Here is a 72,089-nt window from a genome sequence, read left to right as displayed (position 1 = left end):
TTATGAGTATACTGATGTTTAGGCAATGCAAACTAGGAGTCTAACCGGTTAGTGTTGTGCAGCGTAAGTGCTACGTGTTCTCATTATTAATACATCTTCACTATGTATTCCAATTTAGAGTTTTTCCAAAGCCTATTCAAGTCAGTAGACAGATTCTCATTGATTTCAGTGGGCTATGGATTAGGCCCTTCTCTACTAAATGTAAGCAGCTAATCAGAAAGACATTAAGGATGGGAAAACTGATTTGGATAAAGTGAGAATCCTTCTAGCCTTTCATCTGAAACAAATCTGAATAGAAGCAAACATGCTTTGAGGTTATGAAATATATTAATCTAGTATGAATCTATGAATGTATGAATCTTTGAACTTCTAGTTTCTGGCTGGTTGAAAATGGGATGTGCTAAATTAATTAAATTACATTCTTCTTTCCCTCCCAATAAAAGTTTTGGGAGTGGGGTCAAACCATGTCCTACTCCTCCTCTACCACTCAGCTAGCCTGATCCCAGAGACCTGTCTACTGCCATCCTTAGGATTTATGGGACCCTATGCAGTATTATTGAACTGGTGCCCCTATGCCCGACGGCAGCCCGGGCTCGCAGCCCGGGGGCGGGGAGGGCAGAGGGATGAGGCAGCAAAGGATACCGAGATGCCCGGCACACCTCATGGCAGCGGAAAGTCACAGTTCCCTGCAGATACCCCTGTACCCTCTCCCTCACACAGAATGCGCAGCGTCAGCATTTTCAGCTCTGTGAATATAGCCCCTGCCTAAGGAGACTGTAGCGCATGCTGAGTGTGCAGGAGCAAACTGGCTCTTACCTGCTGTCATGGGCGGTGGGTGGAGCTGCCGGTTAGGGAGGCCCACCTTTTCTGCCTGTGGCCCCGCCCATACTCCACCCCTGCTTCGCCCCAGGAGTTGCCCCCTGCTCTGCCTAGGCCCCGCTCCTCCCCACTGTCTCCCTCCTCTCTTCCTTCCCCGTCCCTGCTCACCCCCTTCAAGCCAAATCCATGAACCCAAATGAAGCAAATGACATTTGAAAATACCACTCTTCTGCAATTTCTTTCTAAAGAAAATGGAGCATGTTTTTCACTGCATGCGAGATAGTGAAGATGGGACATGCAGAACGTACTTAATTAAAAGCATTAAACTTGGGAATAAAAAATATCAGTCACAGGTTTTTTGGATATACCCTGAAGTTTGTCAGAAATTTGCAAAAACTTTGTAGTAAGGGAAAGTCAGCTATCCTGCTGAATACAACATTAAATATTATGGAATACATGATGCAGCTCTTCTCTGTTTTACATTTTCTTAAACAGTATTTCTAAGTTGATCCCGCATCCATCTCCTTCGGGAGATGGATTGCGGCTCCCGCTTCTTCTACGCCCTGGAAAAAAGAGGGGGGCTAAGAAACATATCATCTGCCTACTGGCAGAAGATGGCACCCCCCTCACGGAACCGGTGGAGATCGGACATCGAATCTGGAGTTCTTTTGGTCAGGACTGCACTGGGTCCCTGCAGGGGTTCTCCATCTACCTGTGGAGGAGGGAGGGCAGGGCCTCAAATGTCTGCTTACTCAGGTCCATGTCTTCCGCCTCCAGACCCTGCAGAGGCTCCTTTATGGTGCAGGTAGTCCGGCGTGGAGCATACTGGCGCACGCCTTCCTGCGCCGCTTCCGAGGGCTCCGATACGACCGGCAGCTCCTTTATCTCCATCCGAGAGGTCTTCCGCGAGACCTCTCCGGGCTGCCGGTCTTCTACCAGGACCTCCTCTGGACCTGGAAACTCTTTACAACGAGCAGGTCCGTGGCGGCCACCGAGGGGGCAGATCTCCTCGCGGAGCCCCTGCTACACAACCCCCAGCTCCGTTTGCAGGTGGCGGAGTCCCGCTCGGTGCGCCAGAGTTTGGTCCTGGCAGAGGTCACAAGAGTCGGAGACCTCCTGGACTATGACCGGGGACACTGGCTGGATCCCCTAACCTTCGCTCAGCGCATGGGGCTTTCCAGACCTTGTACTCCCCGACGCGTACTTCAGGAGGTGAAGGCCGCTTTGCCGCCCGCTGCTCGGGTTTATCTCGACCGGATCCTGCAGGAGGGCACGCCCCGCCCACCCATTACCCCAGGCCCGCCGGACCTTTTAATTGGACCCCTGCCCCGTGGACCCAACCGATCCCTTCATCCCTTCACTAGAAGCCGGCTGCACGAGATGCAGCCGGTCTGCTTTCAAACCGCGCCAAGAAAACATCTCTACACGCTCGTGCTCCACACCCTTCACGCCCGCACCCTCGTGTCCCACCCCGATACAAAATGGCGGGACCTCCTGCCACCTTTGGAGGGTGAAGAGCCCCGGTGGGCCAGCCTATATTCCATCTTAGTCCCAAGGCCTGCCGGGGATGTCAGTTGGCGGCTCCTTCGCGGAGCCGTGAGCACGGGCGAGTACTTGGCGCGGTTCACCACAATCCCAGACACCTGCCCCTTTTGCGGCGTGAGGGATACCCTGGCACATGTCTACTTGGAGTGTGCCAGGCTGCAGCCCCTATTCCGGCTCCTCACCAATATCTTATTACGTTTTTGGTTGCACTTCTCCCCTCACCTTCTCATTTATGCACTCCCTATCCGTGGCCCCACAAAGTCACGGGATCTCCTAGTCAACCTCCTCCTGGCCCTAGCTAAAATGGCCATCTACAAAACCAGAGTGAGGAGGTTGGCCGATGGAGTCTCCTGTGACTGTGGGGCCTATTTCCGATCCTCGGTCCGGTCACGTATCCAGGCAGAGTTCCTCTGGGCGGCGTCCTCTGACTCCCTTGATGCCTTTGAGGAGCAGTGGGCGCTGTCCGGGGTTCTCTGCTCGGTGTCCCCGTCCGGTTCCCTTCTTTTGACCCTTTGACTGCACTCCTGTCCCTGTTATTTTATTAGTTGTCCCCCGGAAATTTTGGGCATCTAGGTCCTGTGGATCCCCCTTTTAGGCTGGGGGGGATCCTTTAGCAGTGGACGGGCCTCGCCCGCCCACTTCCCGGATCCCAATAAGACTGCTCTCCCATAGCCTTCTAGCTTGGAGGGAGGTGGGAAGCTGCTACTCCTGCTGCTGGGCCCTGAGCTCTCCCTGCTGCTCCAGTTGGTCCCCTGGCTGGGCCAGACACCCCCCATTCTCTGCTACTTGGCTGCTGGACCCCCCACTCTTCGGTGCTGCTACTGCTCCAAATGCAGCCCCGGGGGGGGGCTGCTAGCCCACTCCCCAGAGAGGAGGAGTGAGGGACCCCAGCCAATGCTGTTGTGGATACCACCACCACCTGAGAGGGGTCCTTTCTGCCTGCCTGGATCACCACCTGGAGTTTCCTGAAGCTGCTGCTGCTGCAGAGGCCGCTGCCTGGAGCTGCTGAAGCCCGAGGAGGAGAAGAGGATCATCTGCCAGTGGGGCAGCACCTAGAGACTTTGCAGACCACCGTGGAGGGGGCCCTAAGACTGAGTAATTTTCAAACTGTGCTCTTGTGGTGGGGGTTTTGACTGTGTTTGTAGGGACACAGGGGGTGTGGTGTGTGAGCTGCCCCCCGATCCATCTGTGTGTCCCCCGCAACTCCCACCACTATTACCACCACCGCTGCCCCCTCCACCACCCCCACTGGCTCTATACCATCTACCTCAGCTCCTGCCTCTGGACTCAGCTGCTTGCTTGGCTTGCCACGCCCTATTTCCACCCTTTGGGCCAGAAGCAGCAGCCAGCTAAAAAAGACTTGTGCAAGTGCACATGGGCACATGTGCCCCCCCCCGGACTGCCTACCCCACAGCTTTGCCCTTTACTACCTGCCCCATTTGCCACTTGCTTTGCCTCCTCTTTTGCCCCAGCCCCCCTTACTAGCTTCAGTTTGTTTGCCTGCCCCGCCCATTTCCTTCTGCAGCCTTTGTTTGTTTGCCCCGCCCCAGCCTCTGAAGCTAGCCCCTTGGTTTCCCTGTTCTACCCCCAGACCGCTTAGCCCCTCGCTCCGTGTGCCCATGCCCCCTCCCATGCGCTTGTGCAATTCCCCATTTTAGTTGCAACCCTCTTCACTGCACCCTCAATGTTGTTGAATCCCCCCCCCAGTGCACCAAGAGGAGCCGGAATTTCCACCTTGTGTCGGTGACTGACCCCTAGCCCCTGATTGCCCCCCGTCCAGCCCACCCCTTTTGGCGCCCTCCTTCCCTGCCTGCAGCCTAGCGGGGAGGGGTGGTCGACCTGTTTCCCTTCTCCCCTCCTCCTTTTGGTGTTCCCCCTTTCCTCCTTGCTCATGATGGCGGGGGATGAGACGGGGGAGACCCCTCCAGCAGCCCGAGCTCCCCCTCCCCCGCCTACCCCTCCGTCACCCCCCCAAGTTTCTACCTCCGCTGCCAAACCATCTGCCATCGCCCCCGCTGGGGCACCAGCAGCGACAGGCACCGGGGTGACCTCCACTGCTGCCACATCTCTCCCCCCCTCAGATTTGGGGGGAGCCCCCCCAGCCGGCGGGAAGGGCCAGGGGAAGAAGAAGGGGAAGGGCCCCGCTAAAAAGACCAGGCCCTCCATGGCAGGGGCTGCCCCCAATTTCCTGGCCCCATCTCCAGCTGGGGCGCCCCTCCCCGCTGTTCCCTCCACCAGCTCTGCAGGTGTCCCTCCCCCGGCCCCCAGAGCATACGCCCAGGTGGCGGCAACCCCTTCGCCTGCCGCTACATCATTTCTCCAGCCCACCGCCTCCGCTACCATCTATAGCGGCCGGGGCCCCTTTCCCACCATGACCAGGAAGCACGGCGTCCGTTGCCTCCTGGTGCCCGCCTCACCCCACGTGGAGATCTATGTGCGGGCGTTGGCGAGGGTGGTGGGGCCCACGGCCATTGTGGCGGCCTCCAAAATGTATGGCAAGGTCGTCTTCTTCCTAGCATTGGAGGCTGCCGCCCAGGAGGCGGTGGAGAAGGGCCTGGCGGTGGGGGGCGTGTTCGCCCCTTTAGAGCCGCTAGAGGACCTGGGCGTCCGCCTGGTCCTGACCTCCGTCCCTCCCTTTCTCCCCAATGCCGCCCTGTTACCCGCCCTTTCTACCTTGGGGAAGCCCATCTCTGTCATCAGCCCTCTCCCGTTGGGCTGCAAAGACCCCGCCCTCCGTCACGTCCTCTCCTTCCGCCGGCAAGTGCAGCTTCAACTGCCGCCGGCGGCGCGCGACGGAGAGGCACTCGAGGGGTCCTTCCTAGTCCCCTACCAGGGGACCCCTTACACGGTGCATTATTCCACGGGGGAGGCCCGGTGCTACCTCTGCCGGGCGATGGGGCATGTCCGGAGGGACTGCCCCCTGGCCCGGGAAGAAGGGACATCCAGGACCCCCGAGCCCCGGCAGGGCACTGGCCCCGTCATCGCCGACGCCCCTGGCTGCCTGGCGCCCGAAACCGCCCCTCCTCCTTCCCAGTCCACCATTGCTCCCGCTCAGGCCCAAGGGGCACCTCCCCCACTATGCCCAAATGAGCGGGAGAACCCCGCCACCGCTGCTTGCAATCTGGCGGGGCCTGTGGAGGAGGGTGCGGCAGGGACACCGCCAAGCATGGGAGAGGGCCCGCCCCAAGGGGAATCTTCCCTCCCTTGTGCTGCCCCACCCTGTGCTGGACCCCCTCGAGTCCCTGAGCCATCGCCTCTGCCCCCTGACACAACCGCTGCTAGCCAGCCCCCGGATGATGCCATGGAGGGCTGGGCCCTAGTCCAGGGGAAGCGGGGCAAGCGGAAGGCTCGAGCTCCTCTCCTCCCATGTGACGCGGAGGCCCCCCGGAAGACCAGGAAGGGGGGCACCGATGCCGAGCCTTCCCTTCTACCCACGGGTGTGTTCCACCCACCAGAGCCGGCTGGGGAAGACGTGGCAGCACTGGAAGGCGGTATCTCCCCTCCATGGGAGTCCCTCCCCTCCAAGACCCCCGAGGCACCATCTGAAACCCCAGTGTGCCCCGAAGTAACCGTCGCGTCAGGTGCCGGCGGGGAGAATACCGGGGTAGCGGAAAACAATTTCCCCTCTATATATGAGGAGATCGAGGCCCTGGGTCTGACCCCGGTCACCCAGGGGGAGGACGATCCTATGCCAGCGGGCCTCGATCTGGGCGACTTTACTCCAGCCCCCCTTTCCCCATGTTCCCTCCCCCTAACCGTTGCTTCTGCTCCCACCTCCGAAAAGCCCCTGGACTCCTCCATCAACCCGGCTGCAGAGGGCACCCCGCTGAGAGCCGCCGAGCCAGTTGAGGCGACGGCCAGTGCCACGCGGCTGGAACCTGAGCCACCAGGGGCATCCCTCGCTGGTGAGGAGCATTCGATCCCCTTTCCGGGAGAGGACCCTACAGAAGAAAGTCCACCTCCTGATGCCGTGGCTGCCAAATCCACCAGAGAGCTTGCGCCCGGCATCAGTGAGAGCCCTCTCCCGACCCAGACTCTCACCTCTACCCCTGCCCCTGCCCTTATCCCGCCCACCTCCCGAGATATTATTGCCACCCGTGGGACTGTCTCCTTCCCCTTTCCAACAGATGACTCCCAGGGAATGGCCTTTGTGTTTGCCCTTCCCGACCCACCAGGGGCTGCTATCCTCCCCCCGCCGCCCCCTATCGCCCCAGCATTCAGGTCAACCCATCAGGAGCCCCGTCGGGGGTCCGCACGCTGTCTGCCCGTCTCGCTGGGCCAGGGGGCTGTACCAAGGGCCCCATCGGGGAGCAACCAGACCATAACCCCAGCCCCCCATGCGCTGCGAGTGGAGTTCCGGGAGTTCCTAGAAGACGTCCGTGGCTCCCGCAACAAAGTCCAGCTTGCCCTCCAGCGATGGGGGGACTTTAATCAAATCCTCCGGGCCGCAAGGGCCCTCATGGGGGAGGGGAAAAGGACCGGGACACAGGGCGCCGCGGCCTACCAGCGGGTCTGCCACTTCCGTGACTCCTTACTCACCTACGGGGTGGGTCACGGACTGCTGTGCGGCCCGCCGGGAGCCACGAGCATCCCTGCCGGCGAGGATCCCCCCCAGCCCTCCTCATGGCACCCTTTACCATCGCAACATTGAACACCCGTGGCAGTAGGATGGGTCTCCACAGGTCCCAGGTGCTCTCCTTCCTTCGAGAGGGGAGGTACTCTGTGATTTTCCTGCAGGAGACCCATACGGATCCGACCGCCGAAGACAGCTGGCGGCTGGATTGGGGGGACAGGGTCTACTTTAGCCATCTCACAGTTCATACGGGTGGAGTGGCGACCCTGTTCTCCCCCGACCTACGGCCCGAGGTGCTGGGGGTCGCCGAGGCTGTGCCAGGTCGCCTGCTGCACCTCCGGGTCCGCATGGAGGGGCTCGTAGTCAATCTCGTCAACATCTATGCCCCAGCAGCGAGCCCGGAGCGGCTGCAATTCCATCAGCAGGCGTCCGCCTTCCTCGGAACCTTAGATCCTCAGGAGTGCCTGGTCCTGGGAGGGGACTTTAACATCACCCTTGAGGAGTGGGACCTCTCGGGGACCGAGCAGAGCCCGGCCGCCGTCGCCGTCCTCCAGGAGATAGTCGAACACCATTCCCTGGTAGATGTCTGGCGCGACCACCACCCGGATGACACTTCCACGTTCACCTTTGTCCAGGTGGAGGCCCATCGGTCGCGCTACTCCCGGTTGGACCGTATTTATTTATCACGCTTTCATCTTTCATGAGCCCACTCCTCCAGCATACGGCCGGCCCCATTCTCTGACCATCATATAGCCACCGTGACAGCCTCCCTCTGCGCGGAGAGGCCGGGGCCGGCCTATTGGCATTTTAACAACAGCTTGCTGGAGGATGCGGGCTTCGTGGCGTCCTTCCGGGAGTTCTGGCTGGCCTGGCGAGGGCAGCGGCGTGCCTTTCCTTCGGCGCGGCGGTGGTGGGACTTAGGGAAGGTGCGCGCCCGACTCTTTTGCCGTGACTACACCCGGGGCGCCAGCCGACGGAGGGATGCGGTGATAGAGCAGTTGGAACGGGAGGTCTTAGAGCTGGAGAGGCGTCTGGCCGCCAGCTGCGAGGATCCACCCCTCTGCGGAGCGTGCCGGGAGAAGCGGGAGGAGCTCCGGACCCTCGAGGACCATCGGGCCCGGGGTGCCTTTGTTCGATCCCGCATCCGTCTCCTTCGGGAGATGGATTGCGGCTCCCGCTTCTTCTACGCCCTGAAGAAAAAGAGGGGGGCTAAGAAACATGTCATCTGCCTACTGGCAGAAGATGGCACCCCCCTCACGGATCCGGCGGAGATGTGCGGGAGGATGAGAGCCTTCTACGCAAGCCTTTTCTCCCCGGATCCGACCGATCCTAACGCTTGCAGAGAGCTTTGGGAGGAGCTCCCGACAGTCAGCGTGGGCGACTGAGACCGGCTAGAGCTGCCTCTCACTCTGGCCGAGTTCTCGGAAGCCCTCCGTCGCATGCCCACCAATAAATCTCCGGGCATGGACGGGCTGACCGTGGAGTTCTACCGCGTGTTCTGGGACGTCCTGGGCCCAGACCTAGTCACCGTCTGGGCCGAGTCTTTGCAGAGCGGGGTCCTCCCTCTTTTGTGCAGGCGAGCCGTGCTGGCCTTATTGCCGAAGAAGGGGGACCTCCGCGATTTACAAAATTGGCGTCCTGTCTCGCTCCTCAGCACGGACTACAAAATCGTGGCAAAAGCCATCTCCCTGCGGCTAGGGTCCGTGCTGGCGGACGTGGTCCACCCAGACCAGACCTACACTGTCCCGGGCCGCAGCATCTTCGACAACCTATATCTGGTCCGGGACCTATTGGAACTTGGGTGTAGGGATGGTCTGTCGTTCGCCCTCCTGTCCTTAGATCAGGAGAAGGCGTTCGACAGGGTGGATCACAGGTATCTCCTGAGCACTCTGCAGGCGTTTGGATTCGGACCCAGGTTTGTGAATTTTCTCCGGGTGCTGTACGCTTCCGCAGAGTGTCTGGTAAGGCTCAACTGGTCCCTGACCGAACCGATCAGCTTCAGGTGAGGAGTACGGCAGGGGTGCCCCCTCTCAGGCCAGCTGTACGCTCTGGCGATCGAGCCCTTCCTCTGTTTCCTCCGAAGGAGGTTGACAGGGTTGGTGCTGCAGGAGCCGGAGCTACGGCTGGTCCTGTCGGCGTACGTTGATGATGTGTTCCTCGTGGTCCAGGACCCGGGTGACTTGGTGCAGGTGGAGGCTTGCCAGGCCATCTATTCAGCAGCCTCCTCTGCGCGGGTCAACTGGTCAAGAGCTCTGGCTTGGTGATAGGAGACTGGCGGCAGGCGAGCTCCCTCCCACCCGCGCTTCAGGCCATCCGGTGGAGCACGGGTCCGCTGCTCTATCTGGGCATTTATCTTTCTGCCACGCATCCTTCTCCGCCGGAGAACTGGCAGAATTTAGAGGGCGGGGTGATAGAGCGGCTCCGGAAATGGACAGGATTACTCCGGTGCCTCTCCCTTCGAGGGAGAGCGCTAGTGCTTAATCAACTAGTCCTGTCCATGCTCTGGTACCGGCTCAACACCCTGGTCCCGGCCCCGGCTTTCCTGACCAACCTGCGGACATCGATTCTGGAGTTCTTTTGGTCAGGACTGCACTGGGTCCCTGCAGGGGTTCTCCATCTACCTGTGGAGGAGGGAGGGCAGGGCCTCAAATGTCTGCTTACTCAGGTCCATGTCTTCCGCCTCCAGACCCTGCAGAGGCTCCTTTATGGTGCAGGTAGTCCGGCGTGGAGCATACTGGCGCACGCCTTCCTGCGCCGCTTCCGAGGGCTCCGATACGACCGGCAGCTCCTTTATCTCCATCCGAGAGGTCTTCCGCGAGACCTCTCCGGGCTGCCGGTCTTCTACCAGGACCTCCTCCGGACCTGGAAACTCTTTACAACGAGCAGGTCCGTGGCGGCCACCGAGGGGGCAGATCTCCTCGCGGAGCCCCTGCTACACAACCCCCAGCTCCGTGTGCAGGTGGCGGAGACCCGCTCGGTGCGCCAGAGTTTGGTCCTGGCAGAGGTCACAAGAGTCGGAGACCTCCTGGACTATGACCGGGGAGACTGGCTGGATCCTCTGACGCTCGCTCAGTGCATGGGGCTTTCCAGACCTTGTACTCCCCGGCGTGTACTTCAGGAGGTGAAGGCCGCTTTGCCACCCACTGCTCGGGTTCATCTCGACCGGATCCTGCACGAGGGCACGCCCCGCCCACCCATTACCCCAGGCCCGCCGGACCTTTTAATTGGACCCTTGCCCCGTGGACCCAACCGACCCCTTCACTAGAAGCCGGCTGCACGAGATGCAGCCGGTCTACTTTCAAACCGCGCCAAGAAAACATCTCTACACGCTCGTGCTCCACACCCTTCACGCCCGCACCCTCGTGTCCCGCCCCGATACAAAATGGCGGGACCTCCTGCCACCTTTGGAGGGTGAGGAGCCCCGGTGGGCCAGCCTATATTCCACCTTAGTCCCAAGGCCCGCCGGGGATGTCAGTTGGCGGCTCCTTCACGGAGCCGTGAGCACGGGCGTGTACTTGGTGCGGTTCACTTCAATCCCAGACACCTGCCCCTTTTGCGGCGTGAGGGATACCCTGGCACATGTATACCTGGAGTGTGGCAGGCTGCAGCCCCTATTCCGGCTCCTCACCAATATTTTATTACGTTTTTGGTTGCACTTCTCCCCACACCTTCTCATTTATGCACTCCCTATCCGTGGCCCCACAAAGTCACGGGATCTCCTGGTCAACCTTCTCCTGGCCCTAGCTAAAATGGCCATTTACAAAACCAGAGTGAGGAGGTTGGCCGATGGAGTCTCCTGTGACTGTAGGGCCTATTTCCGATCCTCGGTCCGTTCACGTATCCGGGCAGAGTTCCTCTGGGCGGCGTCCTCTGACTCCCTTTGAGGAGCAGTGGGCGCTGTCCGGGGTTCTCTGCTCGGTGTCCCCGTCCGGTTCCCTTCGTTTGACCCTTTGACCGCACTCCTGTCCCTGTTATTTTATTAGTTGTCCCCTGGAATTTTTTGGGTATCTAGGTCCTGTGGATCCCCCTTTTAGGCTGGGGGGGATCCTTTATCAGTGGACGGGCTTCGCCCCCCACTTCCCAGATGCCAATAAGACTACTTTTCTATAGCCATGTGGCCTTGCCCCATCACAACTCTTAAGCCTTCATAAAGTAATCATCCCAAATTACTACATATTTAACTCACTGAAACAAAGAGGAGGGAGGGCAGACACTAAGACCCAACGATGCCCTAAAGTTTTGGGTGCCCTATACAGCCACGTAAGCTGCATATGCCTAAGGATGGCCCTGGAGCTGCCCACAGATCCTGAACTCCCCATTCCCTGCATACAGAATGCCCTGCCCCCATCCTCACGCACATACACCAAAAATCCAGGCTCCTCCACATACCTTGAGTTTTTTCTGAGATAGGGAAGTAAAGTGCTCTTTGCCCTTCCCTCTCTTTGTCATCTGGGGACATGTCTAGATGGGAACACTCAGATAAGTTAAGTGGAATCAGCTGAAAATGTGAATTTAAAGTGCACTAGTTAAAGTGCATGAATCCTCTGTAAGGAGGCTCTAATTCAGAAGTAAAGTAGCCTTAGATTCCTTTACTTTAAAATGTGACTGGGAGCTTCCACATGGAGGTTTAATGTGTTTTAAATTCACATTTTCTGTTAATTCAGCTTAATTGTCCTGAATGTCCCCACTCCTGCTCTGGAACTGGCAGTGAGTTGGCCCTCTCCCTTTCACTCCTGTGGCTCTCTGGGGAATCCAGTCTCCTATCTCACTCTCCTGAAGGCCTTGTTCTTTTCCAAATCCTCTTTCTTTGCATCTTCTGAGTGGGCTGGGGTGTATGTTTGTCCCCCTGTTGCTGCAAATGAACTTTTTGACACAACCTGAGTTTGAGGTGCCCTAGCCTAGAGTGCAATGCAGCATAAAAATACTCCCACTTACTTCTCAGACCCAAAAGCCCAGAATGGTCCACGTGCAGGAGCAGTCAGACTAAGAGAAATGCTTCATCTTTTGCTGCAGAAAAAATATAGGTCAGGCAGGCCTCTTGCCCCCCAGCAGCTCTGGGGAGAGCAGCTTTGGTGGAGTAACAGGATTCATCCTCTAAAGAACTACAAGGGGAAAATGGGCCTGGCAGCTACCTCTGAAAAAAACTTGGTGGGGAGAGGCGTGAGAAGGCTCCTTTTCATCCCATTGAAGTCAGAGTAAATAAACTCTGAGACTTTAAGGTCAGAAGGGACCATCATGATCATCTAGTCTGACTGCCTTCACATTGCAGGCCACAAAACCTCGCCCACCCACCCTGTAATAGACCCCTAACCTCTGGCTGAGTTACTGAAATCCTCAAATTTACCATTCTTAGGATTCTTTTTTCCTCCCTAATATACTTTAAAATTCCTTTTTATTGTCCTCAACTCTGCTGGCCATAGATTATGTCCCTTTGCTTCCCTTATCAGTTTTCTACAAGTCCTAGTTTCTGATTTATATTTATTATTATCAATTCCCCTTTTGTTCCATTTATTATATTTTAATTTTTATAGCTGCTTTCCCTTCCCCTCTAAGCCAGGTTGTTGTTTTTTAAAAATCCAATACACCCTTCTTTATTAATTGTGCGATTGTGACTTTTTGAGCATCTAGTGAAGTGTTCTGAAACAATTCTCAATTATCATTCACACTTTTTCTGATTAAATTCTTTCTCCCAGAAAATTTGGCACATAACTATTTTCAGCTTTGTGAAATTGGCTCCTTTAAAGCACTGTATACCATTAATTTTTAGTTCTGTGCCGAGTTCCTCTTTATGTGTCAAGAGAAGGTGTAGTATAGTGTTGGATGCCATCTATAATGTTTAGAAATTCCACGGATGTTTTAGTTCTGGAAGCATGAGACCTCCAGCGTATGTCACTCAAACTGAAGTCCCCCATGATCATATACCTTTTTTCCCTACACATCACAAGTAGATGCTTAAGGAACTTAAGCTTAAGGGTCATCCTGTTCCCTAGTGTGATTTGGTTGTCTCTAGCAGATATCAACTAATACCCCATGTCAAGGTTCCTTCCCCACTCTGAACTCTAGGGTACAGATGTGGGGACCTGCATGAAAGACCCCCTAGGTTAAAACTTCCCCAAGGTTCAAACTTTTACCTTTTGTCCTTGGACCTTATGCTGCCACCACCAAGCATGTTAAACAAAGAACAGGGAAGGAAAAAAGAATCCTAACAATGGTACTTGTCCATTACTAGATGAAAATGGTAGAATTATCAATAAAAATACAGAAAAGGCAGAAGTGTTCAATAAATATTTCTGTTCTGTATTTGGGAAAAACAGGTGATGTAGTTATATCATATGATGATATACTCTTTCCATTCCACTAGTCCTCAGGAGGATGTTAAAGAGAAATAACTAAAGTTACATACTTTTAAATCAGCAGGTCCAGATAACTTGCATGCAAGAGTTTTAAAAGAGGTGGCTGAGGAGCTCACTGGACCATTAATGTTGATTTTCAATAAGTCTTGGAACCCTGGTGAAGTTCCAGAAGAAAGCTAATGTTGTGCTAATATTTTAAAAGGGTAAAAAGAATGACCCAGTGTAAAGGAAATACTTACCTTTTGATCACCTCTTTGTGACTGGGTGTGGCATTGCAATCCTTTTCTTGCTTCTGGCATTCCCTGTAGGTTGTCGACACGTTGTTGGTAGCTTGACCCTCTGGCCAATCCAGAAAGAATGAATGAGCCCCTTCCAGGGTATTAAAGAGTCCCATCAATAAGCAGTCTATTTCCCCTCATTAGGATCTTCAGACCTGGCTCTGGGCCCTTTATTCTTACTCCCAAATAAGCACTATCCCCTTCTCAGGGTTTATGTCTCTTTTCCTATGGAGGTGGGGGAACCCAGGTCTTCCTGCTACTCCGGGTTCCAACCCAGGGACGCTACCATGCCCTACTTACCTCAGTCCTTCACTACTATTTCCTACCGGGGGCCCCTAGCAGGTAGCTGCAAAGGCCAAATGCATCCCATCACATCAGGTAATTAAAGGCCTGTCAGTCTGACATAAATCCTGGGCAAAATAATGGAGCAGCTGATATGGGACTCAATTGATAAAGAATTAAAGGAGAATAATATAATGAATGCCAATCAACATGCTTTTATGGAAAATAGATCCTGTCAAACTAATTTGATACTTTTTTTTTGGATGATATTACAAGTTTGTCTGACAAAGATAATAGTGTTGATATAATATATACTTAGACTTCTGTAAGGTGCCTGACTTGGTACCACAAAACATTTTGATTAAAAAAACTAGGATGATATAAAATTTGCATAGCACTTATTAAATGGATTAAAAGCTGGCAAACTGATAGGTCTCAAAATGTAAATGGGGAATCATCATTAAACAGGTGTGTTTGTAGTAAGGTCCTGCAGGGATAGGTTCCTGGCCCTATGCTGTTTGACATTTTTATCAATGACCTGGAAGCAAACAAAATCATCATTGTTAAAGTTTACAGATGACACAAAAATTGGGGAAGTGGAAAATAAATAAGATGACAGGTTACTGATACAGCGCGATCTGGATCATGTGGTAAACTCGGTGCAAGCAAAAATATGCATTTTAATTCAGCTAAACGTAAACGTATACATCTGCAAAGAATGTAGGCCATTCTTACAGAATGGGGAACTCTATCCTGGGAAGCAGTGACTCTGAAAAGATTTTGAGATTGTGGTGGATAATCAGCTGAATATGAGCTCCTAATGTAACACTGTGGCCAAACGGGTTAATGCAATCCTTGGATGCACAAACAGGGGAATCTCAAGTTGGAGTAGAGAGGTTATAATATATCACTGGTGTGACTACTGCTGGAATACTGTGTCCAGTTTTGGTGTCCACAATTCAAGAAGGATGTTGATAAACTGGAGAGGATTCAGAGAAGACCCAGGAAAATGATTAAAGTATTAAAAAACATGCCTTATAGTGACAGACTCAAGGAGCTTAATCTTAACAAAGAGAAAGTTAAGGGGTGACCTGATTACAGTCTATATGTATCTATATGGGGAACTAATATTTAATAATGGGCTCTTCAGGCTAGAGGAGAAAGGTATAACATGATCCAATGCCTTGAAGTTGAAGCTAAACAAATTCAGACTGGGAATAAGATATACATTTTTAACAGTGAGGGTAATTAACCACTGGAACAATTTACCAGTGCAACCACAATTATACTAAGGACGAGGCCTAGGTCAAATGTTCCTACCTTCTCCCCAGTCAGAGCTGAGGTGCCGAGGCAGCTGCTCCAGTCTTTTGGGGTCCCACTTTCACCTTTCTCCCCTCCCCATGTGCAGTTTACAGGAACGACATGCAGGGCCATGGAGGCAGAAACACAATATTACCATTGTCAGACCATTAGCACTCCCCATCCCCAGTTCTGCACCACTGGAAACGGTGGCCTCATGGCATGTCTGAGCCCCACAGTGAGCAGGAAGTAGGCACCTAAGGGGTCTCCCCAAGAGCCATGAGCCCAGCTGCAGCTGCTGCATGGCCTGCTAGCTCCAGCCCCACCAGGACCCAAGCTGGCCAGCTCAAGGAATCATAGCCCTGGGGCTTCCCCTCCCCAGGAGCTCCTGAGCAGCACAGAGCAGGGGGAGGCAGCCTCGGCCCTGCTCAGCCTTCCCCAGCTCCAGAGATGACAGCCCTAGGGCTACCCCTTCCCTGTGGGAGGCTGAGCAGGGACCAGGCCAGCTCTCCTTGCCCCTTAAAGCTAAGGGAGCTCCCGGGGAGAGGACGCACTGGGGCCCTGATTCCAGGAGCTGGGTGACTCAGACCCTGGCTGTCTGAGTGGGGTGGAGATTGGCAGGCTCTGCAGTGTCTGCAGTTGAACTTGGAGCCCTGGAGGTCTACCCCACACCCTAGTAGCTTGGCCAACTCCTTGCAGGCTGCCAGGCTCAGACATGCTGAGGGGTCACCTCTTGCCGCTGCTGCCCCTGACATCTATGGGCATGGGGTAAAGGAGGCTGGCCCTTGGCCTTCCATATCTCCCTCTTCCCCCACTTTTGCATCCCTGCAATTTGCCAAGGGTTGTGGTGGATTCTCCATCACTGCACATTTTTTAATCAAGATGAGACGTTTTTGTAAAAGACCTGTGCTAGGAATTATTTCAAGGAGATTCTATGGCCTGTGTTATACAGAAGGTCAGGCTGCATGACCACAATGAGCCTTTCTGGCCTCAGAATCTATGGATCTATGAATCAAGGCAATTATCAGACCTGGAATCATTTTGGGAGAGTTCAGCTATTCTTCAGGACTATCCCACTTATTCTGGTATAGCAACATTTAAAGTAAAGGGAGCTAATCAACCAACTTGGTCAGTCTAAATCAATGAGAACTGTGAGTTTACCAAAATGTGTAACAGGAAGGAAAGTGTCTCATTATAATCGTATCTTAAATGTGCACAGTAAAATCTATGGAGGATTAATAATAATCGAGGGCCAACTCCTTAGCCCAGCTCCCAGCTTAGCTGGAATGCATGCTGGGGTAGCTGCACAGGGGAAATAATGGGAAGAAATTTCTCACTCAGCCCTGCAAAGTAGCTGTAGAGCTGCTCCTAGGAGGATACTTCAGCACAATGGTTGAAGTCGCTCACGGTTTCCCTTCACAGCCTACACACAGTGAGAGAAAGAAGAGCAGAAGGCTCCGTGGAGCAACATCCACCCTCTGTTTGACTGCCATGGTCCTGACTGCATCCATGGCCATGCAGGAGCCATACTTGAGCTGGGATTCAAGATGGGCAGGGAAGGCATGCCCCCCGCATGGCCACATACTCAGCTTTCCCCTGGCACAGTCAAACTGTAATAGTTAATTGCCAGGGGGTCCTCCAGAGACAAGGGGGCTTCATAAATAAGCAGGTCTTAAAACTGACCTCTCCACACTACAGCAGTGTGTATTTGACTAGTCAGCCTAGTGCAAGTTATAATTAAGGAATGTAGATTCAATAACCTCATGAACAGCCTCCAGAGAGGTCATCTTACCAGGAGGGTCACCCTCAGAACTAGGGCTATCGCTAAACAAGCATTGTACCTTTAGTGTAGACCTTTAAGGCAAAGGCCCGATTTTCAGTTTCTCCATTCTTGAATAATGCAATGGGGTGGGGCAAAGGGGTGGTCCCTACATTTATGGGATCATGCAGGGGTCTGCTGGTCCCAGTATAAGTTAGAGCAGCCTCCATACTCTGTTTCCCTTGGACAGTGAGAAGCAAAGAATAGTGATAATAAAGTGCACTCTGGTCACACATCTATTCCACCTGCTATACAGGGAGCCAGCAGGAACTGGGCTGGTGCAGACCCCATTGCAGTAGCTCTATGCTATCCAGGGAAGCCCTATGCACAAGGGGCAGAATGAGGGAAGCCTTTTCTGTTCATTTTAAGGCCATTTCCATTGCCAGAGCAGTGTAAAAGGGCATTAGTGTAATACATTATCCAGCCCAAGTTTCCTAGGAAGGTGTGACATTTGTAATTGCAAATTAATTCTTAAAAAGCACTAACTGGCTGCTTCTTTCAATCTGAGTCCTCAGCAAGACTCACTAGAGTCAGTGGGAGTTTAGCTATTGACTACCGTAGAGCCAAGATTTCACCCATGCTGAAGGGCTTTAGAGAAAATCAAAGCTTTATCGTGAAAATCAATAGCCCTCCTAAATAATATTTCTACACAAGTGCAGCGCTGATGTATTCACCCAAGGATTTGCATTCTGTAGAATGAATGCCACCAACTGATTCCCTTGGCGCTATTAATGATGTTCCCAACTCCTGCAATTTTACCACAAGTCTTGTAATATTTGGTGTTTTCTTAAAGACCCAGCTTCATAAGACAGATAAATACATGATTATCTAGCCCTCAGGGTTGCAGAAAAAAGCTTGAAAACATGCAGTGAGTGCACCCTAAAGGCTCAGAAACCAGATGGAAAAGAAAAAGATGTATCTTTTAATACAAACCTCATGATTTGTAAGCTAATCTTATGATTTTTGAACTCTTGCAGCTGGCAATATTGAGTCAGTCACTTCTCTTTACCTTTTGACTCAGCATAAAAAGCCAGTCGGGTAAGTGACAGTTGATTCAGTTTTTGTGTGCAAAAGTGAAAGCAGCCAAGGAGAGAGAAACACTTGAGGCCATATACAGCCATCCTGTTGTATGCAAAGCTCCCTTAAGATTTCTGCATGTGAAACAATGTAGCATGTGGCCAGTTAAGAACAAAGGATAAAAATAACTGACTTAGGGTTTGATCCTGCAAGATGCTGAGCGCACTGAGCTCCATCTAGCTAAGCATGAGCTTAACTTTAAGCCTATGGATATTCCTAGGGATTTCACTGAAGACAATAGGATTGGGCATGTGTACAGTTAAACATGTGCCTAAGTGTTTTTGTGGATGGAGGCCAGTGTGCCTTGCTGGATTTAGCCCTTAGTGCATTTTTTTTTTGTTGGTTTGTTTGTTTGTTTATTCTTGGAAATGTATCCCTGGGGTGAAGTCTTGGCCCCACTGAAGTCAATGGCAAAACTCCTATTCACTTCAGTCGGGTCAGGATTTTACCGCTGGCCTTTAATTATGCTTTTCTATATTAAAATCCAATCAAGCATGTAACAAAGGGAATTTACTCACTAAGTGCCAGGTGGATGTTTTAACAACTCTTCTAGAAACCAAATTTGCTCTGCATATTTGTTGTCTTGTTTATAAAGACACAGGGCCTGATCCTGGGAGATGCCAATGACCTACAGCACAGTGGGCACTGAGGGCACTTAACCCCATGCTGGAAATACTTGGTCTCTCCCAGGACCAGAACCAAAGCTTGCAACAGCAAGGCCTTGCTCCAAAGCTCATTGAAGTCAGGTGAGTCTTTCTCCTGATTTCAATGTTCTTTGGGGAAAGCCCCAAATGAGGGAGTTGAGTCTAGAGCTGGGTGAAATTTTTCATCCAAAACTTTTTTTCACTAAAAATGCAGATTTGAGTCGACCAAAACATTTCACAAATTTGTGTTGATTATCATGAATTGTTTTGGTAAATATATTTGAAAATGCCAGGTTCGGTTCACAAATGGACAAGAAGGAGGTGGTCTCCTTATACCAATAGTGAGGACACTCATCTCAGCTGTGGGAGACCCACATTTGAATCCCCCCTCTGGAGCAGGGACTTTCACTGAGATCTTCCATATACCCATATACCAGGTAAGAGTTCTAACCAGCAGGCTATTGGGTAATTGTAGCATAGGACAAGCTCTTGACCTTTTCTTTTGAAGCTGTTCTATTTGGTATAAATAACTAAATATTAATTGGAACAGGGATTGGAATCTGGGAACCCACCTCGCAGGAGGATGCCCTGACTCCCCCATAGCCTATAGAGTCACTTTCTTTCTCTCTGGCCCAATAAACATTGAAGGATTTCAGACAAAGTGGAGCAGCTTCAATAGGACAGATTAAGCAGACCCATCACCACCACACAATAGCCTGTGAGGGAGAAGGATTAGGATTTGGGAGACGTGGTTTCAATTTGTTGCTCCAGAGTAAGGATTTGAACCTGGATCTTCTACAGCCTAGCGGAGTGGGTTAACCACTGGGCTATTGGGCATACAAGGAGAGGTACCTCCTGCTCAATTTTGTAAAGTAAGGTTTCATTTCCAAATTTTCTCTGCTTTTATTTTAAAAACAGTTTAAAATGCCTCAAATTAAAACAAAATGTTTTGTTGGACCCCAAATTACTCTTTTTCTGATTTTTCAATTCACTGAAAATTTCTAAAAAAAAATTGGTTTGGGGTTGACTTGAAACTGTTATTTTTGAATTTTCAGAACTGCCTATGAACCGAAAATCAGTTATTCACACAGCACCAGCTGAGTCACCAACTAGTGGCATTGACTGAACTCTAAGGTTATTAAAAATTGTCATCTGAAACTTCCAGATAAAAGCAATTTACTCGAAAGAAACTAGGAATGTAATGGATTCTAAACATACCCTTGCTGCAATAAAACTTAAATGTACAATTAATGCAACTTCAAATACTTATTACAAAGAAATCTGTCTTCAGTAAGCACCAAAACACCAAGCAAGTATTGATTCTATAGAGGAGGTGGACTAACTAGAAATTGAACAAAACAGTACTGGAAATGTATATGTATGACCACTTGAAAATATCCCTATGACAGCAGTTTGCTTCTAGACCAAGGCCCAGATTTTTAAAGGTATTTGGGTATGCCTCTGCTCAGCTTTGCAACATAACTGATTTAGGAGCCTAAATCTCATTTTCAAAAGGAATTTAGGCACTTAGGATGGGATTTTGGCTCCTAAGTATCCAAGTCTCTTTTGAAAATGAGATTTAGGAGCCTAAGTCACTTAGGTGCCTCTGAAAATTTTACTCTACTGTTTTCCCTCTACAGTTTGTGCACTTGCTACGCTAGGGCAGAAAACATCTTAGAAGCTCCATTTCCTTTTACTACGTGGAAATATTGTCAGGCTCACCATTTCTCTTGCAAGCTTCACGTTCTCACTGTGAAACTAGTCAGCGGGAGAGCACAGCCATCAGACACCAAACAGATTTACTGGGAGATGAAGAAAGATTTTCTGAACTTAAAAAAAACATGAAGGGTGTATCAAAACAGTCAACTTGCAAAGTGAGGAAACAACAAACGGTTGCAGAAATATATGGTCATTTCCTGAGCCCTCTGCTCTGAGGAGTAACCAACATAAGATGTTTTCTAACAGCCAATCTGTCATTTATGGGCTTTTCATGCTACGCCACACACACTGGAGCAGGTAAGGACAATTTTTCACTTCCTTTTCATGCTCTTTTTTTAGAGTAGTTTTTCAGTAGGTGAAATAAAGATTGGCTTATTTCCCTCCTCCCCAATATTCTTTATTCATGGAAAGAGTCCAAAATGATCACTGAAAAGCAACAAGCGATATATGTCTGCAGCACTGATGACTGGGCAATTTAGAAATAAAATGATTAGTTTATGGGTTAAAGCAACAGCATATTAGAAACAGGTAAGTTTGCAATCAGTCTGAATTATTGCAGCAGGTACCGTAGTAGGACAAACAGCTAAGATGTTCAAATAATCTATTAGAATAAAGGGCCATCGGGTGTAAATTTTGCTTTTAGTAAGAAGAACTGTAAAAGATGTAAAGAACTCCAGGTGACATCATAAAAGCGGAGAATCAGCTTCTAGTCTTCGATAGAAACCCAAATGAATAATCTTTGTACCCAATTTCTTTGTAAATCTGGACTAGATATGTATCTTTAAGCTTTGCAGAGTTGCGATTTATAGTCATTCTGAGACTGCGCAGGCAAAACATTTGCAGTGAAGTTTACAGCATGCGCACATGCACATGCACACAATAATAATCATAAATATGCAGTCAGACCATAAAAAGATATAATTTCGCACAGGCTTTTGGTGACTGCCTCCCAGCATAAAAGCAGAACTCTGACAGACTAGCACCAGATGGAAGTCTTCTTGTAGCACAGTGCACTTTTGCATGTTGTATTTATTGTCTTTTGCAATATACTATTTTTATGTGAAAGATTTTCCATATTTCAAAAAAGTCATTTGTAGGGCACTTATAATAATAGCATGATGCCACCAGCCCATCACTATTCCATGATTCCTGGAAATGTTCAGCTATTGTAGGCCAGTGTTTTAAAAGGAACTGCCCTGCCTACAATCAGTTGTAGCATTAGACATTGACTACCTGACTGTGCCTGCTTTTTCGAATGAGCACCTTCTGGATTTTATAAATGGAAAAAATATCTACATAGATTCTAGATAAGAGGTTCAAAAGCCCCCATGTGAATTAGGAACATAAGTCCCATCAAATTCCAATGGGGTTCCTAAGACGCTTCTGTCTTAAGTACTTATTCAACACCCTTACTGTAGAATCTGAGCACCTCACAATGTTTAATGTATTAACCTCACAGCATTCCAGTGAGGAAGAGAAGTGCTATTATCCTTATCAGACAGACAGGAAACAGAGCTCAGAGGGTATGTCTACACCAGTGGTCCCCAAACTTTTTACCTCACCGCCTCTTTACCCCCAAAGCCGGGGCCGGGAGCAGGGCTGCAGCTCCAGGAGGCAGACATGGGTAAGGGAGCAAGGCTGGGGCCACAGCTGAAGGCAGGACTGGGAGTGGAGCCTTGGCCGGGGGCCCAGAGGGTGGCAGTTGGGGCCGAGGGCAGAGCCTTGAGCATGGGGGTGGCAGTTGGGGCCGGGGGCAGAGCTTTGGGCGCAGGACTAGCAGTAGGGCCCCGGGCTCAGAGCCCTGGACACGGGACCGGCAGCTGGGGTCCTAGGTGCGGGGTTGGGAGCAGGGCCACGGGCGCGGGGCCAGCAGCTGGGGCCAGCAGCTAAGGCCGGGGCCAGGAATGAGGCTGGGTGGTGCTCCCTCCCCACCACAGCACCAGCTGCGCCCCCGCAAAGTTTCTCTGCACCCCCTAGGTGGGCACGGCCCACAGTTTGGGGACCTCTGGTCTACATTGCAGCTAGAAGCAAACCTCCCAGCCTGGGTACACAGACTTGTGTTAGCTGGGCTCACGCTAGTGCTCTAAAAATAGCTGTGTGGACATTGCAGTATCAGCGGAGGCTCAGGTTAGCCATCCAGCTCAAGCTCAACCTGGCCCTTGGATCTGAGCTCAGGTGGCTAGCCTAAGCCTCTGTCATTGCCACAACAGCCACACTGCTATTTTTGGCATGCGAGCATGAGCTCTCACCCACCACAAATCTGTCTACCTGGTCTAGGAGACTCACTGTCAGCTGCAGTGTCAACACGCTGAGAGAGGCTAAGTGACCTGCTCAAGATCAAACAGGAAATTGGTGGGGAGCCTGGAGCTGAATCCACATCTCCAGCTGCACCCTGCATCTTTCTGCAGCCCTTTCCAAGATACTTCCAAGTATTTGTGACAATTTTACCCGGTATCATCTACACTTGAAATTAACTGTACAGGCAATTTTGCTCTCAGCAAAGCTTGTAAGTGCAAAAATGAGAGGCCAAGTTGAGGGTCTTTAAAAATTTTGCCCAGAATATTCTTGGTCAGAATAAGTATTCTTGTTTGGTGCAGGAATATGGGTTGGAAGCAGAGGGGTGCAAACAAATTTAAATTCCACTCATTTGGGGGACACGTTCTGTGCCCCCACTGTGGCCCCGGGCCACAGGAGCTCGTTCTTCCCGCTGTGACCCCAGGGCTGGAGCACCTCACTCTCAACACTGGGGCCCCAGGAACTTGCTCTCCCCGCCAGGGCCCCAGGGCTGCTGTCAATTATTGGGGGGGGGCATTCCTCTGCTTGCCCCCCTCCCCGCCCTTGTGCATGCCCCTGATTGGAAAGAGTACCAAAAGGAGAAAGGGGTAGGTTAGCTGTAGTGACAAAAATGGAAAGATTTATAAGAGAAATTGCCAGTGTGGTCTGCCCCACCAATAAACCATGTGTGGGTAGGAGGGTGGGGAATCATAGAACCATAGGGTTAGAAGGGATAACCCATAAGGGTCATCTAGTCTAACCTCCTGCCAAGATGAAGGATTTGTTGTGTCTAAGCCATCCAAGACAGATGGCTACCCAGCCTCCTTTTGAAAACCCCCAGTGAAGGAGCTTCCAAGACTTCTCTAGGCAGTTTGTTCCATTGTCCTACTGTTCTCACAGATAGGACATTTTTCCTGAGATTTAATCTAAATCTGCTAGGCTGTAGTTTGAACCTGTTGCCTCTTGTTCTGACCTCTGTGGCAAGAGAGAACAATTTTTATCCATCTTTTTTATGGCAGCCTTTCAAATATTTGTAGATGGCTATCATGTCTCCCCCTTAATCTTCTTTTTCCAAACTAAACACACCCAGCCACCAGGCCCCAGCAATATCTCTTTAAGAAGCTCTGTTATTAGGCTCATGAAGCAGGCCTCCCATGGTCTCTCTCCGGAGAACTTCCACTGGAACATGGGGAGCAGGGCTCCTATGGCCTCTCAGTGAGGATTTGCACCCTATGGTGGGCGAGAAGGGCTCTTAAAATAGCATAGTGGAGTTCCATGGCTATTATCTCTCAGTCATTTTGTATTGTTTGCTTTGCTTACAAATAAAAGGATGGTTTTAAACTGAAACTGAGGAGGCCAGGTTCCATTTCCTAGTACTACTGTTTTGATTCAATTTCCGAGCCTTCAGATTTGTTGCCATATTTTTTGTCTCCTGTTTTTTTGCTTCTGTCCAAAAATATTTTATTCTGTTTAAGTACAGTTTTAAAATGTGATTCTACTCCAAGAAGTGACTCTGTAAAAATGGTATCATGGGGTTCCAGGTTTATTGTGCCACAACAAGCTCCAGAGCAAACGTGCTGGATTTACAAGTAAAAAGAAGCTTGTTTGTTTGTTCTGACCACCAGCCCTGAAAACTGCTTGGATTCTGAAAGTCAAGCTGGCTTTCTTTCTGGGTCATATATTACATGAAGAAAGCCTGGTAGTAGCTTCATAGTTAGGACTGTGTTCTAAAAATGGACGTAAAATGAGCAATGTGCTCCGGTTTTTTTGCTAAAAGAAATTTCTCACGGGGTTGATTTGAGGCCCTTTGAATTGTCTGTGTAGTTTTTGTCAGGTTTCTTATACATTTTTAATGGGCAACCTTTGAGGGCTCTGGCTGGAAAACCTACTTTTCATTGTTGATGAATATTTTCTTTTTAAAAAAGCCATCATCTACCTCCACAAAACTTGGTAATGAGGTGGGTCCTGCACAGGTCTGGTGCAATAGCTCATAAAAAAAAAAAGAAATGTTGGGTCAGCCATTATTTATTGTTATGACTGAAAGTTTATGCCCTATGCACATTGTTGATGGATGGGAGTAGAGCGCCCAGAAGCTTAATGTATGGGGGCTAGGCACAAAAACCCTTTTTGCATACAAGGCTAATTTTTCTATCATATTTTACTCTGTACCTGCTATGGGTACATGTGCACCTGCTGATGGACTCTTGATACTTCTACCACCACAGGTCCCCTTGCAGAACCCCCAATGAAGTACTGAAATAATTAGAAAATTAACATACAAAAAATCTTCACTGTGAAGCATTTAGAATTGCTACAGACACAAACCCACAAAAAAGCAGGCAAGTGAAACAGGAACTACCTAACAGTACATATTCTGTAGGCCACTGTCACAGATCTGATACAGCACCCCAACCAGGCCGCCCAGCAGATTGCTGTGAAGGACTCAGCCCCTAGGTCCCCAGGGTATATTAAGCCTCTGGAGCCTGAATGAAGCCCAGCCACTACCCCAATCTTGGGGTCTCGAGGCACACCCTCAGAGTGCAACCCAGCATCTAACACTCCCTTCTGGGAGCTGGAACCCGCTATCCAGCTGCCTAGCCCCTGGGCTCATTGCTGAACCTTCAGACTCCACTTCAGATGTGAGTCTTCTCATTTACAGTTCCCTCTCTCCGGAGGCATGTGGCATTTGTGAGGAATATAACACAGAGACACTTTGCTCAGCATTTAACACATTCTTGCTGTTTTACTTAACAAAGCACAAGAGAGTATGGATCATTTAGAAAACAACAAACACCTTAACTGCAATGCCCCTCATTAGTTCACCATTCCCTTGGGAGTCCTTGGGGGACCATCTGGGCTCAGGAAGTTAGGCAAGCAGCGTTTTCCCTGCCTCATAAGACTATATCAGCTCCCGTCAGCTTGAGCTGCTGAAAGTGGCCAAAGATCCCAAATACATCCACTGACCTCTCCCCAGACAAACCAGTTCTCCTGGGGAGGCACTATCCTATTCTCTAGAGTTATGACATTTCAGAGAGAAGCAAGTTAAGTCAACTAACTTCTATTGTTATTCTTTTGCCACCAGACTTTGGAATTTCTGTCCAATATGGAGGCAAAGAGACAACAGAGAAGACAAAAGGTTGCTCTGTAGCCTATAGAGCTAGCCCAATTGCTTGCATATATGTCTTTTCTTATGAGTTGATCATTTGCCACATTATAGGGTTGCTATTGGTTTTATAATAGGGTTATCTGTTTGTATTAGAGTACTTTAACTGTAACGCAAAGAACCTACAGACAACATCCTGTATGTTAAGCTAAAGCAAGTTAACATACATATGATCAAGACCTTTATCCTAGATAGGTGGTGACGAGCTAAAACATACAGTATATATGTGTTTGACCTTTCTCATAGATAAGTGGGCAAGTCAAAGCAAGTTGGTGGTTAAGGCCACCCAAGGTCATAGACTTTTTCAGAGATAACAGGTACATCACAAAGAACATAGACATAACCAAAATAGGACAGAAACAACAGAGGTGAGGATGAGCTAATGGTCTCTAATAGTTACAAATATGTCTTAATACACATGAACATGCCAGCCCCTAGAGTAAGTGTACCTAACATTTTTGTGGGTGAGGAAGTTAACTTTGGATATGGAAGGAGGACACTTAGGATCAGGCCCTATAATAGGGGCAACCCACCATGTTGGGGAAATTCAGCTTGTTTATTGTTAGTTTGTCATTGTTAGTTCTTAATAGTTAGTTTTAAGTAAACTCTACGTTAGTTTCTGTAGTCTTTCTATAGCTTTTAGCTCTAGCTTCTTCTATGGTCTTCACCTCTCATTCAAGACTTGAGGAACCTCGACCATTGAACTCTCTTGGCATGCCGGGGCAAGGCTGGTCCTTTGTCTCTTATCACCAGGTTTTCAAGGAAGGTGTGAGTATATTAATCGAGAAGTCTTTATAGTATATAGTACCACCTGTACTGCTAGAACAATATTATTGCTTTTGTAATTGGTTGATTATATGATTATTATTTGATTGCTATTCCATTACTTTTCCATTTATCTCAGTAATAGGCTTAAAGCTGCCTTTTGTTCTAAATGTGAGTTTCCTAGTCAGACATCCTGATGGTCCCTGCAAATTCTGTGAAGCCTGATTCTGGGACAAGAACCTTATTAACTTCTGATCAGATTAATTGGTGAGGCTATAACCCATATTATCTAAGCAATATTATTAATCTCCCATCAAATGAGACAACAGCACCTTCAAAATATAGTATGCAATTTGGTAACGATACATAGAGAGTTCATAATCTTACACAGAATTCATGTATTGTACAGACAGATTCCCAAAATGTCACATCCTCTGCTTAGAAACACACACTTTACTCTTGCTACAAGTACTGTGCACCGCAGACCACATACCACAACCTTCCATCTGCCCATCTTGGGATGCCAGACTTCCATCCCTCTCTTCAACTCCCTTCTTGCACACACACAACCCTTGACTAAACACTTTGAACACAAACAACTACTGCAATGAAAACCCACAACTAGTAGCATTGGGGGGAAATAATCTGGAAAAGGGGTAGGTGTAAAAGAACAAAGGGGGGAGTGCTTCTAAAAATCTAGCCTCAGTTGTGGGTGCTGAATACGCACTTTTGGAAATCTGGCCCATAAATGCTTTTGAGCTAGCTAGCCCATCTGAAAACTATGATCGTGTTATCTGTGCTTGTGTGAACTGAGAAATAACTTGTATCAGGGGGGTAGCCGTGTTAGTCTGTATTCATAAAAACAACAAGGAGTCCGGTGGCACCTTAAAGACTAACAGATTTATTTGAGAATAAGCTTTTGTGAGTAAAAACCCCACTTCTTCAGATGCAAGAAGAAGTGGGGGTTTTACCCACAAAAGCTTATGCTCAAAAAAATCTGTTAGCCTTTAAGGTGCCACAGGACTCCTTGTTGTTTTTGAAAATGTCTTAAGATTTGATCATTTTGAAATATGATATTCTTAAAGTTGTTGTTGTTTTTTGGCTCTTTTTTGCAGCTCATATGTGTACAGAAATTAAAATCTGTTACAGTGTGGAAGCACCAGCACTGATCAGATGAAAATTCCCTAGGGAACCACCTGCAAATCTGACCAACGTTTTGCACTCATACGGTTGTGTTTTAAGATGAAAAGTGTTGTGTTTTGTAGCAGTCTGTTATTAACTAGATTGGGCAGATCCTGTAACAGATGGAGTGAGAGAATGTTCAAGAGCACCTGATAGGTATTGTGACAAAGCTCTGTCCTTGCCTCTGTGGGTCCCGCGTTTCCTGGCGGATTTCGCTAGCCTCAGAGGCTCACAGTGACCCTCCACGTACCCCTTCTCTCTCTAGAGACAAGGATCACAGTCTACTGAGCCATTTTCATCATAAGCCAGCGAGGGAGGTGAGGAGAATTATCCTTCCTTGCACAGTCTCTGTTGTCTCCCAGTCTCAGTGATTAATCAGGGGGCAAAGGTGGGGGGGGAGCCCGGGCCCACCCTCTATTCTGGGCTCCAGCCCAAGGACCCTAATGATATCAGCTATGGTAGCTGACCTTTTAGAAACATGACATGTACAATTCCCTGGGCTACTTTCCCCATAGGAGCCCTCACTTCCTCAAGCTCCACTTCACCTTTACCTGAGGGCCTCCTTCCTTGTGTCTGATATAGTGTGTACTACTCAGCCTCTCCAACAGCACAATTTCTTCCCACAGCTCCTGACATGCACATCTACCTGACTGACTGGGAGGCTTTTAACTAATTTCAGCCAGCCCCTGATTGGCTTCAGGTATCCCAATCAACCTAGCCTTCTCCCTGCCTTCGGGAAAGTTCTTAATTGGCCCCAGGTGTCTTAATTGACATGAAGCAGCTTCCATTTCACTTAACCTGGTACCAGGGGTTTGTTTAGCCTGGAGCTAATATATCTATCTCCCACTACTTTTCTATAGCCATATGGCCTTGTCCCGTCACAGTATATTGGGATGAAATTAAGAAAGGACTCATTTAGGATGAATGTTAGAAATAATTTCTTAAATAATTAGTTCAATTAGACTGAAGAATAATCTCCCAGGCACAAAGGAGGAAGCTCCACTGTTTGAAAGTAAACATTTAACACTCAACTGGACACAATCCTGTTCTCTCTGAGTCTACAAGGGTGAAAAATGTACTCAAATGAACCAACACCAATCCCCACCAAGAGGTGTGGAAAAACCTGCCAATTCTCATAAATATTGGCTGCAATAGTAGTGGCACCTATAGTAAGGTAGCCTATCACGTCCCATTATAAGATGCAGTATTCAGTTGCTTATAACTTTGCCAAATGCGAACCACTCAGACTGAAATCTTCCATGCCAGGTGTCTGCCTCTTGGGGAATATATTTTCGAAAATTTCAGCAGAAATGTTTCAGCCATATCTCAGAACAAGGTTAGGGGAAAATACGTAGTTTAACATGTTAGAAAATGTTTACAGTTGTTTTGCTGAGAGACTCTAGCACCTCTAGCTTTGGAGCAGGGGCTTGAAATTTGCCAAGAGGTTCACCGTCGTGTCAGGGGCGTGCCTTTTTGCCAGCCCCATGAAAATCTGTCCGGATCTATCTAAGTTAAGTGCTTCCAAAAAGCACATTTCACACAAGCCCCGTAGAAGTTTGCCAGCTAAATTCTCCAGAATCTACACTGAGCACGCTCCATTCCAAGCTTCAAGGGACTCTGTGGCATTAAGCACGAACACATTTCAGGAGGGCACTAGGAAATAAGAGGTATAATTGGTTAGACTCAGCTCTCTGCAGTGTAGATGCGGAAGCCCCAGGTTGCGGCCCAGCTCCAGAAATTCTCAGCCTACGGTAACCAATCAGTGTAGATGCTCAAGCCCTCTGTTCTCTAACCAGGGTCCACCAACTTGAGTTCCACTAATCCTGGGCTTCCATTACAGTGTAGACATACCCTGACAGCTGGAGATTCTCTCTCCTGTGCTCTCAGGGTATGTCTACATTGCAATAAAACACCCGCAGTTGGCCTGTGTCAGCTGACTCAGGTTCGTTGGGCTCAGACTGTGGGGCTATAAAATTGCAGTGTAGATATTTAGGCTCATGCTGGAGCCCAGGGAGCTAGGCAGCCATTCTGTGACAAATTCCAAGATTTTTTTTCCCATTCCACTACGGAACAATATTTTTTTTCCAAACCTTGGATTTTTTTTATGGCATGGAAAAATCTTGTTCCTTCTCAGCGCTAAATAAAAGAAATACTGAAAACTGATAGAATTCAAGTTTCAAGGGACCCACCTAAAATGTCCCAATGCACAGCACAGCCCTAATTCATTACCTGACATCATCCATAAATATGCACTGAAAGAGACAGCAGTCATGTGGAAAAAATAGTATGTGATCATAATTTGGCTCCCTTGTGTACGTGCATTAGAGGTCTCATGGGCAACCCTAAACCTGGCATTTCTTCTGAGCACTTGACTCTCCCAACTTAATTTGTATTAAATATAGATATTTATATGTAATAGTTATCAAAGACAAGTGGACAAGGCAGTATCTGTGCTGCCAGAGTGACCTTGACATGACCTAGGTTGGCAAACACACATGGGCCTGATTCAGCTGAAGTGAATGGGACTCTTTCCACTGACTTTAATGGGAGCTGGATTCATCCCCATGGTAGTAGAATGAGTCTATGGTAACCTGATTAATTATGGACAAGCAACACAGACCCCAACCCTCACATGCCAATCTAGGCACCAAGTGGAAAGCCAAGAGCCCTGGCACATGTCCACAATTCCCCACCACAATGATACATTACAGAGGCACAGGGATCTGCTTACAGAAGTGCACCCAGGGCAGTAATGGTGAGCGACAGCAGACAACTGCAAATAATAATGTGGTTTTCCAGGCTGATTGTAAAGTACTCAGGGAGCCAAAGCACAGCTTGCATTGCAAGGCACAGATAATACTATGGACAGAATGTAAGGGAATGGTTAGTAGTGGATGAATGAAACTGTGCAAGGTTCCAAAAGTCATTGAGAACATTTCACACAGTCTGTATGGTTAGTGATGTTACAGTACTTAAATCTGTCACTCTAGGTTCGTTAGTGTCCACCAGTGATATCTCAGTGTGGCATTTTGCCAACACAGAAGGAAAGGAAATAAAGAATCTACATTTTTAGAAGCAACCTCCCTATAAGGTCACTTCAATGTTGATGACCACAAATGAGTAGTTGGTAACAATTTTACAGTCCATAGAAATACACAGCCCCTCAAAATCCTTTTTGCAGCTCAATCACCGTTTGAGTCAGCAAAAGCTGATGGGTGCTATAACAAAGCAAAATTCCTGTTGACTTCAATGGGTGTAAGATCAGGGCCATAAAGTGAACTAATCTGCTTTATATATACATTAGACAAAAACCCCTTGATGAGCCAAAATCATTAACTGAACACATGCCTAGGCTTAAGCAATGACAACTAAATACATTTTCAAACAAAATGGCTGAAAGCCAATTCCTCCTTTAATTCCATGTAAAGATCTGACTTCTGGGTCATGTGTTTTAACTCCAGGAGCTAAGGGCATCACCTAACACCTCTAGCAGGACAAACTAGCAACTCCCTGTCTGCAATGGGCATTAGTGATCTCATCAGCTTCTGCAGTAGAAGCACGGAACCCTGAGCTCAGGTTTGGCAAGTAAAAAGCTGGACAAATTCTCACTTGAAATGAATCACAATTCAGGGTACAGGGCACGTCCTCTGAGAGATTTGGGGTCTCAAACTGTGCATTTTTTAAAAAGCATTTTCGCTTCATTAAATGAAATGAAATGTATCCTGTGGACACTAAAATATTTTCGAGAGAACAATGAGTACCAGGGCAATTTCACATGCTGTATTGGCCCAATACCTGCTTGTTTTACTCACATGATTATTCCTAGCGATGTCAGTGGGACTACTTGTTTGAGTAAAGGTGGGAGCCATAAAGGTACTTAGGAGCCTGAGCCCTGTTTTTAGGCACTACTGTGATCCATAACCTCCCATTTGGCTGCCGCCTAACCCTATAGGTGCCTAAACCCACTGAGCACTTAAGTTTTTGCAGTAAAAGTTCCCTAGGCACCTATGTTTCTGCCTCTGGGCATGTGCCCTGCTGATTCACTCTAAGTGTCCAGGCATCTATTCCCACCTAAGCCCTGGAACAAGCTACAAACCTGGGGGAAGCTAGGTGCGCCTCTGCCTAAGTTGCCTGTGGAGCCCGATCTTGTAGGTTTGCTCAGAGAGCACTTAACTTCACCTTAAAATCTTTAGCCCAATGGTTAGGATGCTCACTGGGATCTGAGAGAATCCCAGTGAAGTGCCCCCTGCAGCTGATGAAGAGAAAGGTATCTGCTGCCTCTCAGCAAGTACCCTAACTACTGAGCTAGAAAGTTGTTCTAACTCTTTCACTGGCCCAATGAATATTTAACTATTTAATTGAAGAGGAACAACTTCAGTAGAAAGTGGCAAAGAGTCCTGTGGCACCTTATAGACTAACAGACGTATTGGAGCATAAGTTTTCGTAGGTGAATGCCCACTTCTTCAGACACATGTAGTGGAAATTTCCAGAGGCAGGTATAAATATGCAATCCATAGGCGAGGCTGCAGGAGTCCCACGTCAAAAGATTCCATAGCCCTCAGGCCTACGCTCAGAAGTGCTCTCAATGTGGTACCTGCCTGCCATTGCCAACCACTATATATATGGATTGGACTAGCAGCAAGGCTAGCCACCATGTAGAGCCTTCCTCCCCCTAGAAACAAATCAATTTACTACCAATATTTTCAAAAAGAAAAGGAGTGCTTGTGGCACCTTAGAGACTAACAAATTTATTTGAGCATAAGCTTTCATGAGCTACAGCTCACTAGCTCACGAAAGCTTATGCTCAAATAAATTTGTTAGTCTCTAAGGTGCCACAAGTACTCCTTTTCTTTTTGCGAATACAGACTAACACGGCTGCTACTCTGAAACCTACCAATATTTTGTCAGCTTCAACTTTGCTTTATAAATCTGAAAGAAATCATAAATAAATGTGACATTTTCTCACATAGAACAGACTAGAAACATACAAGCTGGACAAGTGCTAGAAACAGAAGTCACAGGTCTACAGAAAAAGTATTTTTGCAGCCAGCTCTCAGCCTGATTGTACAATGAGCTGCACCCTTACTTCCTGTTAACTTCAATGGGAGATAGGTATGCTCACCGGTGGGTATTCACAAAATGAAGCTGCAATGTGCAAGGAATGCAGTGTGTCAAGCTGCATTTGACTCTTCATTTTCAGATGGGTTTTATAGTGGCATATAATACTCTCTCATTAATTTTGACCATATTTTACAGCCCTTTGTACCCAGGCAGCAAAGACTTCCAGCCCCACGTTTCTACGATTCTGTGACCCGATAGACTTGTTGCTTGCAACAAACTGGCTTTCAGTGAAATGCCCAGAGGAAAAATAAAAGCAGTTTTGCGGGGCGGTTGGATGATTACCCTTTGTTGATATCATTTTTATTTAAAAAATGAAAGTGAAAATATCCAAATTATCCCGATGATAAACTTACAGCTTTAGCTCTTCGTGACATCAGCTAGGGCCCAATACTGCAAACCTGTAGCTCTGGGGAAGGACATATCCCCATTGTTTCATGTTATCTGTGTGTGTATATAAATCTCTCCTCTGTTTTTTCCACCAAATGCATCCGATGAAGTGAGCTGTAGCTCACGAAAGCTTATGCTCTAATAAATTTGTTAGTCTCTAAGATGCCACTAGTAATCCTTTTCTATCTCCATGAGTGTTACCCTGTGGAGATTCCCCTATGGTGGACCTTCCCCTTGCAAAATAGGTCATAGGGCCCACCCCTAAACCTCCAAATAATACCTCAAAGTAATTCTAAATGGCCAACATTGTTATAATGAGCAATGAGCCTTTGCCCTCTAAGTCCAGTCCAGGTGGTCAGAGAACAAATGTTATCACCTGACAGTGTTTGATGGTTTATGTGAGGCATCAGAAAACTAGCATCTCAATTAGCACTTTTAGTTTCAGCTCTAGGAGTGAGGATATGTGTACTATGACTGTCCTTTACTGCTTGGTCCTTGCCTTTTAGGTGCCCTGTGGACCCTTTAGGGCAAGGGTAGACAACCTATGGCACGCATGCCAAAGGCGGCATGCGTGCCAAAGGCGGCATGTGAGCTGATTTTCAGTGGCACTCACATGGCCCGGGTCCTGGCCACTGGTCTGGGGGGGCTCTGCATTTTAATTTAATTTTAAATGAAGCTTCTTAAACATTTTAAAAATCGTATTTACTTTACATACAACAATAGTTTAGTTATGTATTATAGAATTATAGAGAGACCTTCTAAAAACGTTAAAATGTATTACTGGCATGTGAAACCTTAAATTAGAGTGAATAAATGAAGACTCGGCACACCACTTCTGAAAGGCTGCCAACCCCTGCTTTAGGGTATGTCTACCTAGCAATTAGACATCCGTGGCTGGTCTGTGCTAGCTGACTCAGGATCCCAGGACTCAGGCTGTGGGGCTGTTTCACTGTAGTGTAGATATCCAAGGTAGGGCTGCAGCCCGAGCTCTGTGACCCTCCCACCTCACAGGGTCCTAGAGCCTCGGTTCCAGCCCAAGCCTGGAACTCTACACTGCAAAGAAACAGCCTGAGTCAGCTGGCACAGTTTAGCCATGGGTGTCTAATTGCTGTGTAGACATATCCTTAGACTATGCTGATCCACATAATCTCTAGCTCTCTATATTTTAGTCCAGCAACACAGTCATCATGTCCACTCCACTTTTACCTTTCCCTGAGATGAAGACAAACAGCAAAACCTTCTCACCCGCTCCATTCCACTTGTCTGTCTCACCCACCTACTCTATCTTGTCTTTTAGATTATAAAATCTTCAGAGCAGTGACTGTCATTTACTATACATTTGTACAGCACCTAGCATGAAGGAGGCCCCAGCTGGTTGGCCTCTAGGCACCATTGCAATATAAATGTTAAATAATAATCATAAAGCATAACTGTCAGATCGATAAAATGTAACAACTGATTTCAGGTACAATAGAGAAAACCTGCAGGCAAATAAAAATTGTATAACTACCCAAATAGCTTGGCTAATTAGTTGTGTAATAACAGAAATTTTGATTATAGAAAAGAAATATTAGGTAAGAAATTAGAATCTTGCATTGAAGGGGACAACCCTGTTCCATCAAAATCAGTGGCAAAGCTCCTGCTGTGTCCACTGGGAAAATAATTCAGCCCTTATCTCTCTCACTTTATCTCTGTACCATCACCACATCATGTAGGGTCTGTATACAGTGCAATCAGAGGTATGATTGAATCTTGGGGAGGCATATATCTGCTAGCTTTAATGTTGCTAGCATGGCTAAAAATAGCAGTGCAGATGCAGCAAAGCAGAGTTCAGAGCGAGCTGTGGAAGCCCACCTGGAACACTGGGTACAGACTTGCATTACCAGCTCGCATTGGAGCCCGCCCTGCAGTGTCTTCGCTACATTAAAGCTAGCGCAGAATTCCTACCCAAGCGGCAGTCAGTCCTCTGTGCGAAGTATAAATGTACCCTTGGGTGTTGTGCTGCTGTTTGACATCCTCCTCAGTGACTGTATTTCCTCTCATTATAGCTAAACCACGTACCATTAACTCTCTTTTTGAAGTGGTAGGAATGCAAAACTAGAATGTAGCACAAGGGTCATAGTGACTTCTGATTAAAAGACTTGTTCCCTTGATAATGCAAGTTAAAATATTCATTGCAGTAGCCCGCAGAGGCCTTAACCAGGTCCAGGCTCCATTATGCTAGGTGCTGCACAAACACATGACAATCCCTGTCTAGAAGAGTTTACAGTCTAAGTATTTTTCTTTTGCTTTGTCTCTATTAAACACAGTGTAGGATGAACTTCAAGCACTATCTGTTCCCTTTTATACCATGATCCTGCAAAAACTTATGCATGTGCTTACAGTTATGAACCTAAATAACTCAATGGGATTGAACATGTGCATAAGTTAAGTAGGTGCCTAAGTGTCTGCCTGATCGAGGCCTTCCTTCTGTTACCTATCAGCCCTGTTTTTCTCTGTTGTCCTTAAAGCCTTGTCTAACTGAGGCAAATTTCCTACAGCTTTCTCATTGCTGCTAACACTGGTACCGCTGCATTGCAATTAGCAATTTTGGAAGCTCAGTGTACAGACAAGGTAAAAATGAACAAGGTGTTGATTAGATTTGCTCTCAAAAAAGGCTAATACTCTTAACATCGTGTTAAAACAAGGATGTCTAGATTAGGGCTCCCAACGTTAACATTGCTGCTGCCGAGCCACTGTCACCACTCAGTACCCTTTTTCTTTTTGCGAACATGTTATTTCTCCCCCCCACCCTACCCCACCCCGCACTGTTCCTCAGATGTTCTTGTTAACTGCTGGAAATGGCCTATCTTGCTTGTCACCATGAAAGGTTTTCCTCCTTCCCCCCCCCCCCGCTGCTGGTGATGGCTCATCTTAAGTGATCACTCTCCTTACAGTGTGTATGATAAAACCCATTGTTTCATGTTCTCTGTGTGTGTATATAAATCTCCCCACTGTATTTTCCACCAAATGCATCCGATGAAGTGAGCTGTAGCTCACGAAAGCTTATACTCAAATAAATTTGTTAGTCTCAAGGTGCCACAAGTACTCCTTTTCTTTTTGCGAATACAGACTAACAAGGCTGCTACTCTGAAACCTCTCACCACCAGTGAGCATTTACTAGCTCTCTAGCAGAGACAAGGCCATGTATTGCATAGTTTTGCTTAAGAGAAAATATGACTTCTTCGTAACAGCACTATGCAAAGACACCTTTAAAAGTGCAAGGAGTCCAGTGGCACCTTAAAGACTAACAGATTTATTTGGGCATAAGCTTTCACGGGTAAAAAACTACGTGGTTTTTTTAAAAAAACAAATAAATCTGTCAGTCTTTAAGGTGCCACTGGAATCCTTGTTGTTTTTGTGGATACAGACTAACACGGCTACCCCCTTATACTTTAAAAGTGCTTCACATTTGTCTCTTTGACAATACCCATCTGTCTTAGATGGCTGGTGCCTAGGTCAGTTATATAGCATCTTAACAATCCTAACTGGTTCATTATTATCTCTAAAAGCAAAATGTATAAATGAAAATAAAAATAAGAATAATTTCCATACCAGTACTGAAAGACCATACAAACTGAAGGAAGTGAGCTATAGCTCACGAAAGCTTATGCTCTAATAAATTTGTTAGTCTCTAAGGTGCCACAAGAATACAAACTGAACTATCTCTTTTCTACTAGAAATGGTCCCTTCAGTTAAGGGCTGAGGGATGGGTGGGAAGCTGGCACCTGTTCTTGGAATAAACAAGAGACCTTCAGGTTCCAAAGTGGCCATCACAGCTTTCACTAATATGACAAAATCAACTTACTTTTTTTGGATACTTTCCCCTACTGTTTGTGCATTTTATTTAAAATGGGACTGACCCCCACCTATGCTTTGCAGATTGCTTCAACCACTACTTCCTTCTTTCTCCTCCTTTCTGTTTAACTCTATGGTTTCCTGTTTCTCGGGCTCCATAATTAAGCCTTTTAGTCTCATTTTTCTTCCCTGGCTTTGGTCTATGAGTAGATCATTTGTACTTCTCCACCATTAATGGGTGTGTGGGTGTATGCTACTTTTTTCAGCTGGTTTCATAGTTGACAGGAAGAAGGAGTATGAAGACTTAATAAAAATGGTTTGGCAGGGGAGGTAGTTTTCTTTAGCTCTTATCCAGAAGTCACTTTGCATTCTCTTTCAGGGGATCTTTTCCTGATCATTCATTTTTTAATGCTATCATGGGAAGTATTACAGATATATCACCAAATGCCTTTAACAGTGACTTGATTCTCCACTATCTTCCTTACACCTTGTGTAGCTACATACTGGTTTGCTCCTCCTGTGAATTTGTAGTGTGAGTAATGACAGGAAGTTGCAAGAGAGAGCTGAGGTTTTGTGTTGGGATTGGTGTGTTACACAGCTACTGCTCTGTGTGCCTTCCATACATCTAATTCTCTTTAACAGATGATGCATGAGGCTCACAGTTGTCTCACTGATCTATCCTACAGTATGATTCTATGGGCCTGATTTTCGTTTGTACTAAGTCCCCTTTATGTTCATCTGGCAGCATAAGTAGGCCCTGAAGGGGTAGAAATAGACCCCCTGGAATACTCCCTGTACAGATGGTCTCCTTAGCTGGTGTAAGCACTTTATACTGGCCCTGCTCCCAGCCCCTGGCATAGGAAGTATGTCAGGGTAGGGAGGGGGCAACCAGTGCTTAATTTGTAATGAAAGAGATGCTGGGGATCAAGCAATTTTTTTTACATTCATAAGTGACATAGCAAGCGCAGAGGTGCTGGGGCTATTAACTACCAAGCCTAGAGATGCCAGGGCACAGCCCTGGCACAAATTAAGTACTGGGGCAAGCCAGGGATGGAGCAGGGACATAACTGCAATGCACTGTTCTACAGTTTTTCTCTGCTCCCCATCAGGCTGCTCTAAATTACATGGGAGGCTGGGCAAGTCCCTGCAGGCCTAAAAACATGAGAAGTGCAAACCAGCTTCTCCACCTGCCTCCTTCCAAAACGTAGGGCCAGGAGAACTGAGACCTCTGATTCTAAGTAAAGAGCATCATCAGCTGTTCTGTGACTTCTCCTGCCTTTACGGGAAAAACTCTGTCCAGTCTTGCAGAAGTGCAATTGAGAGAGAGAGGAATCAGGCAGTGTTCCTCCCCAACCCATCGCCACCATGTACCTATCGGGCCGGTTATATACCTGTGAGCGCTTGGCAGCGGATACAGCCAAAATGTTTGAGGCACCATTACCTGGAAGGATTGGTCAGCTGGCCTGGGGTGATCTTCACCTGTCAGAGAACTTTAACTTAAAAGGAGAAGAGACTGAGACAAGGCAGTTACAAAAAACCCCGTCAATTTAACAGATTATTGATAATAAATAAAAGTGGGCAAACAACACATGAAGGGGACAGTGTGTGAAACAGGAGACAGCTCACCAAGTACCACTCTGACTGCATGTACTGCTAAGAAAGTACGAAGCGTTCCTTCAGCACAAAGGGTGGGAGTCTTACAGGTTGCCGTACCCTTTCAAAGACAGGCTCTTTGGCCCATGTTGCGTCTCCAAGATCCATGTGCTGAGAGGGGCCTTTATGTGTAGATCTTCCTTGCCACATGTGGAAGGGTGAAGCACAGCTGCCTCCATGGCCCTGGCCTCCCATTCCTGGGACCCCTGAGGTTTTCACAGGAGTTGTAGGAGAGGCAGGCCATGGAGGAAGGCACACTATAGAGTTGCCCAGGGAAAGATAATACACCACTGTTCGACTCCACTGCTTTAAGGGGATGTGGTAGCATCTCCTTCTGGAGAAGCCCTGATAGCACAGCTCCAATGGAGCCATGCTGCCAGGAAACAAAAGGAGATTCCTGGGCTCCAGAGCCAGTGCAGAGGCACTGTGCCTCCATCCAATGGCCTTGGCTTTTTGTGGACCCCCTAGAGTCCTTAGTCCTTGGAGGGAAAACTGACAGCTGCTTCCTTGGACGTTCCCTGATAAAAATGTTTGGAGAGGAACTCTATGAATTCCCTGCCCACTTTATACACCCAAGTTTCCAAAGAACCTCTTTTAGATAACCAAAACTTGCTCTTGTCAGTTGAACTTGTGTGGTGTAAGGTTATGTGGCTTTTTGAAATTGCTGAAAGAGTTGTGAATAACCTATTAAATCAAAAATCCCCACCCAGTATACAATGAGAACAGAAACTGGGCTGCACTACATTGTGTAATAGTAGGCACTTGATGCCTACAGAAATGCAGCCAGAAAATCTCTCTGTACCCTGAAGTGTCTTGACAACAAACAAACCTGAGAGAAAAAATATTTTGGGAAATGTTTGTAGAGATTCCCCCTTTTCTTTCTCTCAGGAAGTGATTTATTACACTCCGGGCAGTTGAGAACCCTTCTCCAAATGCCACATCTGGTATCCCTAGCCTCTGTTTGCCAGAAGATGGGAGTAGGCGATGGGTATGGATCACTTGATGATTACCTGTTCTCTTCATTCCCTCTGGAGCACCTGGCATTGGCCACTGTCCGAAGACAGGAGACTGGGCTAGCTGGACCTTTGGTCTGACCTAGTATGGCTCTTCTTATATTCACATGGAGAGTGATTTTCTAAAGAGACTAGTGATTTGGGGTACCTTTGTTTTTGGGTGCCCAACTTGAACTGCCTTAAAGAGGCCTAATTTTAAGAAAATACTGAGCACCCACCCCTGTAAAACAGTCCCCTTACTGTGTCTCAAGTAGGGTAACCAGAAAATCACTAGTCATGTTGGAAAACCTTGGCCTTAACTTCTGAATTATTTCCTTGGCCTTGTTTCATCATGGTTGCCTCATGGAGTTACTCACTATACTTCCATGGATCTGCAAAGGTTATGTTGCAGGGGAGCGGCCTTAGGCTCTGTCCTGAAAAACCATGAAACATATTTAGCTTTACAATGTTAGTAGTCCCACTGAAGACAACAGGACTATTCAAATGCTTAAAGTTATGCATATATATTAGGGTTTGAAGCATGAGGGTTTAGTTTCTACAAGGGGCTTCACAGGAGCACATTCGCCTGATGTATTGGCCACCACACTTTCCCAGCCCACTGCTGCTTACTTTGGGGGTTATTCCTAGCACCCCTGGCAGAAGTTGGCATAAACAAGAGTGAATCCAGTCAATGATATTTACAATTTTATGAGGTAGTTTTAAAACTCAGATACAACATTGCCTATCTATCAGAGAAAAAATTAAATGACTAGATGGCTGCCCAGAACTCATAAAAGAACAGAAGCAGCTTCTGAAGCAAAGGAGCTAATGCATTACAGCAAAGGCTTCATCTTCTGACAAGCAATAAGTGCTCCTAGACCAAATCAGATTAGTAATATAGGCTACTTATCTAGACACGTGCTGGCAATTTCCAAAGGCTTACTGTTCTCTTTATAATAATAATACTTAGCACTTCTACAATGATGTCCAAAGTGACAAACATGGACTAATTAATCCTCACACACCCCTCAGAAGTAAATAAACAAGTATTATCATCCCCCTGGTTTAGATGGGGAAACTGAATCAGAGAGGAAAAGTGACTTGCCCAAAATCACGTAGCAAGACAGTGACAGAGCCAGCACTAAAAGTCAGAATTATCTGAGTGCCAAAGTCATTCACTCTCCTCCAGGGTCAGGGTGCCGGCTGCAGCAGAGTCAGTCTCCTAGCAACATACTGGACACAGCTGATTGTGGAAGGGGCTGCCTAATTGATTACATTTTCTGATTGATGGAGGGATAGACTCAGCAGTGCCCAGAGATTGCTGGCTACTCAATGTGTTGGGGTGACTGTTCTCCATCCTTGATTCCCATGATCTCACTTCCTGACTGAATTTCTGGCTCACCCATGGGCTCTGGCATTTGGCTTCTGATCCCTGACTCTGACCCTTGGCTTTGCTCTTGACTGTACCCCTGCATGGGCCATGGGCCTGACTCTTGAAACTAGCTTGGCTCTGCTCTAACCTCCAGGCATAGCCCACTCCTGTGGCTCTCACTTTCAAGCATGACCACCCTCATCCCAGTTGTCCTTGACATCCACACCATACTAGCTCTCAACTGATTCCTGGCTCTTCCAATTGACTGTTACTCACTTGGGTGAGGGGTATTTCCACAGAAAGATCTGGGAAGGCCTGTAATGATTTCACCTCATTCCCAACCATACCTTTAGAACAAGCGATAATGAAGAGATCCATCGAAGGTTTTAGCCTTGGCCCACTGCGTGCTGGGACAGCACTTGGGAAGTTTTGGTTAGTGCTTCATAGATGCCTATGCACTGTAGGCATGTCAACAAGATGACTAGTTGCTTTAATGTTTAGTCATCATGCATGAATTATTCAGCCTCTACAGCAACTTCATGCACGTGCAAAGTTGTCTGCTAACAATGCTGCTACTCTCATGGATATACATGGAAAAAGGAGGGAAACATGATAGGGGGAGGAGGGAGTGGTGTTAATTTTTGTGTATGTTTTTGTTTGTTTTGCCTTTGCCAGGGAATGGAAGCCAGGCTGGAACTCTGCTGCTAAATGACTCTTCTCCCAAACACTGTACTGAATTAAATTTAATTGCTGAGGGTGCCAATTCAAAGAAATCTCTGGTCATATGTCTCTAACCAGTTTTTACCCTCCACTTCCCACAAATGATGAAATTTAGTATGGCAAATCAGGATTTATACAGACATGAGATAAAATCCTGTTCCCAATGGTGCTAGCGCTAGATTATTGTATTGCTTGTAATAAAATACTAATAGTGTAGGCAGCCAGTTTGCGCATGATGTGACCTAAAAATAGAAGACTAGAATGAACACAGTTCAGAAAGTGGCTGGTTTGTCTTGTGATTCACATGGCCATTTAAAAATATTTCCTGTTGTGAAGGTATAAACTCTTTTTAAAAAAATACATTTTGGTTGATGAGTTTCTAAGTGTCTTTTTTTTCCAGTTGTCCTTGGTAGAGGAGAATAATTTGCTACTGCAAAATAGTGCAACTAGTAAATAAAATAAAGCATATTTTTGTGTGGGTGTCACCATCCATATATTAGTATGATAGAATGCTTCAAAATCTATTATAGTCTATAAGTAAGCAAAGCACGTAGCATAGGTTATGGTGTAGCATTGAGGTAACATCTGTAGAGATGATATGGGAGTGGTGGAAGAGCTGACATGAGTAAACCACATTCACATTTGTTTTTGATATTTTTCTAAAGAGTTTCGCAGAAGTGAAAGAGGAAGAAAGAGGGACTGGTCTAAGCAGAAAGTACCAATGTAAAAAACCTTTTTCTTTATCGTGCGAGGAGAAGCTTTTTATCATTGCACCTTATCTTCAGTCTCTAAGATGTCTGAATGTTCTGTCTTTGCTCACCTGCAAGGTAGTTCTAGAAAACGTTTTAACAAACAACAAGTCCTTCCTAGATTTGTTCACAAAATAGAATTTATAACCTTACCTTTAAAAAAAAAGATTTTTTAAGTCTGAAATTCTGCTTTTCAATTGGGGTAGGGGAGTGAGAAAGAGAGTGAAGAATATTCTAAATTTACTTTCCTGAAATTCACATTGATTTTCTTTTGAGATTTTGTTAAGATTATCAAAAGCATTGAAGGGGATTTAGCCATGCATTTCCCATTAAACTTAATCCCTTTTACCATTATATCTGAATACTATTTCTTTACTTTGGGGATGTAGGTACTATATAATTTCTAGCACTGAACAGCCCGATCAGCCCATATCTTCATTATTTCAGCAGTCCAAAATAATGACACATGGATAGCTATGGAAATTTCCAAATGCTGCTTCATTCCTTCTTCTCCATTAGCAAAATCCATATATGCGTGATCTCTCACATCTATTTGTATCTGGTGGCATAGCTACCACCTCCACTTTTGGTATCTCTATTCCCTTTGAGCTATGAGGTACAGACTATTCCCTTTTTCAGTAGATTGCCACCAAAGTAGTGGTCTGCCAATTCTTTACCACACAGGATAGTAAATCTTGGATCTTCTTACTCCCTTTAGTGCAGCATTCTTCTTCGTTGTCAGATTAAATAACAACAGTCTCTCATGATTCACACACATACACACTTTAGATAGCAGATAAACTGTATGCTTCATTCTAGTAGTGAGTTATTTTACTAAAAAAAGACTAGTATTAAGAGTTTAAAATTTTTAAAACGTTTTCAGAAAGAACACTCATTTCCTTATGCTTCATCTACTGCATGATAGAACTATGAGCTTGCTCTGCTCCCATCAAAATTCCCATTGGCTACTAAGGAAGTAAGAGTGGGCCGTAAAACAGAAACAAGAATTAAACACCATGAAAGATAAGACCCCCGAAGGAAGAAGATGGAGACTCACTAAACAATGGTGATCTTTCTGAATACATTCACAGCAGCTAGACACAAGAGTAGGATTTGCAGAAATGCTCAGCACTGGCCTAGCTCTGTTTCCACTGAAGTCAAGGACAGATTCTGGCTTTTGGAGGCTGTTTAGATGGATGCATCAGAATTCTGGTCACAGGGCAACCATTCCCTTTGAAACAGGCCCCTGGCAACAAAGAGTCTTCCACAGCAAAGTCTCCTGTATGATCCAGTAACTATACGGGATGATGGGTGGGGAAAAGGCGGTGGGGCAGGGGGGAACCCAAACCATTTATGTAGAGGAGGCCTCAGGAAGAACTAGAATTCAATCTTTTGATATTCTCAGAGGTCTTCGATATCTCATTTTACATCGACTTCCACTTACTTTGCACAAGTTTCAGGGCAGCCGTGAATCAAACTATTAGAGTATTACTTAAAGGCTCCCTTTAACCTGGAACACAACGATCATTGTAACTCCTCGTTGGAGGGCAGGGGAGAGGACATTTTAAAAAGAAAAAAAATTCTCCAAATGATATCACAACCTGCACTGTCATCATAATGACCCTTGCAGTACTTTTTCAGGACCTGACTCAATATAAGATACATCTAACACATTTTCCACCCCACAGAAGTCATTTTAAGGTTTCTGTGGCCCTGTGTTGGTGTCTATAATTGGAAAATTGGACACATTTTTATAGACTCATTTTGTGTTTCTTTAAGGTAACTGTCACTTTAAAATAAAAGTAGCCGACTAGTACATCAGAATTCAGCCTGAGAAAGGAGGGTCAGGATCACAGATTGTATCTGTGAGCAGCTGGAAACACTGCAGCAAGCTAAAAATGTGGGTTTGCTCTTCATGACTTGACTGAGGCATGAGAATTTTTTTGTTTCCTACGCCATCAGCTGCAAAATACAAAGGTCAGAAACCACAAACTGCCTACTATTTTTTAAATAAAGAGATACATTAATTACACTCTTCAAATCATAACAGCTAACATTTTAAACCCCTCTTTTTAACTTTCCCGGGATTGCAAACAAACAAACAAAAAAAAAGAAGAAAGAAAGAAGCATTACTAATCACATGCTCAAATCCTATTTTTAGGTACAATGTGACCCACAGAACTCCCATTCAGCTGCTACCTAATCCTGTTGGCACCTTAACTCACTTGGCACTTAAGTTTTTGCCTATGAGAATGTAAAGTGCTGCCTAACTCTGGGCATCTGGGTGTCTATCACCGGCTTCAGCCTCAGAGCAATCCATGTACCAGGGAAAGATAGGGTATTCCTCCACCTAAGTGCCTGATCCAGTAGACATGGTCAAAGGCCACCTAACTCCACACAAAATAACCAGAAGGAGGAGTTGAGGTTCTATTATCACTTTTAGCCAAGTGGCCAAGACACTCACCCAGGATGTGGGAGTCCCCCAGCTCACGTCTTCCCTCTGCCTGATGAGGAGAAGGGATTTGAACAGTGATCTATTCTTAGATATGCGCCCTAACTGCTGGGGTATGGAATATTCTGATGTGGGGGTTCGCTCAATCACACCTATTCAAGTTGTTCCACCTTAATTACATAATTGAATATTAAATATTAATCGGGACAGAAAAAAAGTTAGAATGACTATAGCCTACTGCGAGGTAACAGATTCCTGTTATATCCCTTCTGTTCATCAGGCAGAGGGTGGGACTTAAACTGTTCCTCTCCCATATCCGAGGAGAGTACCCTGACCTCTGGGCAAAAGGTTATAAGGGAGCTCCTCTGCCCCTCCCCCAAGCTGGTTCGTGTGGAGTTAGGCAGCCCCCGAGCACATCTACAAAACTGGGCCCCAACCATGACTTAAGTGTTCAAATGCCTATCCTTCTCCAGTTTGTGAAACTGCAATCCACAATGTTCTCCCATGAGAACCAGGGCCTGCAATCTAGTAACTTCCGTGAGTTGCCGGAAGAAAGCCTCGTCCACCTCATCCCCCTGGTCCAGTGGTCTATAGCAGACTCCCACCACGACATCACCCTTGTTGCTCACGGTTCTAAACTTAATCCAGAGACTCTCAGATTTTCCTGCAGTTTCATACTTGGGCTCTGAGCAGTCATACTGCTCCCTTACATACAATGCAAGTCCCCCACCTTTTCTGCCCTGCCTGTCCTTCCTGAACAGTTTATATCCATCCATGACAGTACTCCAGTCATGTGAGTTATCCCACCAAGTCTCGGTTATTCCAATCACAACATAATTCCTTGACTGTGCCAGGACTTCCAGTTCTCCCTGCTTGTTCCCCAGGCTTCTTGCATTTGTGTATTTGAGAAAACTCGCTGATCGTCCCTCTTTCTCAGTATGAGGCAGGAGCCCTCCCCTCTGGCACGCTGCTGCTCGTGCTTCCTCCCGGTATCCCACTTCCCCACTTACCTCAGGGCTTTGATCTCCTTCCCCCGGTTAACCTAGTTTAAAGCCCTCCTCACTAGGTTAGCCAGCCTGCTTGCAAAGATGCTCTTCCCTCTCTTCATTAGGTGGAGTCCGTCTCTGCCTAGCACTCGTCCTTCTTGGAACACCATCCCATGGTCAAAGAATCCAAAGCCTTCCCTCCGACACCACCTGCGTAGACATTTAGGAAGCCTAGGGTGCCTAACTCGGGCATTGTGGATTGCAATGTGTTCCTGTGATCTTCTAGGCACCTAAAAATTAGGTGCTGTGACACTCATCACAACACCTAAGTCACTTTTGTGGATCCAGGCTTTATATAGCACCTGTCATCCAAGAAACTCCAGGCACATTACAGACATCAATATTAACTCCAGTTAAAATTAATGACATAACATTGGGGTAATAGTGAAGCCAGTGAGAGCACAATCAGCCCCATTAATTCAACTAACCACAAAGCACTATTGTGCTCTGCCTATGACTATTGAATGAATATTATAGTTAAGGTAAATATGTAATTTTTCACTCTGAGAAGAAATGGGGAAATTTTAGAAGGGCGATAGAATCACTTGTTGATCTGTAGGGGATTTATATGCATAATTTATCTGAGCATGAAGGGGAATACTGAGGAACAGTTTTCACTTTAACATTAGGAAACTTTATGTCCTTTAGTTAGCTTTCAAAAGAAGGGAACTTTGGCCTGTATAACTCTGCATACCGTCTAAAACACATTTGCAAGAGAATGGAACAACTATTACTGAGTGGGTTGTTGTGCTTTCAGCACTTTAGCACTGTTATTTTTATGAATCCTTTTGGTCTACTTATTGGTGGGCTAGCCCAAGCCGGCATAGAAGGTCGAAAAGCAAGAAGAGCTTTTGTTAAAACCCCTTCTCTCTCCTCCCTTTCCACATTCTCTGCCTCCCGTGTGCTATTGCTTGCACCTCTAGGAGTATGTCTACAGAGTGCACAGGAGTGAGCCTCCCAGCCTGGGTTGGCAGAGCTCATGCTCTAAAAAATAGCTGTGCAGGCAGCACTTCGAAGTTGTGCCTTGGGTTAGAGTTTGGGCTCTGAAGCCTTGGGAGGGGAGGATGCATGCTCAGAGTGCTATGCTGGCTGTGTAGACATGCCTTAGAAGGTGATGCATTAACAAACTTGAGGGAATTCAGAGAAGAAGAACAAAAATAACAAAGGGGCTGAAATAACCCACTCCATTTTCTCAGCTGGTGTAGATGGGGTAGCTATTGCAATCTAACTGTTTCTAAGGTGCTTCTCACCTTTGTACTTTATATATGAGTAGTCATGCGTACAAAAATGTCATTGACTTCAGTGGGAATTACATAAATGTAAGAGTTGCAGTAAGATTATTGAGCCGTGGTCATCCCAGCTATTAGTTTAGAGTGTTCAGTGGCAATGCACATGTCCTGAATTGCTCAGATGTAGAAAGATGGAAGTAGCACATGACTGTCCTGGAGATCTGTGTACCAAACACCACGGGGGGGCATGGCCAGAGGGCAGTCAGCCATTGGGTCCTATGACCGCAGTTGGTATCCTGTTGACTGCCCAACTAAAAAACTGCAACATTAATGGTACAACATAGCAACTTCCCCTAGTAACCGGACTTTTACCAGATATAGGACCCATATGTAATCGACCAACATTCAGAGAAAATACAGTGCCAGCAACACGGCCCTAACTTAGGCTTCACACTGGGAGGGGTGACAAACAAAAGGAGAAGCTATGGTATGAGGGGGGCTACAACAGTGAAAGATCCCTTGGGGAAAACAGCAGTTATATAGCCTGGGAGGATCACATAAGATGAGCAGAGTGAGCACACATCACTGGTCTGTAGGAATAAGGTGGGGGAGCATTGTCCAAAATCATAGTGAGGGACATTAGCATCACTCTTCCAAGTGCCTGGAGTGGTATTAAATCCTTGTGTGGGTCTAGCTCTCACAGCAACACTTCTCCAATATACATGTTTACCTATTCCCAATAGGGCAGTGACTTCAATAGGGTTGTACACATGTCACTGAGAGATTATCACGCATTCCGTTGAAATAACAAATGGGCGCCAGAGTTAGGATGACCACTGTTTGATCTATTTTTCTTTACCTCTGCTGTCTGTGTTTCTCCCTGACCTGTCCCTACTGCTTAGATCTCACCTCCTTTCTTTTCTGTACATTTATCTTTCTTCTTTTTTTTCTTTTTAGGTATCCACTCATTCTTTTCAGTCCTTTTAATTCTGCCATTTTTCCTCTTTTTTATGTGCTCTTTTTTCTTTTTCTTCTGCTGTTGCATTTTTCATCACTTTCTCCTCCATTTTTTTGTCCTTCCACCCCACCCTGCTTTCTCCAGGATTGGTCAGAATATTGCCTCCGAAGTGCTCCCTGTGTAAGAGAGTGCAGAAGGTGAATATTCTCATACATTTCTCTTAGAGGTCTTTTTGCCTCATCCATAGGGAGTCTGACTAGGAATAGACAGATTCCTTCTGCATGTGCCAAAGCTCTTATGGAAGGAGCCGGATCAATTTTCATTTCCAGCAGCAAAGAGTTAGATACAGAAGAAAATTAACTAGTCCAGGTTAACTTTATATCTCACCAAGCTCACGGGATCCTGCACAGGGGCTGTAGTAATTGTACTTTGTAGCCTGTTCGGGGGGAGGGTTGGCATATCCTGATGATTGACCAAACAGTAGAATAATTTTTAATTCATGTGTGAGCCAGATGTATACATTGACTGGACACATTTAGCTCATACGCCAGGGGTTTGCCTTGAGGAAAATAAAGAGGAGGCATTTTTGGATGATGTAAAGCAGTCAGTCTCACACGTAATCTGTCAGTGAATGGTAAGAAATATGTGCTGGACAATTACTAACAGTTGGACAAAAAGCATGTCTTTTACATGCTTTGTTAAATGTTCTTTTTAGTTTTATGTACAGCATTTTCATTACAGAACCAAGAGATGAATCTTTACAAAAATAGACAAAACTGGTTAAAAATATGGAGAGAGAGAGTAAAAGTGATCAATGTTAGGCAGATAAAACCCTTTTTGGGATTCCAATTTTGTTTCGACTGGTTTTCACATGCACCTATTCTAGTGTGCCTTGGATCTGCAAGAAACAAATCATGTTTTATTTGACTGATTTATATTCAAATAGGGGGCTCAGTGCTTCCCCCATTGCAGGCAGTGACAAAACAGTTATGGGCGTCGAACAAAGCTGGATTGGGCCTATACTCAGAACTCAGATACTTCTCTTTGATTTTGTACACTGATTGTGGTATATAACTGAAAACTGTTTTTTTTTCCTGATGCTTAATATTCTCTTGTTTTCATGTCAGAATAAATTCTGGGCTAAAGGCAACTGTTCTATTCTCACGACCCAGATACAGTTCTTGCAGCAACTTGTGAAATATTCTAGAGAATACATAGAAGAAGGGAAAGCATGTGAAAGATCTAAACACAGACTAATATAACGAAGGGCCCAATCCTGACAAAAGTTATGTGCATGCTTACCTTTTGCACTTGAGTAATCCACTGGGGCAGACCCTCAGCTGGTGTTAACTGTCCTAGACACATGGTTTCGATGGAGCTATCACTATTTACACAACCTGAGGATCTGTCCCATTAACTTCACTGGGATTATTCACATGCTTAAAGTTTATCATACGTGAACATCTTGCAGGATCAGGTCCTAATTGCTAAAGTGCCTCATAAAACTTTAGGGAGACAAGTTGGGTGAGGTAATATCTTTTACTGGACCAAATTCTGTTGGTGAGAGAGTTACGTTTTCCAGCTTACGGAGAGTTCTTCTTCAAGTGTGGGAAACTAATTCAGAGTGTTCCCAGTGTAACCTCAAAAGTTTGTCTATCACCTATCTTGTCTCTGTAATATCCTGGCACCAACATGTCTACAACAACACGGCATACATAAAAACCTTGTTTCTCAGTCAGATTACAACAGCTGTGTTTTAAAAACAAAGAGCTAAACCATGTGATTGTAGTACAGTAAATTGTCACAAATGAAACAAAAAAACCATGAATTTTCCTGAATTTGTTTTTTTGTTGACACATGCTAGCCTTTAAGAAGGATATATACATAGTTGTCAATCAAGTATAGTTCAATACAAATTGATACAGTGTCTCATTCCAACAATTATAGCAACTGTATCACTGAATATGTAAATATAAACCTTCACTGGGATCCAGGGTTAAATACAGGTGGTAAGTATGAAACAGGTCTGCCGATGCTCATTTTTAGTTAGAAACAAGGCCTTAAAGCTTTTAGTATTATTAATAAACTGAAACCTGTCTTAAAAGCTCCCTCAAGGAACTGGAAACAATTGGCTATTTAACTGAAATAATCCTCTAATAACTACAGAGTAGAATTTTAGTTGTGTTTGTGGATAGATTGGAGAGAACTCTTAAGAAGGTAGGTTCCCTAATAAAGGTAGTCTCTTTGTTATTATTATCCTTGTACCACTTAAAGGCCCCAACCCAACTGTGTTGAGCTCTGTATAAACACGATGAAAAGATGGTCCTAGCCCTGAGGAATCTAATGTATAGATTTCACTGTAATAAAAATAATAGTAAACCAAAGTGTGTCCACTCAATGGGGATCATACACAGGCCCTTCTGCTCACAGGTTTCTACCACTAGATCTAAAAGAGCTCTCTTTTATAAGTGAGATAGTAGGAAGTTGTAAAATCACTGGGACCAGCAACTGGGGCAGAGGGAGTCCTAATTATATACATAGTAGGTCACTGTATTACATATTCTCCCAAGCATCCAAGGTTCACAGGAGGTCAAGGCCTACCCCTCGGGGCATTTTATAATGAAGTATCATTGCATACACAGCCAGCAAAGTCATCAGTGGAGACTGAAGCTGGAGCCTTCAGCAATAAACATGCTGACAGACTCCATCATGTCTTAAACTGAACAGCAACAGCGTCATAATGCCATATCCTTAATGCACAGAAAAGAGAAAAAGAAAGCAAATGTCTTTTACATGTGAGTTTTCTATTTGTGGAGATAAACTTTTAAAGTAAATATACAGGTCTGACTGGATTCTTCAGTGGGCTGAACAGGTGAGAAAATGTTTGGCCAGAGTTTCACAGAACAGTGAGAGAGAAAATATAACCTATGCATTTAAACTGGGAAAAGTACACATTAGAACACTAATTATAATCTACAGAGTAAATATACAATTGTGGGCAGGATTTTTCCTGAATTTTGAGGAGTTTGTAAAAATATCTCCTTATATTAGCGACAGGCAGCCTCAGTGTACAAACTGTCACTTGTTTCCTGGCCAAAGCAGGTCAAGTCATAAAGGAAATGAGCAACTGTACATCTTCCTCTTAGTTTCACCACAATCACATGATGCAATCACTAGTGCTAGGGAGCAATCACAGACCGGAAGCCATAGTCTGGTATAGACAGTACTCAAAAGATTTAATACGAACGTATATTAATTAAACTTAGCACTGATACAGTGCATTGTCAAAGCAACTAAAAGTTCCCTAGTGCGCCTTAATGTAGTGCTGTTTGAAACACTAGTGCACCTTAATGTAGTGCTGTTTGAAACACTAGGGAACCTTTAGTGCACACCAGTAGGGTCTACATGGACCAGTTAGTGTGCAACACATTAGTGTGCTTTAGAAATCATACCCCCGTAGTGCACATTGCTGGAGTGTGTAGACAAGCCTTAAGTGACAACAGTGCAGCTTCTGTGTATGTAGACAAGGCCAAAAAGTGCAATTATAAACTGATTCACTAGAGCTGGTGCAAAATCTTGTGTGGACACTTGATTTGACTGAAACAGTATCAATTTAGCTGAAGTTGACAAATCAGTAAATCAAGTTAAATCAATATGAGTCAGGTTTCAATCAAATTAAGAGTGTGCCCACAGAGTTTTGCATTAATTTAACTGAGTGTTTACCCCAAAAATGAAACTGTTGAACTCTTAAATATTGTCAAGGTCTAAGGCCATTTTCTAAAAATGTCCCCCTCCCCCAGCAACATTTCAAGTCCTAGACCCAGATCCTCAGCAACCTCGGTCCATTGACATCAATATTTAAATCAGAGCTTTGCCTCATTACACCAGCTGAGGTTCTGGCCCTTAGTGTAGACAAGGCTCATTTTTAAGACCAACTTGATTAGACTTGTTCTGAGCAGATTTAATTGACATGATGTATAAGATGGCGGTGGCCATAGGAACCTTTTACAGATTAGGGCTCTCAGTGTTGCTAACACCAGTAGAGCTACCAGCATTTCTGACTCAGTGGTAGCAAAGGTAGAAATTTTAAAAAATGTTCCCTTAGTATTGGCAAGAACTCTGTGCAATAGTGTTCTGTGAAAACAGACTCATGAAGCATGTTAAGAAATCCAGGAAAGAGACAGGAAACGAAAAGCTATCTGTTTACAGTTAATAACACTCCTTAGCTAGTCTAACAGATTAACACAGCATTGCTTGTTTTTTTTTCCTTCTACATGGGTAGATTTCACACCTAAGACTTTCTGGTTGGCTTGTGCAAATGTGGTCGTTTACAGTTTCTCACATTGGAGAAAATAAGATAAATCAGCACCCTGTGATAACTAAAATGCTCTTTATTTGATGGAAATAAAGTTTTTTTGCAGATGTGGTTGTGCTTGAACTAGTGTATGCTCTAAGCTCCATCTTTTACAGGTCTCAAGCTCTGAAGTTTGGAATATGAGGGAGATAGTGACACTTATACATATGTTTTCACTGAAAAAAACAGCTGTGTTTTCACTTAAAGATAATTTGAGATAACTAACTCAATGTAGAATCCTAGTGGAGACAAGGCACAGGTAGTTTTATCTTGACTTAGGTAATTGAGGTCAACCCTATAGCCTCACCTGTAGCTTACACTAATTAGCTACCTCGAGGTAAAAACTATAGTGCCTTGTCCATCTCCACTAGGCTTTTACATTGAGAATGTAATGAAAAATAAGAACTATGGTTTTGTTTTCATTCTTCAAAGGCCAAAACATAGTAGGTAAGAAATGATGTAACTATTTAGTGTTAAATTTTCAGAAGTGCAAATCTGAATCCACAGGCATGTGCACAGAAGGCAGAATTGGCAGGTGCCCATAATTTTGGTTTTTTTTTAAAGGAAGGGAGCTAAAAATTGGTGAAAATTAAGAGTTATGCCCATATGATAATACAAGCTCAGTGAGCAAAAATTGTGCCTTGATTGTTGCAGAGACGTTTTCAAAAATACCCCAGGTATTAGGAAACAGCATAAGGCAGATGGCAGCAGAGGTCCCCATGTAAAGCAGCACGATTAGTTCAGAAAAAGCTTGGGCTCAGATCAACAGACTGAGACATTGTGATGCTGAGAATAACAGTGCATAACTTTTAGGTACCTAGAAAATCACAGGAACACATTATATACACTGCATGGGGAGAGATAGGAGCTTTAGAATGTGATCCACAAAATCCAGCAGGCTAGGCAGGGAGCCAGCTAAGCTAGCTAATGGAAGATGCCAATGACTAGGGATATGCACTAAGCCCTGTGGCTCTCTCCAAGATCACTGCCTAACCCCAGAGAGGCACCCCTCTCTAGTTAGTGATCCATGAACAGGAACCCATTGCCCTCCTGGGGTCAGGTAGCTTAGGCACCTAAGTAGTTTCTTGCAGAAGTGAGTTAGGTGCCTGTCTCGCTCCACATAAAACACCTGGAAGAGTAGGAGGTGATGCCCACCTAATAACTTTTAGCCCAGTGGTCAGAGCACTCATCTAGGATATGGGACACCCAGGTTCATCTCCTTTTATGGCTAATGGGAAGAAGGGAGCTGAACAGGGTCTCAGGAGAGGGTTCTAACCACTGATCGGATAGTCAGATGTAGGGCTCCCTCAGTCCCTCCTGTTGAAGCTGTTCCAGTGTGGATAAATAACGAAAGGGTCATTGGAGGAGGGGCATTGGACCCTGGGTCTCCCATGTGGGTGCCTGAACCACCAGGGTACTACATCATTCTCACTCTCTTCCTCTCTCTTTCCGGCCTCATAACTATTTAAATATTTATCCACTTCCACAGTGGAACAGTCTCCCACAGCCCAGGCACCACCTTCTGCTGCTATCAGATTTTGCATGGGACCCAATCCAGCAGGTGGCCTCTGAGCACAACTATCGGGTCAGCCCTGCATGCGAGTTAGGTAGGTGAACGCCTGTCTACCCCAACACCTATGTACTTTAGTGGATTGGGGCCTCAGTAACTATCCTGTGAAGGCAGGGCCCGCAAATATCACTGCCAGATGTGCGGCAAAGAGGGAAAGAAAAGACACACAGCTCGAGAAAGGCAAAGAAATAAAAGGTGGTTATAGAAAAGGAGGAATCCTCTGAAAGAATCACTTTTCAGATTCAGCTGTCCAGCCAAGTTGTCAGTTAAGCCCCAACATAAATAAGTCCCATCATGTGCCTCTGAGAGCTGCCTTAACTGGGCCTATGTTCTCTCAGCTGTCATAACATGTGGGGAAAAACAGAGGACACAGAAATTGGAAATGAAAACTTTAACAGATGAAAAGAGTAATACATTTGTAGAGTAAGAAACAATTTACAATCCTGTTTTCTTCTTCCCTGTTTAAATTTAAACAGGAAAAGCTCAATGGCAAATTAAAAGAATGAGACAATAGAGAAGGAAACAATAATCGGATGTTCAGTCCTCTCTCTCAGATCAGGTCCAACATTTGAGAGCTGCCGCAGAAGATCTGACAGACAAAAACAAAAGACAAGACTTTAGAAAAAAGTACATTACAATAATGCAAACCCACTAACTAAATAAAAAGAACAGGAGTACTTGTGGTACCTTAAAGACTAACAAATTTATTAGAGCACAAGCTTTCGTGGGCTACAGCCCACTTCATTGGATGCATAGAATGGAACATATAGTAAGAAGATATATATATATACATATACACACACACACACACACATTCAGAGAAGGTGGAAGTTGCCATACAAACTGTAAGAGGCTAATTAGTTAAGATGAGCTATTATTAGCAGGAGAAAAAAACTTTTGTAGTGATAATCAAGATGGCCCATGTAGACAGTTGACAAGAAGGTGTGAGGCTACTTAACTTAGGGAAATAGATTCAATATGTGTAATGACCCAGCCACTCCCAGTCTCTATTCAAACCCAAGTTAATGGTATCTAGTTTGCATATTAATTCAAGCTCAGTAGTTTCTCATTGGAGTCTGTTTTTGAAACTTTTCGTTTGCAAAATTGCCACCCTTAATTCTTTTACTGAGTGGCCAGAGAGGTTGAAGTGTTCTCCTACCAGTTTTTGAATGTTATGATTCTGATGTCAGATTTGTGTCCATTTATTCTTTTGCATGGAGACTGTCCAGTTTGGCCAATGTACATGGCAGAGGGGCATTGCTGGCACATGATGGCATATATCACATTGGTAGATGTGCAGGTGAACGAGTCGTGGCTTTGTGTGACTAGGTCCTATGATGGTGTCACTTGTATAAATATGTGGACAGAGCTGGCATCAGGCTTTGTTGCAAGGATAGGTTCCTGGGTTAGTGTTTTTGTTGTGTGTTGTGTGGTTGCTGGAGAGTATTTGCTTCAGGTTGGGGGGCTGTCTGTACGTGAGGACTGGTCTGTCTCCCAAGATCTATGAGAGTGAGGGATCATTTTTCAGGATAGGTTGTAAATCTTTGATGATGCGCTGGAGAGGTTTTAGTTGGGGGCTGAAGATGACAGCTAGTGTCATTCTGTTATTTTCTTTGTTGGGCCTGTCCTGTAGTAGGTGACTTCTGGGTACTCTTCTGGCTCTGTCAATCTGTTTCTTCACTTCAGCAGGTGGGTATTGTAGTTGTAGGAATGCATGATAGAGATCTTGTAGGTGTTTGATTCTATCTGACGGATTGGAGCAAATGCGGTTGTATCTTAGAGCCTGGCTGTAGACAATGGATCGTGTGGTGTGTCCTGGATGGAAACTGGAGGCATGTAGGTAAGTAGAGCGGTCAGTAGGTTTCTGTTATAGGGTGGTTTATTTGACCATCGCTTATTAGCACAGTAGTGTCCAGGAAATGGACTGCTTGTATGGATTGATCTAGGCTGAAGTTGATGGTGGGATGGAAATTGTTTAAATCATGGTGGAATTCCTCAAGGGCTTCTTTTCCACGGGTCCAGATGATGAAGATGTCATCAATATAGCACAAGTAGAGTAGGGGCATTAGGGGACAAGAGCTAAGGAAGCGTTGTTCTAAGTCAGCCATAAAAATGTTAGCATACTGCGGGGCCACGCGAGTACCCATAGCTGTGCCACTGACTTGAAGATATATATTGTTCCCAAATGTGAAATAGTTGTGGGTGAGGACAAAGTCACAAAGGTCAGCCACCAGGTTTGCTGTGACATTATCGGGGATACTGTTCCTGACGGCTTGTAGCCCATCTTTGTGTGGAATGTTGGTGTAGAGGGCTTCTACATCCATAGTGGCCAGAATGGTGTTTTCTGGAAGATCACAGATGGACTGTAGTTTCCTCAGGAAGTCAGTGGTGTCTTGAAGATAGCTGGGAGTGCTGGTAGCGTAGGGCCTAAGGAGAGAGTCCACATAGCCAGACAATCCTGCTGTTAGGGTGCCAATGCCTGAAATGATGGGGCGTCCAGGATTTACAGGTTTATGGATCTTAGGCAGCAAACAGAATATCCCTGGTCGGGGTTCTAGGCATGTGTCCGCACAGATCTGTTTCTGTGCTTTTTCAGGGAGTTTCTTGAGCAGATGGTATAGTTTTTTTTGGTAATCCTCAGTGGGATCAGAGGATAATGGCCTATAGAATTTGGAGTTAGAGAGCTTCCTAGCAGCTTCTTGTTCATATTCCAACTTATTCATGATGATGACAGCACCTCCTTTGTCAGCCTTTTTGATTATGATGTCAGAGTTGTTCCTGAGGCTGTTGATGGCATGTTCAGCACGGATGAAGTTATTGGCCAAGTGATGCTGCTTTTCCACAATTTCAGCCTGTGCACATCGACGGAAGCTCTCTAGGTAGAAGTCCAGTCTGTTGTTTCCACCTTCAGGAGGCGTCCACGCAGAATCCTCCTTTCTGTAGTGTTGGTAGGAAGGATTCTGTTGGTTAGTATGTTGTTCAGAGGTGTGTTGGAAATATTCTTTGAGTCGGAGACGTCGAAAGAAGGATTCTAGGTCACCACAGAACTGTATCATGTTTGTGGGCCTGGAGGGACAAAAGGAGAGGCCCCGAGATAGGACAGACTCTTCTGCCGGGTTAAGAGTATAGCTGGAAAGATTAACAATATTTTTGGGTGGGTTAAGGGAACTACTGTTGTGGCTCCTTGTGGCATATAGCAGTTTAGATAGTTTACTGTTCTTTTTCCTTTGTAGAGAAGCAAAGTTTGTGTTGTAAATGGCTTGTCTAGTTTTTGTAAAATCTATCTATTAGGAAGTTTGTGTGGAAGGTTGTTTTTTAATAAGAGTATCCAGTTTTGAGAGCTAATTCTTAATCTTTCCCTGTTTCCCTGATCAAGATGTTGATCAGGTGATTTTGCAGTTTCTTTGAGAGTGTGTGGCACAATCTCTCAGCATAGTCTGTGTGATATGTAGATTGTAATGGATTTTTTACCTTTAGTCCTTTTGCTATGATGTCCATCTATTTGCATTTGGAATTAAGATGATGTCTGTCTGTATCTGTATCAGTTTTTTCATGAAGTTTTTTCATGAAGCCATCACCTCATTTTGTGGCTATCCCAGATTATGGGAGAAAAAGCTGAGATATAAGGTCTCTCTGGTAGTTTTCTCTGGCTATATCTTTGCTGCAAATATAGTGTGTTGTCACACTGAAATAACTATCTTAATGTAAAATGCTAGTGTAAACAAGGGCACATGTCATTTTTATTTCTATAGCTAGACTAGAGCAATGCTAGGCCCCTCACTTAGGGGGTATAGCTCTGTATAATGATGTCAAGGTTTCTTCCCCACTCTGAACTCTAGGGTACAGATGTGGGGACCTGCATGAAAACCTCCTAAGCTTACTTTTACCAGCTTAGGTTAAAACTTCCCCAAGGTACAAACTATTTTACCTTTTGCCCTTGGACTTTCGCTGCCACCACCAAACGTCTAACCAGTATATTACTAGGAAAGAGTCCCTTGGGAAATGTCTTTCCCCCCAAAATCCTCCCAAACGTTACACCCCCTTTCCGGAGGAAGGTTTGATAAAAATACTCACCAATTTGTGTAGGTGAACACAGACCCAAACCCTTGGATCTTAAGAACAATGAAAAAAACATTCAGATTCTTAAAAGAAGAATTTTAATAGAAGAAAAAGTAAAAAGAATCACCTCTGTAAAATCAGGATGGTAAATACCTTACAGGATAATCAGATTCAAAACATAGAGAATCCCTCTAGGCAAAACCTTAAGTTACAAAAAGACACAAAAACAGGAATATCCATTCCATTCAGCACAGCTTATTCTCTCAGCCATTTAAAGGAATCAGAATCTAACGCATATCTAGCTAGATTACTTACTAAGTTCTAAGACTCCATTCCTGTTCTGTCCCCGGCAAAAGCATCAAACAGACCGAGAGAGAGGCTTTGTTTCTCCCTCCCCCAGCTTTTGAAAGTATCTTGTCTCCTCATTGGTCATTTTGGTCAGGTGCCAGCGAGGTTATCCTAGCTTCTTAACCCTTTACAGGTGAAAGGGTTTTTCCTCTGGCCAGGAGGGATTTTAAAGGTGTTTATCCTTCCCTTTATATTTATGACAAGTGATGAAAATAATTAAAGTAAAAAATACAATGCCTTGTCTCCACTAGTATTTTACATCAAGCTAGCTATCTCCATGTAAAAATACACCGTTGTTTTTTTCAGTGGAGACAGAGCTTTAGTAACTTTGCAATAAGCAAACCCTGGGCTGATAAACATCTCTGCCTCTGAGTTTATTTACAATGAATAGCTCAGTCTGCACCCATAAAGTTTATATTTAACAGAATGAGGTTATTACAACCAGGGAGCACTCACCAGTTATTAACTCAGGCCCCGTTGCAGTAAAGCACACACTTAATTTTAAGCATATGCTTATGTCCATCCTTATTCAACAAAGCACATAAGCACATTCTTTAGTTCAATGGGATGTAAGCATGTATTTAGTGCTTTACTGAATCAGGACCTAAAAGCAGCCAATACTATATTTCAAGAAGAGAAACTGAGATGTGATAATGAGTTCTTTTCTTCTCTTTTTCTCCTTTGAAAACCCCTTGCTCTACCTAGCTATCTATTAGGTATTTCTAACTCTTCTAGCAGTATAGTACCTCTCCCTGCAACTTCTCCATCTTCCTCACACACAATCAGAAAAGGAAATTCATTCACTTGGAATACTGTGCCTCATTCACCAAATGCCCTGTCACCAACCTAGTGATCCAGAGGTTCCATGTAGAATTAAATCCTCAGCTGAATATTTACCAGCTGTGTGGTTTTCATTATGCTTTGTCCTTGTTTGCTTATTTTTAGGCAACCAGCCAGTCTTCCAGGGATGGAACAATGTCCTCAGTACATATGCAACCAATAAAAAGTCTCCTGTGTTGCTTAACGTTTAAGCTTTTCTATTTAATTTGATGTATTTATTTTATCAGGCTGTTATAAATATCTTATAGAATAAGAGTAAATTGAAAGGCATTCTACTACCTGATCTCAAGATTTCACTTGATGATCACTTTGAGGATCAGTCAGAGATATTACAGGAAAAGTAAAGAATATCTTTGTGCTGTCTTGTTATAAGAAAAACAGGATTTCTCGAATACTCCAGAGCTCTCGGATTATCTCCAGCTCAGAGGCATATGACGTGAGACAGACCTGTAAGGATACCTAGCAGCAAGTAGCCAGGTCTCACTACAGAGGAAATGTGGATTCCTTGGGAGTGAGGGAGAGATGGTGCCAGAACTTGTCAGTGTGAAATCTTACTAGTTTTGGATAGGCTTAGACTGAAGCATCCAAGCTAAACTTGAACTCAAAAACTTTGTAGATTCACCCAAGACTGTGTATTTATTGTGTCAGTCATAATTTTCACATGTGCACTTGGTGATGTATTAACTGGAAGAGAACAAATGTGTGAGAGGAAAACCATCTGTTCTATTTAGCACTTTCATATGAGGAAAGTAGGCGTTTGTTTTGGTGTTACCCTACTGTGAGAAAAAGCCCACAGTCCCATCTTCTTTCTATATTTCCCATTTGGGTAAGGGTATTGCTGTTATTGTGTGATTTACATGTGGCTGCCAATTGGAGGGGGGCGGGGAATTACAGCTCCTGTCACCAGAGCTAACATGCACGTTACTCGCATGCCAGAAGAAAAATCTGATTTTACTTAAGCTACAAAGAGCTATGGTATTGGGATGTGGCTGACCAGAGACAAGTATGATCAGAAGAAATCCCTTCTATGCTACAACTTCAGGGTGCTTATGAGGACTCAGGCCATCTTACCATCAGAAATTAACTGAAATAAATCAACCCATATAACCTTCCATAAAAGTCCATATTAAGACAAGAGGAAGCTTAACTGCTTAAAACACCTGTCTTTTGATATCTGACAACCCAGAAATTGAGAGGAGTGGCAATGAGACTTTTGTTCCCTTTTCTCTTCCACATTTAAAAACCCCTTAGTCAGATGAGCTGTCTAATTAGTAATCCTTTCTAATGTACCTGTCACCAACCATGACATTTTCACATGAATATTTTTGTGGCTCAACTATGTGTAAAGTTTAAAATTTCAAATAGTTCTGGGACAAATTCTCCCCATTCAACCCATGCAATTCCACTAATTTCAATTGTGTTAGAAGGATATAACTGAAGGAAAAGTCTTCAGCGGTAAGAAAAATATGCAGCGAATAAACCCAACTCTAACCCTAATCCTAATCTGGTTTTAAACACAAAAATTACTACAATTATTTTTTAACTTCATGTATTAAATTTAAGGTAAACAACAGGTGACGGAAAAGACTGTGGTTGGTAGGAGTTCATAAAAATTGTACAGAAAAGCATGAAAATATACATACCAAACAAAGCCAGACACAATATAGGGACAATTAAACTAGATCAACCCACTTCAGGCAACTGCCATTTCATGTATCTATGTTAGGAAAAGTAATCAAAGAGGAAGGATAGTTTGCTGGTTAGGGTAATTGCCAAAGATTCGAGAGACCTGGGTTTAGCTGCCAGATTTATCAAAGATTTCTGGTGTGGCCTTGGGCAAGTCATTTAGTTTCTCTGTGCCTCAATTCCCTTTCTGAAAGGTGGGGATAGCAATGCTGCCTGTGTTATGCAGAGATCAGAGTAGATGACCATAATGCTACCTTCTAGATTTAAAGCCTATGAGAAAGCTGATCAGACTTCTGCACATTTTTTCCTGGTTTCAATCATTCTTGTCATCTGTTCTTCCAGTGCCTACTTATGTCATATGCCACTGTGGCCCTGATCCAGTAGGCGCTTAAGCACAGTGTCATTAGCTTATACTCACATGCTTTAAGTTACACATCCGTATAAAGATTTGCTGGATCAGAGCCTACAATAAATGTTTTCCTGTAAAAGCCATGGACCGCCGGAGTGGGGAGAGAGACTTCTGCACGTGCTGCACTTCAACAGTTTTGTGTCAGGAAGTGACTTGGCAATTCCCTCTTAAAAACAGAGGGCCAGTTTCACTCCTGGTGTAACTCCACTGACAAGAATGAAATTCAGCTGTGATGAATTTGCTCCCAAGGGTTTTGTGCAATTGTGATCATGGGATGCAGTTATTTCTTGGCATGTGTTAATTTCTTTTCATGTGAACTGCATATTAGACCTCATCTCTGGGTTCTAGTAGATTCTACCTCTAAACTGTCTTGTTCTCAGATTGCTTAGCGTGACTCAAAAACACTGTGGCTAGAAACCCCAAAAGGACAAATAGCAATAACTGATGTTATCTGTTTGCTACAGACCCTTATTAGAATCAAATCTTTTTTAGTACATTTGAATTATTTTATGTTAAAAGTATTCCAAGGCTGCTAACTCTAAAAAAAAATTGGGGAATTTAAGGCTATACAGGGCTCATACTCTCAGCCCTCTCCCTCCTGTCTTTGTAGCCCCTCATAACTGCTTGTCTGATTTTAGCTCGTAAAGTCTCTGGGGCAACAGTCATATATTTTAGTCTATTTTGGCAGAAGTCTAGAAAGTTTTGGGGCACTATGAGAAATAACTAATAATTAATAAAACATTCATCAATAGTTGCTGCCAGCTGGATGTAGCGGGGCCTACAGGCCTCTCTACGCTACTATCAGTCCCCGCCACTGCCAGCTGCATTAGCCTTGGCTCATTCTGGGCCACTGTTATGTCCACCATAGAACTCTTCCATTGTTGTGTGCAGTGTTGTTGTAGCTGTGTGAGTCCCAGGATATAAGAGAGACAAGGTGAGTGAGGTAATATCTTTTCTTAGACCAACTTCTGTTGGTGAGAGAGACAAGCTTTCAAGCATACACAGAACTTTTCTTCAGGTCTGGGAAATATACTGAGTGTTTTCCAGACCTGAAGAAGAGCTGTGTGGCTCAAAAACTTGTCTCTCTCACCAACAGAAATTGGTCCAATAAAAGATATCATTTCACGTACCTTGTCTCATCACAGAGACTTTTGATCTGTCATTTCCCTTTCTCTTCTTTGGCTGCAATGCATTCACACCTTTGACCCCACACTGTTGTTGGACAAACATAGGAATATAAAGTGGGAATGGTAAAGGGCAACCAGCATTTGGGAGTGAAATCCTGGCCCCACTGAAGTTAATGGCAGTTTTGCCATGACTTCAATAGAGCTAGGATTTCACACTAAATATTTTCCAGAGTGATGTAATGACAGTTCAGTTCAAAACTAACTTGAAACGTGAACGTAAATAATGCTTTTGTTTTACATTTAATTAACAGGGAAAATGTATTCTTAACTATTGTTTTGACATATCTCTTCTCTTTATATTTGCCCTTTAGATTTTAACTGCTCTCTCATGATATGATCCAGAAGGCTTTTAAGAATCAACAGTTTTGTTTTCCATAATGCCTACAAATATATCCCAACTGGACAATGAAACAATGGCCATGCTTCAGAACAGAGCTATTGCAATCACCCTCCCAGCTGTGTACTCCTTGGTGGCCCTCATCAGCATCCCTGGGAATCTGTTCTCCCTTTGGGTGTTCTGCTGCCATATCAAACCCAAGACACCCTCAGTTATCTTCATGATTAACCTTAGCATCACAGACCTCACACTGGCTTGCTGCTTTCCCTTCCAGATTATCTATCACATCAAAAACAACAACTGGATCTTTGGTAAGAGCCTTTGCAGCTTAGTCACAGTGATGTTCTACTCAAACATGTATTCTTCCATACTCACCATGACCTGCATTAGCATAGAGCGGTTCTTGGGAGTGGTGTATCCCTTGAAGTTAGTCAAGTGGAGAAGAAAGAGATATGCACTTGCTGCCTGCTTGGGCATGTGGGCCGTTTTGCTATTGGCCTTATACCCACTGGCAAGCACAGATCTGACCTATGAAGTAAAACCACTAGGGATCATAACTTGTTTCGATGTGCTCAAATGGGACATGCTGCCCAATGTTATAGCATGGGCAACCTTTCTTCTGACGCTGTTTGTTCTTTTCTTCCTAATCCCATTCATAGTGATGGTAGCCTGCTACATTGGCACTATTCGGAAGCTCATTCAGACCTCTAGCAGATACGGTAGCAGGCAGAAGACTAGGTCTATTTACCTGGCTGCAATTGTCCTCTTGGTATTCATCACTTGCTTCGCCCCTAATAACTTTATTCTACTTGTGCACATGATCAGCCGTCTCTTTTTCCACAAGAGTTTATACCCTGCTTACAAGCTCACCCTATGCCTCAGTTGCCTGAATCTCTGTATAGATCCATTCATTTACTATTTTGCATCCAAAGAATTTTATCAGAAATTCATGCAGGTAATAGGTAAAAAGGTACAGCTCATTGACAGTCTGGAGACCAGAAGGGAAAGCTTATTCTCTGGCAGGACAATGTCAGCCCGGTCAATGTCAAGTGGGCCGATGGAAGGGTTAGATGGAGTTATGGTATGTTTGCAAAGACAAGAAAGTGTTTTTTAACTACAGACTTCAAATCAGATGTGGGAAGGTGATAGCAAGTTCTCAGTGGAGAAAGAAAGGGACTTTTTGTAAACGATGTTCTGATAAACATCAATGCCCATAGCAACAATAGTCTGACCACACTGAACAGCAAGTAACTCACACATGTCTAAAATCAATAACTACTTACTGGGAAGGAATGGAGGAGGAGTAAGATGAACCAAAATTATCGAAGGAAGAAAGTGATCCAGTCCAAGTCCAGTGACAAAACTGACAGACAAGAATGAAGACAGAATTAATTCTACTGAACACTTCTGAATATGATTGGAAAGCAAGGACAAACCAAAAGTACTTTCAGATTCCGAGATCTCAGTGCTTAACCAAATACTCATGGATCTCACTTATTATACGAAAGGAAAATAATGTTAAAGTGGGTTTGGGAGCAGGGAGTTGCCTTTGTAAATCATATGTTAATTGTTTATAGAGGTATGAGTTTCTCTTTTGTGTTGTTGCAGAAAAAGAATTACTATATCTTGCCATTTTATCATGAATACATTATGTGTAGCCACTATGAACTCATCACAACACTTATATATCACTTGCTTGATTTATACACAGCCTAACCTAACCACATTAACCTTCAAAGAGGTTAGCTTGGTTAATAGTTATTTATTTCAATTTCGTCTATCGGAATAGCTCGTAAAATGAAGTAAAAAAGAAAGACGAACGTCAGTACCCTAAACCACATCAATGCCCCAGCTGCTGAGTGGGTTACATTATTGTTAGAGCTATACATTTCTAAGGAGGGAGGTGAAATTCAGGTGGTTTACATGGCAATTTTCTCACAATGACCCACTACACAATATTGCTGAGCTGGCATTCACTTAACTTAGTTTATTTGTTTGTTTTACAATGGGCCAAACTCTATGGTCCTATATTGAATACAGTTCCCATTGCAATCAGTGGGACTACTGCTTTATGTAGTTTATGGACAGTATTTTTGCTTTCCTCTAGAAGCTAGTTCAGATAATGGTCCAGAGTCTCATCTGGTGTAAAGGGGAATAATCCCATTTATCTCAATTGCATTACACCAATATAAACAAGATTTGTCTCCTAAATCTTGGCATTACCTCATTTGCTTTTGATACTTTACATGTCTGGACTACAGGTTTTACAGACAGACAGAAAGAAAGGCACTGGGCAGTTGAAATTTACTAACCTTCCTGCAGCTAGCTCATGTATTATTAGTGCAGTGGCATGTTCAGACCCTCAGTATCCTGTCCCAATGTATTGCATCATACCATGCTTCTTCTCATAACTCAGCAATTGAATGGTTGCTTAAAAATACAATAAAACAGCATCTATGTTTTTCTTTTTAATTTCAAAAGACTTTTTTCCTATTTTTTTATTTGAAATTCTGCATAATTTCAACACTCATTAAAATGAGGAGCTAATGACACTTGTTAGAGCCAAGCAAGACTTTGGCCCTCACCACTGGGCCAAAAAAACTCAACAATACTTCTAATATCCTAGAGCTTGATCTAACTCTCAGTGAACTCAGCAGGAAACTTATCACTGACATTGATATGAGCATCGGATCAGGCCTCAAGTAATTGGCCAGCCTGGAGCAGTGACGGCCAGCTATGTGAACTGTGTGGTAGTTCCGTAACATGGACAAAATATTTAAAAGGTACTAGATTAGACCACTAAAATGTATCTGCCTTTTCATCTAAAGTATGATTCAAACTCAGCAATCCAAATGTTAACAGTTCCATACATTAGCTTTCTGCACCATCTACCTTCTAACCTGTGCTTTGTTATAGTCACTGGATAACCAAAAAATTTGTTTTCGAATTTATAAGGATTTTTCCTACCTATTATCCTCTCTGTCAAATAGTCAAGTACTGATGGAGATTACAACCAAGCTGAAAAGCAATGCATATTAGTGATTTATAGTAGAACCTCGGAGTTAGGAACACCTTGGGAATGGAAGTTGCTTGTAACTCTGAAATGTTTGTAACTGTAAACAAAACATGGTGGTTCTTTCAAAAGTTTACAACTGAACATTGACTTAATACAGCTTTGAAACTTTACTATGCAGAAGAAATATGCTGCTTTTAACCATCTTAATTTAAATGAAACAAGCACAGAAACAGTTTCCTTACCTTGTCAAATCTTTTTTTTTTTAACTTTCACTTAATTTTTTTAGTAGTTTATTTTTAACACAGTACTGTACTCTATTTGTTTGAGGGTTTTTGTTTGTTTGTTTGTTCGTTTTTGTTTTTTTGTGTCTTTGCTGGTGCCTGATTGCATACTTCTGGTTCCAAAGGAGGTCTTTGGTTGACCAGTTCGTAACCCTGGTGTTCGTAACTAGAGAGGTTCTACTATAGTTCTAAAGTTACCTGAAGTGTTTTATGTCACTTCTCAGTAATATTTTTAAGCAGTCCATGAAAACTCTGCTTATCTTTAAAAAATACACTGCACATTAACTTTCTTTAAGCACATGGGAACTTATCTGGTATGGAACCCACAGAAAGAAAGAAAGAAAGAAAGAAAGAAAGAAAGAAGATAAAGTACTAATTTATACTAATAAAGTACACAATGAAAGCACAATATATTTTAAACATTAATACTCAAAAAAAGGAGGACACACATTATGTGAATTTGAGGCATTTGGATATGTACTCTATTTACTTACAGTGTTTGAGAAGATTCTCAGAGCAGATTCTCTTTAACCCATCCCACATTCATCATCTAGAAATTCAGTGAGTTTATTTATGTCTTGCAAATGTGCTTATAAGTTTAGTAGCACATGGTTTCACTTTGCTATTTGAGTTATTCAGCCATCAGCTTTCAAGAATTCCAGCATTCTTGCTACCAAATTGGTGTTCTATACTGATGGCAGCAATTTTGCTCTGGATTACATATTTAAATATCCAGGGGGTTTTAAATGCAAATATTGTCCAACTAAAAATTGGTAATTTCTCCTAGTTCTAGTGCAGATTTTTTGATGTGCTTTAGTTAGGGCCCAATCCTGTCAGGGACTGAATGCTCTCAACTATCACTCACTTCAAAAGGAGTTTGACAGTGCAGAAACTTTGCAGGATCAGACCTTCACAGATTTATGGTTTCAGAAATGCTGAAATGGTCTTTCTGCAATAAAAAAGGTCAGAACCGAGTGACTGAAAATGCTCTGTCCCTCATCCCCACACAGCCCTTCAGACAATTCCATCTTTCTTCTGGTGCTACCTGACAATAAATCAGAAGGATGTCTCAGTTAGGTGCCAGGACAGTTGATTGTTCACCACATTATCTATTAAATAACCACTATAGGCTAGATCTTGGACTCCCTGCCCAGGCAAAACTCCCATCAAAGTCAGTGTGGCTGTTACCTGACTGAAGAACATTGTATCTGGCTCTATGTACATAGTCTTTAGGACTTGATAGTGCATGTTGTGAAGGTAATTTGCTATGAAATGTATTTCTGTTTTCATAAAGAGCAGTCTAGGGAGTTATTATTTGAATCATTGAAAATATTCTCTTGCCACAAAGTTTTACCTTGCCACCCTTCATGTTCAACATGAATACAGGGCCATTTAGGTTTGTGAGGAGCCATGGGATACATCTACTGTTTTGAGCTAGAGGTGTAATTTCCAGCTCAGGTAAACATACACATGCTAGCTTTAATTGAGCTAGCACACTAAAAATAGAAGCACAGCGGTGGGGGCAAGGGCAGCAGGATAAGTTAGTTATGCTAAGCACCATACCACCTGAGACCCTAGATATGTGCATGGAGTGACTAGCCCATCCCACCTTAGCTACACTGATATTTTCAGCTTGCTAGCTCAATCACAGCTAGTGTGCATACATCTACACAAGCTCAACATGACATCTGTAGTTTGAAGTGTGGAGGTAGCCCTTGTATACAGTGCTTTCACTCGGGGGGAGGGGGAGATGCAGACTTCTAAGGAAGCTGGACCTTTTGTTTATTAATTGTTTGGATAGTTGATTTAATTTTGGGATGATTGGCTTCTGACTTTTTTGCATTTGCTGTATGATATTGCTGTGAAGCTGCCTGCTGTAGTTAATAAAATAAAGGCACATTTTAAGAATGATTCCTGTGTGTGTTTACAATGTATGAGTTGCTCCCAAATTTGTAACAGGGCAGAGCAGCTAACTATGAACTAACAGGAGTTTGTTTTCCATTTCTATTATGTTTTTATGTTATTTTTTTCCTTTAAAGCCTCCTCTGTTTTCCTAAGCACCTTTAAGGCTGAATATTTTGCATTTCTGTTCACTTCTTTTTTCCTTATAGAAACCAGGGCCAGCATTAACATTCACACTTTCCTCAATCAAACTCGTAAAGCAAATTTTAAAAATACCACAAAACAAAACTTGATCCTTGCAAAGGCCTGGGCAGTCCCTGCACACCCTCGGTGTGGCACTACAGGTGTGCCCTACCTTAATTTCCCCTAACTGGCAACACTGCATTCACTATAACAGACTGGGGCGAGGAGCCAATGCACATGAACAAATAGCACATCCCCTTTTTAATAAGGCTTCAGAACAGGAGCTATTAAAACAATTCGTAAGGTCCTCACCTCAGGACCTTGGTTCAGAGCACCCAAGCTTAACATCCATAAAACAAAGTCTCTGAGCCTGCTAGAGCATGAGAGAAGCTTCCCACCCCATATATAACTTCTGCTCTCTTCTCCCTAACTTGGCTGCCTCTGCCTATTTATATAGCCCAGGCCTTCTTGATTACACCCCAGGCTGCCACAGCTATAGGCTCCTGTCTGTTCCTTAAAGGGGTAGTATTCTGTTGCACAAACCTACATTCAGATTTTCCTCACTTGTATGGAAGCAACACTCCGGTATATTTTTTCTTCATTTCATTGCAGTTTGCAAATAAATATGAATGTTCAGTATCAGTGAGTTTTTGGTGTTCCTTAGTGGTAAAGAGTCATCAAAAATACATTCAGCTATATGTGTTAATTTATATTGTATACATTGTTCAATGTATCAAATGCAAAAAGGCTTTATAGATGACACTGTTGCAACCTGGTCTAGTTCCAGTCTCCGAAACAACACCAACCTTGTGAGTGAAACCACTCAATCCCAAGCCCCCCGGGTCTGGGCAGTGACTGATCACTCTGCCTAGGTGAGGGTCACGCTGGTGCACGCTACAGGTGCAGATTACATGTCTGACATCCTTCTTGGCAGCAGGACCCTGCCGATCAGCCACCTAGACCCTGGAACCAGTGCCACAGCCCCCATCCCCAGCTACTTAGACGTGTGCCCCCTGGCGTCCACCTAGCTGTGTGATCCCTAGTTTCTCAAGTTACTCTGTTCAAGGACTACATGGCAGGTAAAATAAGGAACACAGGCTTAATTTCTTAAACCCACATTTTACTCTTAGACTGCACAAAGAACAGTACAGATCTAAGCAAAACAACAAACACCTGAATGCAGTCCCCCACCAGACTGATTTAATCTCTGCTCTTGGTCCAAGATCTGTCCATGTTCTGGCTAGGAGAGACTCCCTTTTCTCCCCTGCAGCAGTGGTCACTCCCTTTGCTTTACTTTTAAAAGCACTTTCTGACACCTTTTCCTGCTTCTCTTCTTATGCTGGGCTTTTCCATTCTCCAACCCACCTCTCTGGGCTGCTGTGCATAAACATTGCTAACAGTTAATGGTTCTGCTAGTAGCGCCCTATTGTTCCTCCAGGGTAGGGCTATTCAAGATAGATGGCACTGTTTCCACTTCTCAGACATCAGCCTGGTCTACACATACATTTTGTTGGCATACCTATCTTGGTCAGGTATGTGATTTCTCCACCACCTCTGACTGATGTAGTACACCAGAAAAAGCCCTGCTGTAGATGCAGTCATGCCAGTAAAAAAGTCAATTTGCTAGTATTGCTTACTTTTTTCGGGGAACTGGTATTAAAGAATTCTTTAGCCAGTATAAGTTAAATCTCCATTAGGGAGATTTGTTGATATAGTTCTACTGGCAAATTCTTTCAAGTGTAGCCAATTCTATAATCTGTGTTCTGTCCCAAAATGGAAGTTCTAATTCACAGTGACTGTCACAGCTCCAACTAGTGTTCATAAAACCAAATGGCATTCATCACTGGACACAGACATATTCCCCAAATAGTCAAAGACACCCTTTGATAATTGATGTCAAAAGAGAGACTAAGCATTGTAAGGTTCTCAAATTTGCTGAACAACTTTGTCCAACCTCCCCCTCCCTCCCCCATAAAAAAAAACCCAAACAAAACTGGTGGTAGCCCATGAAGTAATTTTGTGACCATACATTAAATCTGATGTCATTTTTATAATGGTCAGGAAAGCAAAGCTTCTGTAACTCTCAGATCATTCAGATTTAATGTCACCATGCCATAATGAAAATGACCACAGAGTTCCCATTTGTTGGACTTGCCACCTCAGAAAGCAGAGATTTGGGTTAATATTTTAAAAAGTCCAAGATGGAGTGGGAAAGGTTCTGAAAGCTAATTGGAACATTTTGTGCACATCCACACTGATAAACAATAGGATGTTCTCATACCACAATTATGCTGCAAATTCTGGGTTCCAGGGGTAACGCTGGATTTATGCCAATGTAAGCAAGAGCAGAACATGACCCACATTATACACTTCCATGTATTCACAAAGTGACAAAGTGGATTTTGAAATTCACCTTCCCAAATGCTGCCAAACTCTGCTTCCAAACCTAATTAACAAGTCTTTAAACTATACACCAGTAAATATTTGATGAGTAAATATAATTCCACTTTGTATTGTGGCTGACATCAGGTAAACAAACACTAAAGCAGACATAATTATTATCTGAGTCCCCTATCTGGTATCCCTCAATGTTGCCAAATTTTGTGATTTTATTTTTTGTGATGTTCAGTGTTTTTCTTAAAGCCCCAGAATTATGCTGGAATTATGCTACTACCCAAAAATCTTCAACTGTCATGTAAAATTTCTTTAGCTCTTCTGGTAGAAAAGAAAACCTTGAAAATATGAAGGATGAAAAACCAGAAGGCAAAGAAAAAGAACCCAACATTTATTATTTCAAATAATCTCATGATTTTTGAACATTTTTGATTGGCTGCTCTTACCTGTATGGCCTGTACACTACCATAGCTGGGACTCAAAATGGGACCTTCATGGTCCACAAGCAGTTCTGATAGGTGAGCCAAAGAAATCCGCACTTTGGCTAATCTAATTAAAACTATCCAAAGTTTGTCTGGCCAGCCATTAGCATTACGATTGGCTTTCTAAATTTGGGGGAAGAAAATTACACTCTGGTTCAGAAGGAGCTGCTGGCAATTGTGTTCAGTTGTCACATCATAGTTAGAAACAAGCCAATTGTGGTGAAGCAGAGGAACCACCCACCAGCATGGAAGGGGATAAGAAGAGCCTTTGGGCACAGCTAGCCCTGCTCTGTTATATCTGCAGCCAGCGTCAGGCCTGGAGGTTGAGCTTGGGGCTGACTGGTGAAAAGGCAGGAGCCATCTGCCACCCTGCCTGAGGAAAGTATCACTAGCTTGCAGACTGAGGCAGCCACCAGGGATGAAGCACTGTCTTCTTGGCTGAAAGAGACAGAGAAAGAGGCCTAGGAGCACCCGGCCTGAGAGGAACTTGGGTGACCGAAGCACAGAGACCTTGTGGGGCAGTTCCGACCCCACCAAACTTATGGCTGTCCTGCCTGGAGAAATCTGGGGAATACAGCAGGATACCACCCAGGGTCCATGAGGGGGATTTACTAAGAGACAAGCCATCACAGGAACTTGGACCATAAGGGTCATGCCCCAAACTAAAGGGAAACAGTAAGAAGTAGCCCTGGGCAGTGAATGTAGACTCCCTGCTGTAGACTCAGTACTCAGA

General features: G+C 44.8%; 1 protein-coding gene across 4 annotated transcripts; it reads left to right on the top strand.

Annotated features, from left to right (window-relative positions):
* Positions 1-20,408: 20,408 nt before the first annotated feature.
* Positions 20,409-68,303, top strand: P2RY8 (P2Y receptor family member 8). 4 transcript variants are annotated; one of them, XM_043497240.1, is made up of 4 exons: positions 20,409-20,705; positions 26,750-26,877; positions 27,726-27,808; positions 63,073-68,303. In XM_043497240.1, exon 4 carries the CDS (start codon positions 63,139-63,141, stop codon positions 64,210-64,212), a length of 1,074 nt encoding a protein of 357 aa, XP_043353175.1. In that variant the 5' UTR covers positions 20,409-20,705; positions 26,750-26,877; positions 27,726-27,808; positions 63,073-63,138; the 3' UTR covers positions 64,213-68,303. The 4 variants fall into 4 exon arrangements, with proteins under 4 accessions (XP_043353175.1, XP_043353139.1, XP_038242547.1 ...); XM_043497275.1 differs by lacking the exon at positions 20,409-20,705 and adding an exon at positions 25,765-26,613; XM_043497204.1 differs by lacking the exon at positions 26,750-26,877.
* The last annotated feature ends 3,786 nt before the right edge of the window (positions 68,304-72,089 follow it).

This window comes from Dermochelys coriacea, chromosome 1, assembly GCF_009764565.3.
Source record: "Dermochelys coriacea isolate rDerCor1 chromosome 1, rDerCor1.pri.v4, whole genome shotgun sequence".
NCBI classification, from domain to species: Eukaryota; Metazoa; Chordata; order Testudines; family Dermochelyidae; genus Dermochelys; species Dermochelys coriacea.
The sequence above is the reverse complement of the archived record's forward strand: the minus strand, read 5'-3'. Positions and strand labels throughout refer to the sequence as shown.

Coding starts and splice junctions, on each gene's coding strand:
- P2RY8 (XM_038386619.2), top strand. CDS start 63,139: ATGCCTACAAATATATCCCAACTGGACAATGAAACAATGGCCATGCTT.